Below are 71,141 nucleotides of genomic sequence, written 5' to 3'. Positions count from 1 at the left end.
CTTACAGGGCAGGTCCACTCTTACAGGACAGGTCAGGTCTACTCTTACAGGACAGGTCAGGTCCACTCTTACAGGTCAGGTCTACTCTTACAGGTCAGGTCCACTCTTACAGGACAGGTCTACTCTTACAGGTCAGGTCCACTCTTACAGGACAGGTCAGGTCCACTCTTACAGGGCAGGTCAGGTCTACTCTTACAGGACAGGTCAGGTCCACTCTTACAGGGCAGGTCAGGTCTACTCTTACAGGGCAGGTCAGGTCTACTCTTACAGGGCAGGTCCACTCTTACAGGACAGGTCAGGTCTACTCTTACAGGACAGGTCAGGTCCACTCTTACAGGACAGGTCAGGTCCACTCTTACAGGGCAGGTCAGGTCTACCCTTACAGGGCAGGTCCACTCTTACAGGACAGGTCAGGTCTACTCTTACAGGACAGGTCAGGTCCACTCTTACAGGTCAGGTCTACTCTTACAGGACAGGTCAGGTCTACTCTTACAGGACAGGTCAGGTCCACTCTTACAGGGCAGGTCAGGTCTACTCTTACAGGACAGGTCAGGTCCACTCTTACAGGGCAGGTCAGGTCTACTCTTACAGGGCAGGTCAGGTCTACTCTTACAGGGCAGGTCCACTCTTACAGGACAGGTCAGGTCTACTCTTACAGGACAGGTCAGGTCCACTCTTACAGGACAGGTCAGGTCCACTCTTACAGGGCAGGTCAGGTCTACTCTTACAGGGCAGGTCCACTCTTACAGGACAGGTCAGGTCTACTCTTACAGGACAGGTCAGGTCCACTCTTACAGGTCAGGTCTACTCTTACAGGTCAGGTCCACTCTTACAGGACAGGTCTACTCTTACAGGTCAGGTCCACTCTTACAGGACAGGTCTACTCTTACAGGACAGGTCTACTCTTACAGGGCAGATCCACTTATACAGGGCAGGTCCACTCTTACAGGAACAGGTCCACTCTTACAGGAACAGGTCCACTCTTACAGGAACAGGTCCACTCTTACAGGGCAGGTCCACTCTTACAGGGCAGGTCCACTCTTACAGGGCAGGTCCACTCTTACAGGAACAGGTCCACTCTTACAGGGCAGGTCCACTCTTACAGGGCAGGTCCACTCTTACAGGGCAGGTCCACTCTTACAGGGCAGGTCCACTCTTACAGGGCAGGTCAGGTCCACTCTTACAGGACAGGTCAGGTCCACTCTTACAGGGCAGGTCCACTCTTACAGGGCAGGTCCACTCTTACAGGAACAGGCCCACTCTTACAGGAACAGGCCCGCTCTTACAGGAACAGGCCCGCTCTTACAGGAACAGGCCCGCTCTTACAGGAACAGGCCCGCTCTTACAGGACAGGTCTACTCTTACAGGAACAGGCCCGCTCTTACAGAAACAGGCCCGCTCTTACAGGACAGGTCCGCTCTTACAGGACAGGTCCGCTCTTACAGAAACAGGCCCGCTCTTACAGGACAGGTCCGCTCTTACAGGAACAGGCCCGCTCTTACAGGGCAGATCCACTTATACAGGGCAGGTCCACCCTTAGAGGACAGGTCCACTCTTACAGGAACAGGCCTGCTCTTACAGGGCAGGCCCGCTCTTACAGGAACAGGCCCGCTCTTACAGGAACAGGCCCGCTCTTACAGGAACAGGCCCGCTCTTACAGGAACAGGCCCGCTCTTACAGGAACAGGCCCACTCTTACAGGACAGGTCCACTCTTACAGGACAGGTCAGGTCCACTCTTACAGGACAGGTCAGGTCTACTCTTACAGGACAGGTCAGGTCCACTCTTACAGGACAGGTCAGGTCCACTCTTACAGGACAGGTCAGGTCCACTCTTACAGGACAGGTCAGGTCTACTCTTACAGGACAGGTCAGGTCTACTCTTACAGGACAGGTCAGGTCTACTCTTACAGGGCAGGTCAGGTCTACTCTTACAGGACAGGTCAGGTCTACTCTTACAGGACAGGTCAGGTCTACTCTTACAGGACAGGTCAGGTCCACTCTTACAGGGCAGGTCAGGTCCACTCTTACAGGACAGGTCAGGTCCACTCTTACAGGGCAGGTCAGGTCTACTCTTACAGGGCAGGTCAGGTCTACTCTTACAGGGCAGGTCCACTCTTACAGGACAGGTCAGGTCTACTCTTACAGGACAGGTCAGGTCCACTCTTACAGGACAGGTCAGGTCCACTCTTACAGGGCAGGTCAGGTCTACTCTTACAGGGCAGGTCCACTCTTACAGGACAGGTCAGGTCTACTCTTACAGGACAGGTCAGGTCCACTCTTACAGGTCAGGTCTACTCTTACAGGTCAGGTCCACTCTTACAGGACAGGTCTACTCTTACAGGGCAGGTCTACTCTTACAGGTCAGGTCCACTCTTACAGGTCAGGTCCACTCTTACAGGTCAGGTCCACTCTTACAGGACAGGTCCACTCTTACAGGACAGGTCCACTCTTACAGGTCAGGTCCACTCTTACAGGTCAGGTCCACTCTTACAGGTCAGGTCCACTCTTACAGGGCAGGTCCACCCTTAGAGGGCTGGTCCACCCTTAGAGGGCAGGTCCACTCTTACAGGACAGGTCAGGTCCACTCTTACAGGACAGGTCAGGTCTACTCTTACAGGGCAGGTCCACTCTTACAGGACAGGTCCACTCTTACAGGTCAGGTCCACTCTTACAGGGCAGGTCCACCCTTAGAGGGCTGGTCCACCCTTAGAGGGCAGGTCCACTCTTACAGGACAGGTCAGGTCCACTCTTACAGGACAGGTCAGGTCTACTCTTACAGGGCAGGTCCACTCTTACAGGACAGGTCCACTCTTACAGGTCAGGTCCACCCTTACAGGGCAGGTCCACTCTTACAGGGCAGGTCAGGTCTACTCTTACAGGGCAGGTCCACTCTTACAGGACAGGTCCACTCTTACAGGTCAGGTCCACCCTTACAGGGCAGGTCCACTCTTACAGGGCAGGTCCACTCTTACAGGGCAGACCCACTATTAAGGCTAGGTTCACACTGCTGCAAATTAAAAATCGCGGTAAAAATCGCGATTTTACCGCAATTTTGCCGCGATTTCGGCTGCGATTTAAATCGTGGCCCAAAATCGCAAAAAGTAGTACAGGAACTACTTTTTGAAATCGGTGCAGCGCCGCACATGCGGCGTCGCACCAATAAGGACAGTGCCATTGCCGACAATTGCCGCCGATTTGAGATGCGATTTGACATGTGAAATCGCATCTCAAATCGTACCCAGTGTGAACCTGGGCTTATAAGGACAGATCCACTCTTACAGGACAGGTCCAAGTTAAAAGGACAGGTCCACTCTTCAAAGACAGGACCACATTTAAGGACAGGTCTAAGTTAAAGCGGGGGTTCACCCTTAGAGGGCACTTTTCCCCCTTAGATGGATGCTCGTTTTGTCTAGGGGAATCGGCTATTTGTTTTAAAATATGAGCATTACTTACCCGTTTACGAGATGCATCCTCTCCGCCGCTTCCGGGTATGGGCTGCGGGAATGGGCGTTCCTTCTTGATTGACAGTCTTCCGAGAGGCTTCCGACGGTCGCATCCATCGCGTCACGATTTTCCGAAAGAAGCCGAACGTCGGTGCGCAGGCGCAGTATACAGCCGCACCGACGTTCGGCTTCTTTCGGCTACGAGTGACGCGATGGATGCGACCGTCGGAAGACTGTCAATCAAGAAGGAACGCCCGCTCCCGAAGACCCATACCCGGAAGCGACGGAAGAAGATGCATCTCGAAAACGGGTAAGTACGGATCATATTTTAATACAAATAGCCGATTCCCCTAGACCGAACGAGCAGGAAGCTAAGGGGAGAAAAAAAAATAATTTAGAAATGGGTGAACTCCCGCTTTAAGGGAGAGGTCCACTCTTACAGGACAGGTCCACGTTAACTTTAAGAGTGGACCTGCCCCTTAACATGGACCCGTCCTTTAATGTGGACCTGTCCTTTAAAGAGGTTGTGAAGCTCCCTGTAGGAGGTGTAAATATTTCCTAAACGTGCGCCATTCAGGAGATATTCACTCTATACGGTCCTGATGACGTCACCTGCGCATGCGCTGTGAAGGAACGTCCTTTTCTTCAGACGAATGTGCCGTGATTGTCAATCACACATGTGGAGTCCGTGGCCCCCGGGAAGGAAGACGGGTGAAGATGGATGCGGGGACATGGCGGGCTTCGAACCGCAGGTAAGTGCCACTGCTTTCGTCACATACGGCGACACATCAGATTGGGCTACCCGCTGGAGTGCGCATGCGCGCCGCCGCCATATGCGTCCCAACACTTTGGCGGAAGCTAAATTCTCATCGAAAAGCAATTACTAAAACGTTCACAGATTCCTTTCAGCTAAATTCTCTGTCACTTTTGTAAAAGTGTTGGAACGCCTATGGCGGCGTCGCGCATGCGCACTCCAGGGGAGTAGCCAAATGTTATGGGTCGCCATATGTGACGGAGCACCATACAATGGGCTAGTATGCCATGCACACAAGCCCATTATGTCTTTACTTTGCAGGGAAGGAAAAACCCACTTCCTATGGACCTGTCCTTTAAAAATGTTAATAATTCCCCCCTCCCCCCTCACAGGATCCACAGACATGACCCCTCCCCCCACGCTCAGCGCCCCGCCCATTCCCAACACTCGGAATGAGAGGGGGTGTGGCCCAGCATAGCGCTGGGGTGGAGACTGTGCGATCACGTGACGGTGGCCGCCGAAAAAAATAAGCACTCACCGGAGTGTTTCTTGTCCAGCATATTAGCGAGTCCCGCGATCTGCCCCGTACAGCCGACGACACTGCGCACGCTCCGGGAAGGGGGTGGGCCAATGAATGAGGGTAGAAAACGCGTGCGCAGAAAAGAAAATGGGCGACGCCTGTTGAACGACGCATGCGCGGGGCCGCGAATCCGACACTGCGCCTGTGCCAGGCCACTGGTTGGCGGAAGTTGGCGCGCCCCGGCCGCCATCTTGCTACACCCCTCACTCGTCCACACAGAAAGGACATCTTGTTACACCCACTGGAGTCAGGAATTTCACACACCGATTTGTATACACAGTAAACTGAGCGGCAAACTTTTATTGTATAACACGGCGGTGGCCATCTTGCTTTTGTCTCACAGCAGCTCTAACTGGGAAGGGGAAACGGCTTTCCCAGCCAACACGTCAAATTCCTATACTCCCCCCCCCGCTATAAGTGGACTCTGCTGCCCCCGAGCGGCCGAAAAGCAGATGGTTGGCTGCAGCGTTAAACAATGAGAGGCCGAGGAGTTTGCCAACCAGCGCGCGGTTTCGGGCGGTCACTTCCGCCAACCAGCGGCTTGACGCATGCGCAGTGTAAATTTTCACACTTTTTAAAGGTAAAGCACTAAAGTTTGTGGCCCAGATTCACAACCGAGATACGACGGCGTATCTCTGCGTTGCGCCGTCATATCTATGCGCCTGATTACGCATAGATATCTGTTAGATCCAACAGGCGTGAGTCTCTTACGCCGTCGGATCGTAACTGCATTTTTACGCTGGCCGCTAGGGGCGTGTACGCTGATTTACGCGTCAAAATATGTAAATTAGCTAGATACGTAAATTCCCGAACGCAGTACAGATACGCCGTTTACGTTAGGCTTTTCCCGGCGTATAGTTGCCCCTGCTATATGGTGGCGTACCAATGTTAAGTATGGCCATCGTTCCATCGTCGAAATTTGAAAAAGTTACGTCGTTTGCGTAAGTCGTCCGTGAATGGAGCTGGATGTCATTTACGTTCACGTCGAAACCAATGACATCCTTGCGGCGTACTTTGGAGCAATGCACACTGGGAAATTCCACGGACGGCGCATGTGCCGTTCGTGAAAAACGTCAATCACGTCGGGTCACAGAAGATTTACATAAAATACGCCCCCCGGATCCAAATTTGAATTAGGCGGGCTTACGCCGGCCGATTTACGCTACGCCGCCGCAACTTACGGAGCAAGTGCTTTGAGAATACAACACTTGCCCGTCTAAGTTGCGGAGGCGTAACGTAAATCAGATACGTTACGCCCGCACAAAGTTACGCGAACGTACGAGAATCTGGCCCTCTCTTTTTTAACCACTTCTTCCCTACCAGGCCTATTCTGCCACTTCTTGTAAAAATCATCATTTTTTTTTACTAGAAAACTACTCAGAACCTCCAAACATTATATATATGTTTTTTTTAGCAGACACCCTAGGGGATAAAACGGCGGTCATTGCAACTTTTTATCTCACACGTTATTTGCGCAATCATTTTTCAAACGCCTTTTTGTTTTGGAAAAAAAAAAAAAACTGTTTTGTGAATTAAAAAATAACAAAACAGTAAAGTTAGCCCAATTTTTTTTTTGTATACTGTGAAAGATGATGTTACGCCGAGTAAATATATACCTAACGTGTCACGCTTTAAAAATTGCGCACGCTCGTGGATTGGTGCCAAACTCCGGTGCTTAAATATCTCTATAGGCGATGCTTTAATTTTTTTTTTTAGAGTTACAGAGGAGGTCTAGGGCTAGAATTGTTGCTGGCGCTCTAACGCACGTGGCGATACCTCACATGTGTGGTTTGAACGGCGTTTACATATGTGGGCGGGACTTACGTGCGCGTTCCCTTCTGAGCGCGAGCTACCGGGGACAGGGGCGTTTTAATTTTTTTTTTATATATATTTTTTATTTTACTTTACTTTATTTTTACACTTTTTTTTTTTTTTTTTGATCACTTTTATTCCTATTACAAGGAATGTAAACATCCCTTGTAATCGTAATCAGTGTGACAGGTCCTCTTTATGGAGAGAGGCGGGGTCAATAAGACTCCACATCTCTCCTCCAGGCTGGAAAGCATGAAATCAGTGAAAAAACAATCACTCGCCCAGATTCAAGTAGAATTGCGCGATATTTGCGGGGGAGCAGGGCAACGATTTTGCCCTGCGCCCCCGCAAATATTTTGCGCTGCCCTCGATCCACGGAGCAGTAGCTCCGTGAATTGCAAAGGGAGCGCTGGCAAATTTACGCCGGGGGCGGGAATCATTTAAATTAGGTGCGCTCCCGCGCCGAGCGTACAGCGCATGCTCCGTCGGGAAACTTTCCCGACGTGCATTGCGGCAAATGACGTCGCAAACGCTGTGAAATTCAAATTTCACGGCGCGGGAAGGCCGGCTATCCTTTAGCATTGGCTGCCCCTACTATTAGAAGGGGCAGCCTTGCGCTAAAGTTGCCGCACGGAAACTCCGTACCTGGCTTGCGCGGGGCCCGCGCAAGCTTGTGAATCAGTGGTAGTATGCAATTTGCATACTATACACTGATACACAATGGGAGCGCCCCCTAGCGGCACACGCAAGAATGCAGCCTAAAATCTGCGAGGCATAAGAGCCTTATACCGCGCAGATTTTAGGCTGCAGCCGGTGTAACGAGGTTCCTGAATCAGGAGCACTCGTTACACCGGAGCAAGTAAGCACTTGCGCTGCGTAACCTATGGTTGCGCGGGCGCAAGTGCTTCTTGAATCTGGGCCACTGATCTCATGCGGACAGCCACGATTGCGGGTTTCTTTACTTCCGGGTACCTGGGCGTGACGTCATAACGTCGCGCCCGGGCCTCCGGCGGTCATAGAGATGACTGGTGACCATCTGGTCCCCGGAAATCTCTATGCTCTTCATTTGGCGGCGGCCAATTAGTTCTCCGGTCCTCCGATGGCACGGGAGAGCCCGGAGAAGCACCGGATGGCGGCGGGAGGGGGGGGGATTGGCCCCTCCCGCTGCCTATAAGAACGATCAACCGGCACTATGATCGGTCTTATGGTGCGCAGAATCGCCGCCTGAAAACAAGGATATCTGTACGATGCCTGTAGCCACACCCATCATTCAGATATCACCGCACAAAGTACAGGACGTCATATGACATCCTACGGTACGGAAGAGGTTAATGATATCAATATTTATTCTGATAAAAGAATGACGGAAGCCATTTTCTTTTTCCCTTCACACGCTCTGAGACACGTTTAGCGCGTCGCAGACCTCATTCGCACCTAGCGTATTCGAAAACGCAATTTTTTTTAGGGCATTCTTTCTTCTGCGCGACACGCGTAGGGAGGGCGGGCCGCTGATTTCAATGGGCGACAAAGTAGCTCACGGAGATTTTTGACACGTTCTGGTTTCCACCGGGTTTTTTTTTTTTTTTTTTACCGCATTTGCTCGCTGCGTCTGGGGCGCCGTCAACAATTAAATGGCGTTGCATGTTTTTTTTTTTTTTGCACATTTTTCGTGATTTAAAAAAAAAAAAAACATGAATGTTTTAAAATCTTTTAAATTTCAGTAAAATGACCCCTCCCCCCGGTGATCCTGCCATAATAGTCCTGTGTAGTATATATAGAGGTGGGGGTGATGGGAGTAGTAGTCCTGTGTAGTATATATAGAGGTGGGGGATGATGGGAGTAGTAGTCCTGTGTAGTATATATAGAGGTGGGGTGATGGGAGTAGTAGTCCTGTGTATTATATATAGAGGTGGGAATGATGGGAGTAGTAGTCCTGTGTAGTATATAGAGGTGGGGTGATGGGAGTAGTAGTCCTGTGTAGTATATATAGAGGTGGGAATGATGGGAGTAGTAGTCCTGTGTAGTATATATAGAGGTGGGAATGATGGGAGTAGTAGTCCTGTGTAGTATATATAGAGGTGGGGGTGATGGGAGTAGTAGTCCTGTGTAGTATATATAGAGGTGGGAATGATGGGAGTAGTAGTCCTGTGTAGTATATATAGAGGTGGGGTGATGGGAGTAGTAGTCCTGTGTAGTATATATAGAGGTGGGGGTGATGGGAGTAGTAGTCCTGTGTAGTATATATAGAGGTGGGGTGATGGGAGTAGTAGTCCTGTGTAGTATATATAGAGGTGGGGGTGATGGGGGTAGTAGTCCTGTGTAGTATATATAGAGGTGGGGTGATGGGAGTAGTAGTCCTGTGTAGTATATATAGAGGTGGGGGTGATGGGAGTAGTAGTCCTGTGTAGTATATATAGAGGTGGGGTGATGGGAGTAGTAGTCCTGTGTAGTATATATGGAGGTGGGGGTGATGGGAGTAGTAGTCCTGTGTAGTATATATAGAGGTGGGGTGATGGGAGTAGTAGTCCTGTGTAGTATATATAGAGGTGGGGTGATGGGAGTAGTAGTCCTGTGTAGTATATATAGAGGTGGGGTGATGGGAGTAGTAGTCCTGTGTAGTATATATGGAGGTGGGATGATGGGAGTAGTAGTCCTGTGTAGTATATATAGAGGTGGGGTGATGGGGGTAGTAGTCCTGTGTAGTATATATAAAGGTGGGGGGTGATGGGAGTAGTAGTCCTGTGTAGTATATATAGAGGTGGGGGTGATGGGAGTAGTAGTCCTGTGTAGTATATATAGAGGTGGGGTGATGGGAGTAGTAGTCCTGTGTAGTATATATAGAGGTGGGGGTGATGGGAGTAGTAGTCCTGTGTAGTATATATAGAGGTGGGGATGATGGGGGTAGTAGTCCTGTGTGGTATATATAGAGGTTGGGGTGATGGGGGTAGTAGTCCTGTGTAGTATATATAGAGGTGGGGGGGTGATGGGAGTAGTAGTCCTGTTAAGTATATATAGAGGTGGGGTGATGGGATTAGTAGTCCTGTGTAGTATATATAGAGGTGGGGTGATGGGAGTAGTAGTCCTGTGTAGTATATATAGAGGTGGGGGTGATGGGAGTAGTAGTCCTGTGTAGTATATATAGAGATGGGAGTGATAGGAGTAGTAGTCCTGTGTACTATATATAGAGGTGGGGGTGATAGGAGTAGTAGTCCTGTGTAGTATATATAGAGATGGGAGTGATGGGAGTAGTAGTCCTGTGTAGTATATATAGAGGTGGGGGTGATGGGAGTAGTAGTCCTGTGTAGTATATATAGAGGTGGGGTGATGGGATTAGTAGTCCTGTGTAGTATATATAGAGGTGGGGTGATGGGAGTAGTAGTCCTGTGTAGTATATATAGAGGTGGGGTGATGGGAGTAGTAGTCCTGTGTAGTATATATAGAGATGGGAGTAGTAGTCCTGTGTAGTATATATAGAGGTGGGATGATGGGAGTAGTAGTCCTGTGTAGTATATAGAGGTGGGGTGATGGGGGTAGTAGTCCTGTGTAGTATATATAGAGGTGGGGTGATGGGAGTAGTAGTCCTGTGTAGTATATATAGAGGTGGGGTGATGGGAGTAGTAGTCCTGTGTAGTATATATAGAGGTGGGGGATGATGGGAGTAGTAGTCCTGTGTAGTATATATAGAGGTGGGGTGATGGGATTAGTAGTCCTGTGTAGTATATATAGAGGTGGGGGTGATGGGAGTAGTAGTCCTGTGTAGTATATATAGAGGTGGGGGTGATGGGAGTAGTAGTCCTGTGTAGTATATATAGAGGTGGGGTGATGGGAGTAGTAGTCCTGTGTAGTATATATAGAGGTGGGGGATGATGGGAGTAGTAGTCCTGTGTACTATATATAGAGGTGGGAATGATGGGAGTAGTAGTCCTGTGTAGTGTATATAGAGGTGGGAATGATGGGAGTAGTAGTCCTGTGTAGTATATATAGAGGTGGGGGTGATGGGAGTAGTAGTCCTGTGTAGTATATATAGAGGTGGGGGTGATGGGAGTAGTAGTCCTGTGTAGTATATATAGAGGTGGGGTGATGGGAGTAGTAGTCCTGTGTAGTATATATAGAGGTGGGGGATGATGGGAGTAGTAGTCCTGTGTACTATATATAGAGGTGGGAATGATGGGAGTAGTAGTCCTGTGTAGTATATATAGAGGTGGGGTGATGGGAGTAGTAGTCCTGTGTAGTATATATAGAGGTGGGGGTGATGGGAGTAGTAGTCCTGTGTAGTATATATGGAGGTGGGGGTGATGGGAGTAGTAGTCCTGTGTATTATATATAGAGGTGGGGTGATGGGAGTAGTAGTCCTGTGTAGTATATATAGAGGTGGGGGTGATGGGGGTAGTAGTCCTGTGTAGTATATATAGAGGTGGGGTGATGGGAGTAGTAGTCCTGTGTAGTATATATAGAGGTGGGGGTGATGGGAGTAGTAGTCCTGTGTAGTATATATGGAGGTGGGGGTGATGGGAGTAGTAGTCCTGTGTATTATATATAGAGGTGGGGTGATGGGAGTAGTAGTCCTGTGTAGTATATATAGAGGTGGGGTGATGGGAGTAGTAGTCCTGTGTATTATATATAGAGGTGGGGTGATGGGAGTAGTAGTCCTGTGTAGTATATATAGAGGTGGGGTGATGGGAGTAGTAGTCCTGTGTAGTATATATAGAGGTGGGATGATGGGAGTAGTAGTCCTGTGTATTATATATGGAGGTGGGGGGTGATGGGAGTAGTAGTCCTGTGTAGTATATATAGAGGTGGGGGTGATGGGAGTAGTAGTCCTGTGTAGTATATATGGAGGTGGGATGATGGGAGTAGTAGTCCTGTGTAGTATATATAGAGGTGGGGGGTGATGGGAGTAGTAGTCCTGTGTAGTATATATAGAGGTGGGAATGATGGGAGTAGTAGTCCTGTGTAGTATATATAGAGGTGGGGGGTGATGGGAGTAGCAGTCCTGTGTAGTATATATAGAGGTGGGGGTGATGGGAGTAGTAGTCCTGTGTAGTATATATAGAGGTGGGGGTGATGGGAGTAGTAGTCCTGTGTAGTATATATAGAGGTGTGGTGATGGGAGTAGTAGTCCTGTGTAGTATATATAGAGGTGGGAATGATGGGAGTAGTAGTCCTGTGTAGTATATATAGAGGTGGGAATGATGGGAGTAGTAGTCCTGTGTAGTATATATAGAGGTGGGGGTGATGGGGGTAGTAGTCCTGTGTAGTATATATATAGAGGTGGGAATGATGGGAGTAGTAGTCCTGTGTAGTATATATAGAGGTGGGGGTGATGGGAGTAGTAGTCCTGTGTAGTATATATAGAGGTGGGGTGATGGGAGTAGTAGTCCTGTGTAGTATATATAGAGGTGGGAATGATGGGAGTAGTAGTCCTGTGTAGTATATATAGAGGTGTGGTGATGGGAGTAGTAGTCCTGTGTAGTATATATAGAGGTGGGAATGATGGGAGTAGTAGTCCTGTGTAGTATATATAGAGGTGGGGGTGATGGGAGTAGTAGTCCTGTGTAGTATATATAGAGGTGGGAATGATGGGAGTAGTAGTCCTGTGTAGTATATATAGAGGTGGGGGTGATGGGAGTAGTAGTCCTGTGTAGTATATATAGAGGTGGGGGTGATGGGAGTAGTAGTCCTGTGTAGTATATATAGAGGTGGGAATGATGGGAGTAGTAGTCCTGTGTAGTATATATAGAGGTGGGGGTGATGGGAGTAGTAGTCCTGTGTAGTATATATAGAGGTGGGAATGATGGGAGTAGTAGTCCTGTGTAGTATATAGAGGTGGGGTGATGGGAGTAGTAGTCCTGTGTAGTATATATAGAGGTGGGAATGATGGGAGTAGTAGTCCTGTGTAGTATATATAGAGGTGGGAATGATGGGAGTAGTAGTCCTGTGTAGTATATATAGAGGTGGGGGGTGATGGGAGTAGTAGTCCTGTGTAGTATATATAGAGGTGGGAATGATGGGAGTAGTAGTCCTGTGTAGTATATAGAGGTGGGGTGATGGGAGTAGTAGTCCTGTGTAGTATATATAGAGGTGGGAATGATGGGAGTAGTAGTCCTGTGTAGTATATATAGAGGTGTGGTGATGGGAGTAGTAGTCCTGTGTAGTGTATATAGAGGTGGGAATGATGGGAGTAGTAGTCCTGTGTAGTATATATATATAGAGGTGGGAATGATGGGAGTAGTAGTCCTGTGTAGTATATAGAGGTGGGGTGATGGGAGTAGTAGTCCTGTGTAGTATATATATAGGTGGGGTGATGGGAGTAGTAGTCCTGTGTAGTATATATAGAGGTGGGGGTGATGGGAGTAGTAGTCCTGTGTAGTATATATAGAGGTGGGATGATGGGAGTAGTAGTCCTGTGTAGTATATATAGAGGTGGGGTGATAGGAGTAGTAGTCCTGTGTAGTATATATAGAGGTGGGAATGATGGGAGTAGTAGTCCTGTGTAGTATATATAGAGGTGGGGTGATGGGAGTAGTAGTCCTGTGTAGTATATATAGAGGTGGGGGATGATGGGAGTACTAGTCCTGTGTAGTATATATAGAGGTTGGGGTGATGGGGGTAGTAGTCCTGTGTAGTATATATAGAGGTGGGGGGGTGATGGGAGTAGTAGTCCTGTGTATTATATATGGAGGTGGGGTGATGGGAGTAGTAGTCCTGTGTAGTATATATAGAGGTGGGGATGATAGGAGTAGTAGTCCTGTGTAGTATATATAGAGGTGGGGATGATAGGAGTAGTAGTCCTGTGTAGTATATATAGAGGTGGGGATGATAGGAGTAGTAGTCTTGTGTAGTATACATATACAAGTTGTACATAGACCCCAGTGACGTGGCAGACCGCAGCACCCCTCTCTCTCCCTCTGTACTCGCACTCTTCTCCTTCTTTCCTTTGATTGGCCTTCGGCCAGCTTTTCCTTACACCCCCATTGGCCGCCAGCGACAAGCGCCGCTCTGCGATTGGTCTGTGTCCCAGCCTGGCTCCCATTGGTCAGCGGTCCCTTGCTCTCCGCCTATGTGGTGGGTGGGGGGCGGAGCGGGCTCTCCTCCGGGGGCGGGGCCTGGAGCCCCGGTCTATCCTGGAGCTGTAGTCCGGTGTAGAGTTGCGGAGAGTCGGGCACAGGAGGATGGAGGGAGCCGGTGTGCGGGGAGCGATCTGTCTGATCATTCTGGCCGTGTGTGCGACGTGCAGCCGGGCCCGGGAACCCGTCCAACCAGGTGAGGAGAATGGGGGGGGGGGGCTGTGTGTACCCCAATGTCACCTACAAGGGGCTGTGTACCCCGATATGGCCCCTGGAGTTCCTCTGAGGAGAGGGTGGCTGTGTGCACCCCAATATGACCCACAGGGGTGCTGTGTACCCCTCTATGACCCCTGGGGGGTCCTCTGAGGAGAGGGGGGCTGTGTGTACCCCAATGTCACCTACAGGGGGGGTTGTGTACAACAGTATGACCCCAGGGGTTCCTCTGAGAAGTGGGGGGCTGTCATGGTGTGGGGGAGGGGGGCTGTGTGTTTCCCAATGTCACCTACAGGCGGACTGTGTACCCCAATATGACACCTGGGTGGTCCTCTGAGAAGAAGGGGGTTGTCATTGTGTGGGGTAGGGGGCTGTGTACCCCAATGTGTCCCCTGGGCGGCCTGTGTACCCCAATTTGACCCATGGAAAGTCTTCTGGGGAGAGGGGGCTGTCATTGTGTGGGGGAGGGGGCTGTGTACCCCAATATGACCCCTGGAGGGTCATTTGAGAAGAGGGGGGCTGTCATAGCGTGGGGGAGGGGGCTGTGTACACCAATGTCACTTACAGGGGGCTTGTGTACCCCAATATGACCCCTGGGGGTCCTCTGAGGACAGGGGGCTGTCATTGTGGGGGGGAGGGGGCTGTGTACCCCAATTTGACCCCTGGGGGTCCTCTGAGAGGGGGGGCTGTCATAGTGTGGGGGAGGGGGCTGTGTACCCCACTATGGCCACTGGGGGGTCCTCATAGTGTGGGGGAGGGGGCTGTGCACCCCAATATGACCCCTGGGGGTCCTCTGAAAAGGGACCCTGTATAATATGGGGGAGGGGGTCAGCCCAGTCTGTGACCCCCCAGTATACAGTACTATCACGCATCTTCTCCCCAATGTTACATGACTTCCCATCCCCCATCATAGGGTGACCCCTGTGTACAGACGTGGGGGGGGGGGTCACTCCAGTCCTCCCCACATAATCAGTGCACCCCTCTAGCAGTGTATGAGCTCTTGTTCCCATCTCACACCTCCAATAATTAAACACAGGACATTGGAAAGGTCAGTTCTTTGGTGCGAGCCGTATTGTTCTCCTCCCCCCCCCCCCCCCCCCGTCTGTGCTGAGCCCTAACCCCCCCCCATAGGTGCTGACACGGGTACAGACCCCCTCCCCCTACCTTGCACCCGGGAACATGTGAGCGCACGTGTGGGCTAGGGGCGTTGTTCATGGAGGCAGTGACAGGTCCTCTTTAGTAGGGGGAGTTCTGGTTGGGGGTCTGGAGTAATGGAAGGGACAGGCAAGGTCTCTCACGGAAGGTGTCTTGGGTTCGGAGATTAGGGTGACACCACACTTCTCTAATTAAAGGAAGACTCCGGGCAAAAGGAAATAATGGACATTGGAGGGCGGAGCTCTAGGTCAGATATTCATGGTGATGCTGGAACATCCTCCATGCCGCTACAAAGCGGGCAGCCGGCATAGTGGGGTCATGATCTACTTATCTGCTCTGAGGTCTGAAAGGCGGTGGACAGGTTCAGGAGCGGGCAACCACCATAGTAGGGTCGTGGTCTACCTATCACATTGCTGGTCTGAAAGGGTCAGGAGCGGGCAACCAGCATAGTAGAGTCATGGTCTACCTATCACATTGCTGGTCTGAAAGGGTCAGGAGCGGGCAACCAGCATGGTAGGGTCATGGTCTACGTATCGCATTGCTGGTCTGAAAGGGTCAGGAGCGGGCAACCAGCATAGTAGGGTCATGGTCTACGTATCGCATTGCTGGTCTGAAAGGGTCAGGAGTGGGCAACCAGCATAGTAGGGTCATGGTCTACGTATCGCATTGCTGGTCTGAAAGGGTCAGGAGCGGGCAACCAGCATAGTAGGGTCATGGTCTACCTATCACATTGCTGGTCTGAAAGGGTCAGGAGCGGGCAATCAGCATAGTAGGGTCATGGTCTACATATCACATTGCTGGTCTGAAAGGGTCAGGAGCGGGCAACCAGCATAGTAGGGTCATGGTCTACCTATCACATTGCTGGTCTGAAAGGGTCAGGAGCGGGCAACCAGCATAGTAGGGTCATGGTCTAGCTATAATATTGCTGGTCTGAAAGGGTCAGGAGCGGGCAACCAGCATAGTAGGGTCATGGTCTACGTATCACATTGCTGGTCTGAAAGGGTCAGGAGCAGGCAACCAGCATAGTAGGGTCATGGTCTAGCTATCATATTGCTGGTCTGAAAGGGTCAGGAGCGGGCAACCAGCATAGTAGGGTCATGGTCTACCTATCACATTGCTGATCTGAAGGGGTCAGGAGCGGGCAACCAGCATAGTAGGGTCATGGTCTACGTATCACATTGCTGGTCTGAAAGGGTCAGGAGCAGGCAACCAGCATAGTAGGGTCATGGTCTACGTATCACATTGCTGGCCTGAAAGGGTCAGGAGCGGGCAACCAGCATAGTAGGGTCATGGTCTAGCTATCACATTGCTGGCCTGAAAGAGTCAGGAGCGGGCAACCAGCATAGTAGGGTCATGGTCTTCATATCACATTGCTGGTCTGAAGGTGTCAGGAGCGGGCAACCAGCATAGTAGGGTCATGGTCTACCTATCACATTGCTGGTCTGAAAGGTCAGGAGCGGGCAACCAGCATAGTAGGGTCGTGGTCTACCTATCACATTGCTGGCCTGAAAGGGTCAGGAGCGGGCAACCAGCATAGTAGGGTCATGGTCTACGTATCACATTGCTGGTCTGAAAGGGTCAGGAGCGGGCAACCAGCATAGTAGGGTCATGGTCTACCTATCACATTGCTGATCTGAAAGTTGGTGGACAGGGTCAGGAGCGGGCAACCAGCATAGTAGGGTCATGGTCTACCTATCACATTGCTGGCCTGAAAGGGTCAGGAGCAGGCAACCAGCATAGTAGGGTCATAGTCTACATATCACATTGCTGGCCTAAAAGGTGGTGGACTGGGTCAGTTGTGGGCAACTGGCACATCATGATCATGGTCTACCCATCATGTTTCTGACCTCAGAGCAGAGCTGCAGTGTTTGAGGTGAATCATGATCCTTTCTGGTTGCCCACCCTTGACCCCCATCCACCACTTTCCAGAGCTCAGAGCAGCAAGGCGGTGGATTGGGCCAGGAACGGACAACTGGCATGGTGAGGTCATGGTCTACCCATGAAATTTCTGCTCTTCTCTGAGGTCAAGAAGGTGACATACGGGGTCAGGAGCGGGCAGACGGCATAGTGGGGGTCATGGTTTATTCATCACTTTGCTACTCTGAGGTCTGAAGGTTGGTGGACAGGGTCAGGAGCGGGCAACTGGCATGGCGTGGTCATGGTCAACGCGCTGCACTGTTGCTATGTGCCGAGGTCCAAAAGGTGGCAGGAGGTGCTGAGTTGGGTAATGGTCTACCCATGACAGAGTGTGGGGTAATGGTCTACCCATGACAGAGTGTGGGGTAATGGTCTACCCATGACAGAGTGTGGGGTAATGGTCTACCCATGACAGAGTGTGGGGTAATGGTCTACCCATGACAGAGTGTGGGGTAATGGTCTACCCATGACAGAGTGTGGGGTAATGGTCTACCCGTGACAGAGTGTGGGGTAATGGTCTACCCGTGACAGAGTGTGGGGTAATGGTCTACCCGTGACAGAGTGTGGGGTAATGGTCTACCCGTGACAGAGTGTGGGGTAATGGTCTACCCGTGACAGAGTGTGGGGTAATGGTCTACCCGTGACAGAGTGTGGGGTAATGGTCTACCCGTGACAGAGTGTGGGGTAATGGTCTACCCGTGACAGAGTGTGGGGTAATGGTCTACCCGTGACAGAGTGTGGGGTAATGGTCTACCCGTGACAGAGTGTGGGGTAATGGTCTACCCGTGACAGAGTGTGGGGTAATGGTCTACCCGTGACAGAGTGTGGGGTAATGGTCTACCCGTGACAGAGTGTGGGGTAATGGTCTACCCGTGACAGAGTGTGGGGTAATGGTCTACCCGTGACAGAGTGTGGGGTAATGGTCTACCCGTGACAGAGTGTGGGGTAATGGTCTACCCGTGACAGAGTGTGGGGTAATGGTCTACCCGTGACAGAGTGTGGGGTAATGGTCTACCCGTGACAGAGTGTGGGGTAATGGCCTACCCGTGACAGAGTGTGGGGTAATGGCCTACCCGTGACAGAGTGTGGGATAATGGCCTACCCGTGACAGAGTGGGGGTAATGGTCTACCCGTGACAGAGTGGGGGTTATGGTCTACCCATCACATTTCTGCTCTGAGGGCGGACGGGTTCATGAGAGGACACATGTATCTCAGCAGGGTTCCTTCTTGGAGCAGAACCCACCTGAGCTCATGCCCAGTCATTAGACCAGAGGTCCGATATGCAGTCAGATTATATAGGCAGCCAATCCGAACGCTCATCCAGAGATCACATGAACAAATGCCCAGCACTGGAGGGAGCCATGAGCAGCGGTTTCTCTTTATCTGCCCCTGCAAGCTTTAAAGTCAACATGTCAGCCGTTCGGCTTTTAAAAGTGGGGGGGGGGGGGAGTCTGTAGTTTCTCTGTCAGTGCCTCCGCTGTATCTGTAGCACGGGCTCCTCTTGTAGTGGTGTTTTTACCTCGGATTGCAAGCTCTTGGAACTAGGAATTCTCCATCATTTTCCAGAAGCGTCTGAGGTTGTGGAGCTCAGACAGACGTGTCCGGGCGTATAGTGTCTACATACCAGGGAGGCCGCGATCTGTCATTAATAAATTCTCCATGTGACTAATCTTTCCATGCTGCCTCTGTCTCCCCCCCCCCCCCCCCTCCGTCTGTCAGACCTCCTCGCCTCTGTCCCCCCCCCCCTTCATCTGTCAGACCTCCTCGGAGTCCTCGCCTCTGTCCCCCCCCCCTTCATCTGTCAGACCTCCTCGGAGTCCTCGCCTCTGTCCCCCCCCCCCTTCATCTGTCAGACCTCCTCGGAGTCCTCGCCTCTGTCCCCCCCCCCCATGAGACCTCCTCTGGGTCTTCACCTCTGTCCCCGTCCCCCCATGAGACTTCCTCTGGGTCTTCACCTCTGTCCCCCCCCATGAGACTTCCTCTGGGTCTTCACCTCTGTCCCCCCCCCATGAGACTTCCTCTGGGTCTTCACCTCTGTCCCCCCCCATGAGACTTCCTCTGGGTCTTCACCTCTGTCCCCCCCCCATGAGACTTCCTCTGGGTCTTCACCTCTGTCCCCCCCCCATGAGACTTCCTCTGGGTCTTCACCTCTGTCCCCGTCCCCCCCATGAGACTTCCTCTGGGTCTTCACCTCTGTCCCCCCCATGAGACTTCCTCTGGGTCTTCACCTCTGTCCCCCCCCCATGAGACTTCCTCTGGGTCTTCACCTCTGTGCCCCCCCCCCATGAGACTTCCTCTGGGTCTTCACCTCTGTCCCCCCCCCCCCCATGAGACTTCCTCTGGGTCTTCACCTCTGTCCCCCCCCCCCATGAGACTTCCTCTGGGTCTTCACCTCTGTTCCCCCCTCTGAGTCCTTCTCCGGATCTTTGCCTCTGTTGCCCCCCCCATGAGTCCTTCTCTGAGTCTTCACCTCTGTCCCCTCCCCCAATGAGTCCTTTTCTTGTTTGGTCTTCGCCCCTGCCCCCCCCCCCCATGAGTCCTATTTGGGGTCTTCACCTCTGTCTGTCCCCCCCATGAGACCTCCTCTGGGTCTTCACCTCTGTTCTCCCCCCCCCCCCCATGAGTCCTCTGGGACTTCGCCTCTGCCCCCCCCCCCCCATAAATCCTTCTCTGGGTCTTTACCTCTGTCCCTCCCCCATGAGTCCTCCTTGGGGTCTTCACCTCTGTGTCCCCCCCCCCATGAGTCCTCCTTTCGGTCTTTGCCCCCCCCGAATTTGGGTCTTCACCTCTGTCCCCCCCCCCCCCAATGAGTCCTCCTCTGGGGGTTTTTCACCTCTGTCCCCCCCCCCCCCCATAAGTCCTTCTCTGGGTCTTCACCTCTGCCCCCCCATGAGTCCTCCTTTCGGTCTTTGCCCCCCCCCTGAATTTGGGTCTTCACCTCTGTCTCCCCCCCCCCCCCATGAGTCCTCCTCTGGGTCTTCACCTCTGTCCTCCCCATGAGTCCTCCTCTGGGTCTTCGCCTTTGTTCACCCCCCCATGAGTCCTACTCTGGGTCTTCGCCTCTGCCCCCCCCCCCCATAAATCCTTCTCTGGGTCTTTACCTCTGTCCCTCCCCCATGAGTCCTCCTTGGGGTCTTCACCTCTGTGCCCCCCCCCCCCCCACGAGTCCTCCTTTCGGTCTTTGCCCCCCCCCTGAATTTGGGTCTTCACCTCTGTCCTCCCCCCCCCCCCCATGAGTCCTCCTCTGGGGGTTTTTCACCTCTGTCCCCCCCCCCCCCCCATAAGTCCTTCTCTGGGTCTTCACCTCTGCCCCCCCCCATGAGTCCTCCTTTCGGTCTTTGCCCCCCCCCCCCCTGAATTTGGGTCTTCACCTCTGTCCTCCCCCCCCCATGAGTCCTCCTCTGGGTCTTCACCTCTGTCCTCCCCATGAGTCCTCCTCTGGGTCTTCACCTCTGTCCTCCCCATGAGTCCTCCTCTGGGTCTTCGCCTTTGTTCACCCCCCCATGAGTCCTACTCTGGGTCTTCGCCTCTGCCCCCCCTCCCCTCATGAGTCCTTCTCTGCGTCTTCACCTCTGTTCCCCCCCTATGAGACCTCCTTGGTGTCCTCACCTCTGACCCCCTCCCCTCATGAGACCTCCTCTAGGTCTTCACCTCTGTCCCCCCCTATGAGACCTCCTTGGTGTCCTCACCTCTGCCCCCCCTCCCCTCATGAGACCTCCTCTAGGTCTTCACCTCTGTCCCCCCCTATGAGACCTCCTTGGTGTCCTCACCTCTGCCCCCCCCTCCCCTCATGAGTCCTTCTCTGCGTCTTCACCTCTGTCCCCCCCTATGAGACCTCCTTGGTGTCCTCACTGTTGAAGCTTCTGGAACCGGTTTACACGTTTTGTAAGAATCTCTGGAATTAGTTGCGTAATTTCACAGGGAAGATGTATATTTTATGTGCATCGTGTGTGCGATTCAGAGCTCGGCTCTTGTGTCATGGAGGGTGTGGACGGTTCCCGGGCCCCCAGGTGATGAATGTTTGCAGCACATTCCAACAGCATCTGCTTGTCCATTAGAGCCGCCCTGGGGCCACACCATGGTTGCCACACCCTGTAGACTCTTCTGTGTCAGTGGGCACCGTTCACAGGAGAATGCTTTCCTGCTACAGAACGGTTTATTAGGCAATCATTTTTTATTTTTTTTTGCGTTCATAGCGCAGCCCCATTTGCTGTGTATCGGTTGCCCTGGACGACGCTCCTGGCCCCTCCTTCCGTAGCTGAGGTTTTCTCAGCTCAGCACATCCTCCTGCCTGCATGCCTGAGCTAAGGGCAGATGGATTCCAGGACGTAAAGGCAACATGAATCACTTTGCCTTTACTTAAGATGGCCACAGACAGAGATGCTAGGGGCGGTGTTTTTCAAAGTGATTTCTCAACAAAATAAAGCATGGAGACATGGATAGATGGGTTTGGTTTGGATATTAAGTGATTTAAACACTTCCTTACCGCGCTATTGCCGAATGATGGCTACAGCGCGGTTAGCCAGTTCTTTATGACCCTGATCGCACCTGCTGCAGCGCGTGGGTGGCACGCTCTGATTGCTGTGCCGACCACAGTGGCCCTTTACCATGTGATCAGCTGTGTCCAATCACAGCTGATCACGATGCAAACACAAGCTGGTTCTCGACATTCCTTTCCTCGCACTGCCAGCAAGAGGAAAACCAGTAACCGGCTTGTGTGAAAGGGGGCATCTACAGCGATAATCGGTGCACTCATTATTGGTGTCCTTATTAGTGCAGCCCCAACAAGGCCCATCACGTCTGGCTATCAGTGGCTTGTCGTGGTCGCCCATGAGTGGGTCGTCGTGGTCGCCCATGAGTGGCTCCTCGGTGGGTGCCCATGAGTGGCTCCTCGGTGGGTGCCCATGAGTGGCTCCTCGGTGGGTGCCCATGAGTGGCTCCTCGGTGGGTGCCCATGAGTGGCTCCTCGGTGGGTGCCCATGAGTGGCTCCTCGGTGGGTGCCCATGAGTGGCGCCTCGGTGGTTGCCCATGAGTGGCTCCTCGGTGGGCGCCCATGAGTGGCTCCTCGGTGGGCGCCCATGAGTGGCTCCTCGGTGGGCGCCCATGAGTGGCTCCTCGGTGGGCGCCCATGAGTGGCTCCTCGGTGGGCGCCCATGAGTGGCTCGTGGTGGTCGCCCATGAGTGGCTCGTGGTGGTCGCCCATGAGTGGCTCGTGGTGGTCGCCCATGAGTGGCTCGTGGTGGTCGCCCATGAGTGGCTCGTGGTGGTCGCCCATGAGTGGCTCGTGGTGGTCGCCCATGAGTGGCTCGTGGTGGTCGCCCATGAGTGGCTCCTCTGTGGGCTCCCATGAGTGGCTCCTCTGTGGGCTCCCATGAGTGGCTCCTCTGTGGGCTCCCATGAGTGGCTCCTCTGTGGGCTCCCATGAGTGGCTCCTCTGTGGGCTCCCATGAGTGGCTCCTCTGTGGGCTCCCATGAGTGGCTCCTCTGTGGTCGCCCATGAGTGGCTCCTCTGTGGTCGCCCATGAGTGGCTCCTCTGTGGTCGCCCATGAGTGGCTCCTCTGTGGTCGCCCATGAGTGGCTCCTCTGTGGTCGCCCATGAGTGGCTCCTCTGTGGTCGCCCATGAGTGGCTCCTCTGTGGTCGCCCATGAGTGGCTCCTCTGTGGGCTCCCATGAGTGGCTCCTCTGTGGGCGAGAAAAATAACCTGTTTGCACAATTTTATAACGCAAACTAAAACTTTTTTTTTTTCTTCAAAGTTTTGGGTATTTTTTTTTCAATTGTTTAGCAAAAAAATAACCCCCCAGTGGTGATTTATATACCACCAAAAGAAAGCTTTATTTGTAAAAAAAAAAAAAAAAAAATATGATACAATTTATTGTGTCGCCGTCCAGGAACAGAGTCGGCTCCTTTTACTTCCCCTTTCCTCAGGCGTTCCTGTAAGTTGAGGGTGTGATGGGTGGTTCCTTGTAGGGGAGGGTGGTAGCAGATCATGTAGTGGTCATTGCAGGTGACAGATGGGTATGTAGACAGCCGTGTGGGTGGTCTTGGTGGGGACAGAGGAGGATATGGGGGACACTGGGGTGGGGGGTAATAAACCGTTGGAATTGTAGGGCCGTTCTTGGCGTAATTACGTCTCTTAGCCTGGGGAAGCCACAAACCAACAAACAGAAGAAGTGACTTCCTCCTACAACAGCTGTGTGTGGCCGAGACGGTTCCAGAAGATTGTGTAAACCTTCCATGTGTAAACAGCCGATTCACATCTACACGCCAACTTCTCAGTCAGCAGAGTCTTTTTTTTTTTTATTCTGTTCAGCCAGCCTTGTGATTCGCAGACTTCCCATTGCCTTGTGTTGCCCCATCCACCCGTAGACCTTCTCACATGGGAGGACGTCCTCCACACGAATGAGTGCTTTCTGTCTCGGTTTCTGGACCCGGGTCTAAACCTGCGACCTCTGTCTGGTGGAGTCTCTTCTTGCTGACCTCCAGGACAGATCCCTACCTGGTTCCTTAGAACAGGGGTTCTCAACCTCGGCCCTCAAGTACCCCCCCCCCCCCAACGGGCCATGTATTGGGAACTTCCCTTAGAACAGGGGTTCTCAACCTCGGTCCTCCAGTATCCCCCAACGACCCATGTATTGGAAACTTCCCTTAGAACAGTGGTTCACAACCTCGGTCCTCCAGTACCCCCCCCCCCCCCAACGGGCCATGTATTGGGAACTTCCCTTAGAACAGTGGTTCTCAACCTCGGTCCTCCAGTAACCCCCCCCTCCCCCCAACAGCCATGTATTGGGAACTTCCCTTAGAACAGTGGTTCTCAACCTCGGTCCTCCAATACCCCCCCCAACGGTCCATGTATTGGGAACTTCCCTTAGAACAGTGGTTCTCAACCTCGGTCCTCCAGTACCCCCCAACGGGCCATGTATTGGAAACTTCCCTTAGAACAGGGGTTCTCAACCTCGGCCCTCAAGTACCCCCCCCCCCCCCCCCAACGGGCCATGTATTGGGAACTTCCCTTAGAACAGGGGTTCTCAACCTCGGTCCTCCAGTATCCCCCAACGACCCATGTATTGGAAACTTCCCTTAGAACAGTGGTTCTCAACCTCGATCCTCCAGTAACCCCCCTCCCCCCAACAGCCATGTATTGGGAACTTCCCTTAGAACAGTGGTTCTCAACCTCGGTCCTCCAATACCCCCCCCCCCCAACGGTCCATGTATTGGGAACTTCCCTTAGAACAGTGGTTCTCAACCTCGGTCCTCCAGTACCCCCCCAACGGGCTATGTATTGGGAACTTCCCTTTAGAACAGTGGTTCTCAACCTCGGTCCTCCAGTAGCCCCCCAACGGGCCATGTATTGGGAACTTCCGAACAGTGGTTCTCAACCTCTGTCCTCCAGTACCCCGCCCCCCCCCCCCCCCCCCAACGGCCATGTATTGGGAACTTCCCTTAGAACAGTGGTTCTCAACCTCGGTCCTCCAGTCCCCCCCCCCCCCCCCCCAACGGCCATGTATTGGGAACTTCCCTTAGAACAGTGGTTCTCAACCTTGGTCCTCCCGTACCCCCCCCCCCCCAACGGGCCATGTATTGGGAACTTCCCTTAGAACAGTGGTTCTCAACCTCGGTCCTCCAGTCCCCCCCCCCCCCCCAACGGCCATGTATTGGGAACTTCCCTTAGAACAGTGGTTCTCAACCTTGGTCCTCCAGTACCCCCCCTCAACGGGCCATGTTTTGGGAACTTCCCTTAGAACAGTGGTTCTCAACCTCGGTCCTCCAGTATCCCCCCCCCCCCCCAAACGGGCCATGCATTGAGAACTTCCCTTAGAACAGTGGTTCTCAACCTCGGTCCTCCAGTACCCCCCCCCCCCCCCCAACGGGCCATGTATTGGGAACTTCCCTTAGAACAGTGGTTCTCAACCTCGGTCCTCAAGTACCCCCAACGGGCTATGTATTTGATGTGCACGGGAGCCACTACTAACTGCATGATCACCATTAGTAGCGTCACGCTCAGTGTGCCTGCGCGCTGTTGTGCCTGTCTATTGCAAGTATCTCCTAAACCGTGTTTGCGTTTTTTTTTTTTTTTTTTTTACCAATAATATATCGAAGAATATGTATCGACCTAAACTGAGGGAATTTTTTTTGGGATATTCACTATAGCAAAAAGTAAAAGATATTGGCCCAGATTCACAGAGAGCAAGGCGCACATTACGTCGCCGTAGAGCAAACACTGTACGCTGCGCCAACGCAGTGCGGAGAGGCAAGCATTGCATTCAGCAAGCCAGTGCTCCCAACGCTGCGCCAGCGTGGCGTGGGTTTCGAAGACGCACGCCGGCGTAGGTGGAAGTAGGCGTAAACCCATGCAAATGATGGGCCAAGCGCCAGACAGGTACGTATCACGAACTGCGCATGCGCCGTGACGTGGACGCATGCACAGCACCCCCCTGCGCCTGCTCACAACCACGCCGGCACAACTGCCTAAGCTACGCCGGATCACCGCGTACGCTGTGAACCTAACGTACGCCCAGCCAGACACACGTCCAACACACAATACGCTGGCTTGTGTTCCCTGGTGCAGACCTGAGCATGTCTGTTGCTGGGTTGCACCTCATTTATGGGGAATAACTTTACGCCGGACGTACAACTTGCGCGCATCTCGCGTAGCATGCGTTGGGCACACGCACGTTCATGAATCGGCATATTTCCCTCTTTGAATGGTAATCAATGGGAGCAGCACCATGCGCCCAGCCCATATGTGCGCCCACCCTACGCCGGCGTGTGCAAGCTACGTCGGCAGGGTGTAGCCTGTTTTTAGGGGCATGTTGGTTTGTGGGTCTGGCGCGCACATACGCTGGCGCACATTTGCACTTACGCCGACATTTGCACTTAACGTGTTATACGCCGGCGTAAGTGCTTTGTGAATCTGGGCCATTGTGTGTTTTTTTTTTTTCCAGAAAATTTTCGCTCTCTTTTTTGTTTTATAGCGCAAAAAATAAAAACTGCAGAGGTGATCAAATACCAGCAAAATAAAGCTCTATTTGTGGGGGGAAAGGTATGTCAATTTTGTTTGGGTACAGCATCGCACGACCGCGCAATTGTCAGTTAAAGCGACGCAGTTCCGTATCACAAAAAAACGGCCCGGTCTTTGGGCAGCCAAATCCTCCCAGAGCTGAGCAGGTTAAAATAATTTTGGAAAGGGCAAATGTCTCGTCTTTTTCGTCGAAAATTTCTGGATTCTCGAAATGAAGAAAAGCTCGCTCTGCCTGCAGTCGTCATTCCTGAGCGGTGGGGGATCGGAATGTGCGGCGTCCTGGGGAAAAGTCATGTCATTCTGTGTATATGCATTGGAGAAGGATGGAGCGGTCGACAAAAAATCTTCTCAGGAGTCTGCGGTCTGATCCTCCACTCCTCTCATGGAAACTTTTCCCCAGAAGGTTCCCTGGAGGAATTCCAGAATGTTGTCACTCCCGGCATCCTGTCCAGCTGTTCCATTCATCAGCCTCCTTCCTTGTAAACGTCCCCCCACCACCGCCACCTTCTTCTCCTCCTTCCCTCTGATGTCCTCCGTATGTTGTCTCTCTGGGTCCTCGCTGTCTCCCATCAACGTCATTCCGCAGCCAAACAAAAGGCCGCATTCTGCACGTCCCGCTTCTGTCTGTGTTGCTTTTTCGGGAATAAAATTGCTAATTTCTGAGAGTTTCCATTTCACTTGTCTGATGGTTTACAGAAGCAGAAAATCCAGATTATAAAAGGCCGTTCCACTCTGGATGTCTCTGATCGTTTGATACTCCAGGATTAGAGGACTGTTTATACGAAGCGTAGAAAAGAAAACAAGACCTTAACTTAGATGTAAACCCCAGCAGAATGACGTCTAGTTTGCCAAACGGTTAAGAAGATGGAAATTGGTTTGGAGAGTTCATTAAAAAAAAAAAAATACAGTCAGAGTTTTGGGGGGGCCTCTTCTTTAGGATTAACAGTTGTTGGAGATTCGGGGGGAAAGGTCCTGCCCCCTCTTCAGCAATAACAGTTGTTGTTGTTTTTTTGGGAAGAATCCCCTCTTTAGGGCTAACAATTGTTGGGGTTTGGGGCAGGGGCCTCCACCTTCTTTGGTGTTGACAATTGTTGGGTTTTGGGTGATGGGCCTTCTTCTTCAGAGCTAGCCATTGTTGAAGTTTTGGGTGATGGGTCTCCTCCTTCATCAGAGCTAGCCATTGTTGAAGTTTTGGGTGATGGGCCTTCACCTTCTTTGGTGTTGACAATTGTTGGGGTTTTGGGTAATGGGCCTTCTTCTTCGTCAGAGCTAGCCATTGTTGAAGTTTTGGGTGATGGACCTTCTTCTTCAGAGCTAGCCATTGTTGAAGTTTTGGGTGATGGACCTTCTTCTTCAGAGCTAGGCATTGTTGGAGTTTTGGGTGATGGTCCTTCTTCTTCAGAGCTAGCCATTGTTGGAGTTTTGGGTGATGGGTCTTCTTCTTCAGAGCTAGCCATTGTTGGAGTTTTGGGTGATGGGCCTCCACCTTCTTTGGTGTTAACAATTGTTGGGGTTTTGGGTGATGGGCCTTCTTCTTCGTCAGAGCTAGCCATTGTTGAAGTTTTGGGTGATGGACCTTTTTCTTCAGAGCTAGCCATTATTGGAGTTTTGGATGATAGGCCTCCTGTTGCAGTTTCATGGGGGGAAAAGCCTCCCCCATCTTTAGGGCTAACAGTTGTTGAAGTTTCCTGGGGAAGGGCCGCCTTTTTACTTCAGGACTAACCATCCTTGTAATTTGAGGCCTCCCACTTCATCAGTCTGACAATTTTTATTTGAGTTTTGGAGGGAATGGCCACCTCCTTATTCAAGCTAACAATTGTTGGTCTTTTAGAGGAGGGACCCCTTCTTCAGGGCTGAGAGTTGTTGTGGTTTGGGGGTGGACCTTCCTCCTTCTTTAGAACTATCGTTCGCTTGTTGCGGGGGGGGGGCTTAAGAGCCCCCCTCTTTAGAGGTAACAATTGAGATTTCAAGGATAAGCGCCCCCTCTTCAGACTTGCAGTTGTTAGAGATTTGGGCAGAAAGGGCCTACCCTTCTTCAGAGAAGCAGCACGTTTGGGAGCAATGTACAGCGCTCCAAAACACCCCTGCCCATTGCAGTGAGGGTTAAAAGTAACCTGCTAGTGTCTGAAAAGCGCCACTTAAACAGCGCTAAGGCACCACTAAAACAAGCGGCTCTTTAGCGCTAACGTATGGGCAGCCCCAGTGTGAAAGGGGTCTAAGAATTGTTGGTGTTTTGGAGGAGAAGGCCTTTTTCTATTTTAGGCTAACAATTGTTGAAGTTTTGTGAGGGAAGGATCTCCTCCTCCTTTACAGTTTTTGGATTGGAGGGGCGCTTCCTTCAGGCTAATAATTGTTGGAATTTCGGGGGAATGGTCCCTCTTCTTTCTCTTATCAGAGTTTTGTGGGAGAAGGGTTTTCCCCTTCTTTGGGCTAACTATTGTTGGTGGAAAGAGCCTATCCCCCCTTCAGTACCAAGCTGTTGTCTTTTTTAGGGAAGGAAGCCTCTTCAGGGTGTTGTTGGGGTTTTAGGGGAGGGGGCTCCCTCCTTTTAGGGCTAATAATCGTTTTTTGGGGGCAGGGGACTCCATTTTTTATTTATAGCTAACAATTGTTGACATTTTGGGGGCAGGGCCTCCTCCTTCTTTAGGTAAACACATTGTTGGAGTTTTTGGTGGACGGGCTTCCTTCTTCAGGTCTAACCATTGTTGGTGTTTTGGAGGGAAGGGCCTCTTTCTTCAGTGTTAAACAATTGTTGGCTTTTTAGGGAAAGGGCCTCCCCTTTCTTCAGGGTTTGAAGTTGGAGTTTTGGGGGGAAGGGCCCTTGCCCATTTTTCAGGCTAACAACACGCTTCATGGGGGAATTCCCTTCTCCTTTAAGGCTAACCGTTGTTGGAGTTTTGGGGGAAAGATCTTCTTCAAGCTAACAATTGTTGTAATTTTGGGGGAAAGGGTCCCTCTTCTTCTTAAGGCTAACAATTTTTTGAAGTTTCAGGGGGACGGGAACCCCATTCTTGCAGCTAACAAGATGTTCACATAGATGTAAACCCCAGCAGAACCTTTAGTCTGCCAAACCGTTAAGAAGCTGTAATTTCTTTTGGAATGTTTATTGAATAATATACAGCCAACAAGTTTTGGGTGAAGGCTCCCCTTCTTCAAGGCTAAGAATTTTGGGTATTTGAATAAAAGGTCTTCCCACTTTTTCAGCAATAACAGATGTTGGCATTTTTGGGGAAAGAACCCCCCCCCCCCCTCCTTCAGGGCTCGCAATTGTTGACATTTTATGAGGAAGGGCTCCCCTCCCCTTCTTAACACTAACAAGTTAATACGTTACTAACAAGTTGCTAACTAATTTGCAGGGTATGGCCTTTTTCAGGCTAACAGTTGTTGGAGTTTCATGGGGTAAGAGCATCCTCCCTCTTTAGGGTTAACAAATGTTGGAGTTTCCCCCACTTCTTCAGGGCCAACAATTTGAGTTTTAAGTGGAAGGCCTCCCCTTTTTTCTGGCAAGGCCTAACTAATGTTGAAGCTCTGTGGGAGAAGGGCCTCCACCCCCCCCCCCAACGTTGGAGTTTTATGGGGCGAGGCCTTTCTTCTTTAGGGCTAAAAATTGTTGGCTTAATAGGGGAAGGGCCTCCCTCTTTGGGGCATTCAATTGTTTGAGATTTGGGCTATCGTCTGTTGGAGCTTCATGGGGGGAACTGCCTCTTCCTTCTTTTGGACCAATCATTATTGGAGTTTTGAGGGAAGGGCCCCCTCCTTCAGGCTCTTCTTGGAGTCTCAGGGGGAAGAACCCCCCCTTCTTCAAGCTATTCTTGGAGTCTTAGGGGGACCTTCTTCAGGCTGTTTAATTCTTGGAGTGTCAGGGGGAAGGGACCCACTTCTTCAGGCTGTTTAATTCTTGGAGTGTCAGGGGGAAGGGACCCACTTCTTCAGGCTGACCATGGTTGGAGCTTTGTGAGGGAAGGGCTCTCATCCTTCAGGCTAACAGTTGTCAGAGCTTCATGGGGAAACTGCCTCCTCCTTCTTTAGGCATAACCGTTGAATTTTTTGGGGGTAAAAGCCCTCCTTCAGGCTAACAATTATTGGAGTTTCAAACTGAAGGACCCCCCATTAATTTGTTGGCATTTTTGGGGATGGCCTCAGCCTTTTTCAGGGAGTATAAATTTTCAGAGAATCGGCAAGGGCTGCTGAAACTGTAAACGAGCCCTTGGTTGCGAACAGCGTCCTCATTTCAAGAAGTCCCCCCCAATCTCACTGCTCTATCCAGATCTTAAAAAAGTTTTGCTTTTTTACTTTAATAAAAATACTATACCTCCCATCTGCCGCCACGGTAGATGGACTCAGTCCAGCCAGAAGGCCCTCCCAGAGCCGTAACGGCAGAAGGCCCTCATCTACATATAGGTCTGTGCTGGGGGCAAACCATGCAAGGTAGATGGACTCGGTCCAGCCAGAAGGCCCTCCCAGAGCCCGTACCGGCGGAAGGCCCTCCCAGAGCCCGTACCGGCGGAAGGCCCTCCCAGAGCCCGTACCGGCGGAAGGCCCTCATCTACATATAGATCTGTGCTGGGGGCAAACCATGCAGGGTAGATGGACTCAGTCCAGCCGGAAGGCCCTCCCGAAGCCCGTGACGGCGGAAGGCCCTCAACTACATATAGATCTGTGCTGGGGGAAAACCATGCAGGGACCACAACACATCGATCATGGTTGCAATTCTCCGCAGACCTCAATGCTAAAATTTAATAAATGCCTTTTTTTTATTACCAAATTTTTGGTGCATTTCTACATTATTTTTTTTTAAAGGTGGACTTCAAGCTCCGTGGCATTTTATTCAATTTTGCAGGACGTCCTAAGTTTCCCTCTCTTGGGTCTCGCAAAACACAGTTCTTCATTCTGAGTCATAGTATTTTTAGGTTGTAAATGTCCCCTCTGTGTAGTACTAACTCGTTTTTTTTTCCCCTTTTTCTTGGTCCTCCTCATTCCTCCCGTTTCAACTTGAACGCCCCCCGACCTCCTTCTCCCCCCCCCCCCCCCCCCCCCCCAAGCAGTTATTGGATCTATGAAATTGGAGAGAGGAGAATAAGACGTTCTTTGTTTCCGCTAAGTACAGCCTTGTGTATCTTGTAATACCCTAGTGGCCGGGAGCAAAGGATTCTGGGACGGCAGGACTTTAGTATAGAGGATTCCTGTGATTCCACAGCGAAGAGCGAGTAATGAGTTCCGTTTTATTAATGGAGAGTCTTATTTCTGCGGCTGCAGAAGCATTTTAAAGCTGCGCTTGGTTCCTTTTTTCGAGGGCTCGTGCTACAGTTTTTCCAGGATCAGTCCTAAGTTTCTGATCTTTACTGCCACACGTGCCCCCCTTTCCATAGTCTACCAATATTAACCCTTTTGCTGCCATTTTTTTTTTTTTTTTTGTAAACGCATGTTAAACTGCACATTTTAGGCCTGAAGATTAAAGTTAACCACTTCAGCCCCGGAAGAATCCCCCCCCCCCCACTTCCCCCCCCAAGCCACAATCCGGCCCGTCTGAAGGACAATAAACTGGCCCTTTGTTTGTTTGAAAAGTTTGGACACCCCTGCTTTAGTACAGGGCTCGACAATATCCGGGCGCCCGGTCGCAATTGCGACAAGAAATTGTGACCTGGCGCTCGTGCCCGCCGCTAATTGAGGCCGCGACTTTGCGGCCTACAACGCAAAGCCGCGGACTCAATTGCCGGCCACGGCGGGCCCGCCGCGATCGCGTGGCAGGGGAGTGGGGGGTGCACGGAGGCACAGGAGCTTACTTCTGTGACCTCGCGCCATCTAGTGGTGGCCGTTGGCATTACAAGTAAAACAGCAGTTCTAATGTGTTTTCTTCACTGTTTTCACTGCCATCTCCTTCCCTCTAATTAGAACCCCCAAACATTATATATATTTTTTTATTCTAACACCCTAGAGCAGGGCTTGACAAATCCCGGGGCGCCAGGTCGCCATGGCGACTAGAAATGGCATCCTGGCGACTTGGCTTGGAAGGCGATGTTTAAAAAATTCTACAGGTTGCATGTTGTGAGTTACAGAGGAGGTCTAGGGCTAGAATTATTGCTCTCGCTCTAACGATCGCGGCGATACCTCACGTGTGTGGTTCGAATACCGTTTACATATGCGGGCGCTTCTCACGTATGTGTTCGCTTCTGCGCGTGAGCTCGGCGGGCCGGGCGCGGTTTCTGGCTCCTAACTTTTTTTAGCTGGCTCCTAGATTCCAAGCAAACCCTGCTTTAGTATATTGATGAGGGGGAGGGAGGGAGGAACCAGGGAAGACAAAATGATGAAACCTTTTAAGGTTTAGTTAAAAAATTTAAAATTTGGATTGATGTGACCATCCTTGGCCAGACATTACCTAAACCAATGTGGTGACGGGGCACAAAACCGCCGCCACTTCCCGTTTTCTGCGTCCTCCGTATTATTAGAGGTTTTCTTTTCACTCGGAATGTTTTTTTTTTTTGTACAAATGTTTGTAGAGTTACAGAACCAGCCCCAGGAGGCGATGCTTCTCCGGCCAACAGAAACGCTGATACGGGAAAAGTGGATCCTCTTACAGCAGATGTTACTGGATCTCCCCGGAGTCCGACTCACATGGACCTGATGGACCAAGTCCAGACCTTTCCACACAACCCCTCTTCCTTTCCTTTTTCCTTTTTAATTTGGAAGGAGAGAAGTGATCACATGTGCGGGAAAATGTTCAGTTTTCCACAGAGTTGGACCCTTTCCACCCCAAATGTTTTTATATATAAAAGTAAAGGCAGGTGTCCCAATACTTTTGACATTAAAGTGTGTGCATATAATAACATTTTTATATAATATAATATTTTTATTATATGCACACACTTTGGCCCAGATTCTCAAAAGGCTTACGACGGCGCAACGCCATGTACGCCGTCGTAAGTCCTAATCTGGGCCGTCGTATCTATGCGACTGATTCTTAGAATCAGTTGCGCATAGATATCCATTAGATCCGACAGGCGTAAGGCTCTCTCACGCCGTCGGATCTTAAATGCAATTTTTATTTTTTGTCCGCTAGGTGTCGCCTCCGTCGTGCAAATTAGCTAGATACGCGAATTCCCGAACGTACGCGCGGTCGACGCAGTGAAGTTACGACGTTTACGTTGGGTTTGCCCCGTTTAAAGTTGCCCCTGCTATATGAGGCGCAACCAATGTCAAGTATGGCCGTCGTTCCCGCGTCGAAATTTTAAAATTTACGTTGTTTGCGTAAGTCGTCCGTAAATGGGGCTGGACGCCATTTACATTCACGTCGAAACCAATGACATTCTTGCGACGTCATTTGGAGCAATGCACCCTGGGATATTTTACGGACGGCGCATGCGAGGGAACGCGCTTAATTTAAATACTACACGCCCCCTACCCGCCTAATTTGAATTAGGCGGGCTTGCGCCGGGGTGATTTACGCTACGCCGCCGCAACTTTACACGCAAGTGCTTTGTGAATAAAGCACTTGCCTGAAAAACTTGCGGCGGCGTAACGTAAATGAGATGCGTTACGCCCGCACAGTTTTGCGCAATTCTACGAGAATCTGGGCCTTTATTATCAAAAGTATTGGGACACCTGCCTTTACATGAACTTTAACGCAGGGTTTGACAAATTTGCTTGGAATCTAGGAGCCAGAAAACGCGCCCCGTCCCGCCGAGCTCGCGCACAGAGTAGCGCCCGCATATGTAAACGGTATTCAAACCACACATGTGAGGTATCGCCGCGATCGTTAGAGTGAGAGCAATAATTCTAGCCCTAGACCTCCTCTGTAACACAAAACATGCAACCTGTAGAATTCTTTAAACGTCGCCTATGGAGATTTTAAAGGGTAAACGTTTGTTGTCACTCCACGAGCGGACGCAATTTTGAAGTGTGACATGTTGGGTATCAATTTACTCGGCGTAACATTATCTTTCATTATATAAAAAAAAATTTGGATAACTTTACTGTTGTCTTATTTTTTTATAAAAAAAAAAGTGTGTTTTCCCCCCCCCAAAAAATGCGCTTGTAAGATCGCTGCGCAAATACGGTGTGACAGAAAGTATTGCAATGACCGCCATTTTATTCTCTAGGGAGTAAGAATAAAAAATATATATAGAATGTTTGGGGGTTCTAATTAGAGGGAAGGGGATGGCAGTGAAAAAAAACATTAGAACTGTTTTACTTGTAATGCCAAACGGCCACCACAAGATGGCGCCAGATCACAGAAGGCCGCAAAGCCGCGGCCCCAATTACCGGCGGGCGTGAGCGCCAGGTCACAATTTCTTGTTGCAATTGCGACCGGGCGGCCGGTGTCGGGTACATTTGATCTGGTGAGTTTGGAGCAGAGGTGTCGGGTACATTTGATCTGGTGAGTTTAGAGCTCAGGTGTCGGGTACATTTGATCTGGTGAGTTTGGAACACCGGTGTCGGGTACATTTGATCTGGTGAGTTTGGAGCACAGGTGACGGATACATTTGATCTGGTGAGTTTGGAGCAGAGGTGTCGGGTACATTTGGTCTGGTGAGTTTGGAGCAGAGGTGTCGGGTACATTTGATCTGGTGAGTTTGGAGCACAGGTGACGGATACATTTGATCTGGTGAGTTTAGAGCTCAGGTGTCGGGTACATTTGATCTGGTGAGTTTGGAGCACAGGTGACGGATACATTTGATCTGGTGAGTTTGGAGCTCAGGTGTCGGGTACATTTGATCTGGTGAGTTTGGAGCTCAGGTGTCGGGTACATTTGATCTGGTGAGTTTGGAGCTCAGGTGTCGGGTACATTTGATCTGGTGAGTTTGGAGCAGAGGTGATGCAATGCACCTATTTTCCAGGCTCTTGCTAGCTGGAGAAGATCGGTAAAAGGTTGTTCACTGTTCTCCCCTCCGCTCTACTCATCGACACCTGCCATGCCAGTTTGGTGCCTGCAGGTGTCCAGAAGAGCCCAGGTAATACGGTGGGAGTGATTGAGATCTACAGAGGAGGCCATCCATATCCTGAAGGTGGTTCACCACTGATTTGGAACCTAAAACAAAGGTTTTCTGGTAGCAAAGCGCTCTGTGAAGTGTGTGTAAAGCTGCTGCAGACGTCGGTTAAAACAAATGTATCCCCCCCGCCTCTAGTATTTAAAGGCTTTCTCTCAATGTATTTCTATCATGTGTTTGCTTTCAGACAAGCTGCTGGTGTTGACGGTGGCCACAGATGAAACGGAAGGATATCACCGATTCCTGAGGACGGCCCGGCATTTCAACTACACTGTGCGGGTGAGAGAAAGACACCGTCTCCTTGAATTATGATGGGACTTGTAGTTCCGCAACAGCTGGAGGGCCACCAGTTTGACACCCCTGCCCTAAGGCCTTGTTTACACTTGTGGTTTAGGGGGCACTAAAAACATGTGGTTCTGCTGTGTTTAACCCCTGATGTCTCCTCTGCCCTCTGTTAGACCCCCGGTGTCTCCTTTACCCTCTGCTATTAGACCCCCGGTGTCTCCTTTACCCTCTGCTATTAGACCCCCGGTGTCTCCTTTACCCTCTGCTATTAGACCCCTGATGTCTCCTTTACCCTCTATTAAACCCCTGATGTCTCCTTTACCCTCTACTATAAGACCCCTGATGTCTCCTTTACCCTCTGCTATAAAACCCATGATGTCTCCTTTACCCTCTGCTATAAGACCCCTGATGTCTCCTTTACCCTCTATTAAACCCCTGATGTCGCCTTTACCCTCTGCTATAAGACCCCCGATGTCTCCTTTACCCTCTGCTATAAGACCCCTGATGTCTCCTTTACCCTCTGCTATAAGACCCCTGATGTCTCCTTTACCCTCTGCTATTAGACCCCCGGTGTCTCCTTTACCCTCTGCTATTAGACCCCCGGTGTCTCCTTTACCCTCTGCTATTAGACCCCCGGTGTCTCCTTTACCCTCTGCTATAAGACCCCTGATGTCTCCTTTACCCTCTATTAAACCCCTGATGTCTCCTTTACCCTCTGCTATAAGACCCCTGATGTCTCCTTTACCCTCTGCTATAAGACCCCCGATGTCTCCTTTACCCTCTGCTATAAGACCCCCGGTGTCTCCTTTACCCTCTGCTATAAGACCCCTGATGTCTCCTTTACCCTCTGCTATAAGACCCCTGATGTCTCCTTTACCCTCTGCTATAAGACCCCTGATGTCTCCTTTACCCTCTGCTATAAGACCCCCGATGTCTCCTTTACCCTCTGCTATAAGACCCCCGATGTCTCCTTTACCCTCTGCTACAAGACCCCTGATGTCTCCTTTACCCTCTGCTATAAGACCCCCGATGTCTCTTTCACCCTCTGCTATAAGACCCCCGATGTCTCCTTTACCCTCTGCTATAAGACCCCCGATGTCTCCTTTACCCTCTGCTATAAGACCCCCGGTGTCTCCTTTACCCTCTGCTATTAGACCCCCGGTGTCTGCTTTACCCTCTGCTATAAGACCCCCGGTGTCTCCTTTACCCTCTGCTATTAGACCCCCGATGTCTGCTTTACCCTCTGCTATAAGACCCCCGGTGTCTCCTTTACCCTCTGCTATTAAACCCCCAGTGTCTCCTTTACCCTCTGCTATTGGACCCCCGGTGTCTTTTACCCTCTGCTATTGGACCCCCGGTGTCTCTTTTACCCTCTGCTATTGGACCCCTGATGTCTCCTTTACCCTCTATTAAACCCCTGATGTCTCCTTTACCCTCTATTAGACCCCTGATGTCTCCTTTACCGTCTGCTATAATACCCCTGCTTTCTCCTTTACCCTCATTAAACCCCTGATGTCTCCTTTACCGTCTGCTATAATACCCCTGCTTTCTCCTTTACCCTCATTAAACCCCTGATGTCTCCTTTACCCTCTGCTATAAGACCCCTGATGTCTCCTTTACCCTCTGCTATAATACCCCTGATTTCTCCTTTACCCTCTGCTATAAGACCCCTGATGTCGCATGTACCCTCTATTAAACCCCTGATGTCTCCTTTACCCTCTGCTATTAAACCCCTGATGTCTTTTTTACCCTCTGCTATAATACCCCTGATGTCTCCTTTACCCTCTGCTATAAGACCCCCAGTGTCTCTTTCACCCTCTGCTATAAGACCCCTGACGTCCTCTTTTACCCTCTGCTATAAGACCACTGACGTCAAACCTGCCCTCTACTATAAGACCCCTGAAGTCTCCCCTGCCTCCACCCCTCAACCTCTCGCCCATTAGCTGTAGAGGCAACAGCCAGAGGTGTGCACTAAGAAATTTTCCCTCTGACGCGTTTTATGGGCACGTTTGCCAGTTGAGCGTGAACCATTGAAGTGAATAGGGCTGGTCTGTAATCGTGTCTAATGGATGTGGTTGTAGCGCTGCGGTGCAGCAGTCAAAAAAGGCCAATGAGGAAAAGTGATAAAAGCATGGAGTACTTTTTAGAGGCGTGGCCATCCTTGCTGCTATTTTAAACGATCACTAAGGCAGGGCTCGACAAATCCCGGTCGCCATGGCGACTAGAAATAGTGTCCTGGCGTCTTGGCTTTTTTTGTGAGCTGGCGCCATCTGGTGGTGAGCCGTTAATATTACAAGTTATTACCACCAGATGTGTGAGCTGGCGCCATCTGGTGGTGGCCGTTGGTATTACAAGTTAAGCATTACAAGTTAAACAGCAATTCTAATGTTATTTTTCACTATTTTTCACTATTTTCACTGCCATCTTCTTCCCTCTAATTAGAACCCCCAAACATTATATATATTTTTTATCCTAACATCCTAGAGAATAAAATGGCGATTGTTGCAATACTTTCTGTCACGCCGTATTTGCGCAGCGGTCTTACAAGCGCACTTTTTTGGGAAAAAATTACACTTTTTTTAATTAAAAAATAAGACCACAGTAAAGTTATCCCCATTTTTTTTTTTTTTAATATTATGAAAGATAATGTTACGCCGAGTAAATTCATACCCAACATGTCACGCTTCAAAATTGCGTCAGCTCGTGGAATGCCGACAAACTTTTACCCTTTAAAATCTTCATAGGCGATGTTTAAAAAAAATCTACAGGTTGCATGTTTTGAGTTACAGAGGAGGTCTAGGGCTAGAATTATTGCTCTCACTCTACCGATCGCGGCGATACCTCACGTGTGGTTTGAACACCGTTTACATATGCGGGCGCTGCTCACGTATGTGTTCGCTTCTGCGCGCAAGCTCGTCGGGACGGGGCGCGTTTTCTGGCTCCTAACTTTTTTAGCTGGCTCCTAGATTCCAAGCAAATTTGTCAACCCCTGCTTTAGGTTCATGCTTTTATGTTGTCACCACTGTAGACGCTGGGTCTGGGTCAGCAATGGAAAGGAGGCGATGTGGCCCGTACCGTGGGAGGAGGACAGAAGGTCCGATGGCTGAAGGAGGAGCTGGAAAAAGTACACGAGCAAGAGGATCTGATCGTCATGTTTGTGGACAGGTAGGATGATGGACTTCAGTCATAATTTCCTATTAAACAATTCCCAATTATGGAACATTTGTCACATCTCCCCCCCCCCCCCCCCCCTTTTTGTTCTCCTGCTCCTCAGCTATGATGTCGTCCTGGCCGGGAGCCCCACCGAGCTGCTCTGGAAGTTTCAACAGTTTGACCAAAAGGTGGTCTTCTCCGCTGAGGGCTTCTGCTGGCCTGACTGGTCCCTGGCAGAGAAATATCCGGCTGTCAGCAACGGGAAACGCTTCCTGAACTCTGGAGGTAAGTTTTCTGCTGTCCGTCCTCCCGATTTCCTCCAGATCCATCTCATCTTCCCCATTCCACATGCATATTTAGTAGAGGTTGACCGATATATCGGCCGGGACCATCCATCCCCCTCCACAACGTATCCCCACCCAGCATTGTCTATCCCTCTCCGCAACGTATCCCCACCCAACCCAGCATCATCCATCCCTCTCCACAACGTATCCCCACCCACACCCAGCATCGTCCATCCCTCTCCACAACGCATCCACACCCAGCACCGTCCATCCCTCTCCACGCCCAGCACCGTCCATCCCTCTCCACGCCCAGCACCGTCCATCCCTCTCCACGCCCAGCACCGTCCATCCCTCTCCACGCCCAGCACCGTCCATCCCTCTCCACGCCCAGCACCGACCATCCCTCTCCACGCCCAGCACCGTCCATCCCTCTCCACGCCCAGCACCGACCATCCCTCTCCACGCCCAGCACCGACCATCCCTCTCCACGCCCAGCACCGACCATCCCTCTCCACGCCCAGCACCGTCCATCCCTCTCCACGCCCAGCACCGTCCATCCCTCTCCACGCCGCACCCACACCCAGAACCGTCCATCCCTCGCCACGCCCAGCACCGTCCATCCCTCTCCACAACGCACCCACGCCCAGCACCGTCCATCCCTCTCCACGCCCAGCACCGTCCATCCCTCTCCACGCCCAGCACCGTCCATCCCTCTCCACGCCGCACCCACACCCAGCACCGTCCATCCCTCTCCACGCCCAGCACCGTCCATCCCTCTCCACGACGTATCCACACCCAGCACCGTCCATCCCTCTCCACGACACACCCACACCCAGCACCGTCCATCCCTCTCCACGACGCACCCACACCCAGCACCGTCCATCCCTCTCCACGACGCACCCACACCCAGCACCGTCCATCCCTCTCCACGACGCATCCACACCCAGCACCGTCCATCCCTCTCCACGACGCACCCACACTCAGCACCGTCCATCCCTCTCTACGACGCACCCACACTCAGCACCGTCCATCCCTCTCCACAACGCATCCCCACCCAGCACCGTCCATCCCTCTCCACAATGCACCCACACCCAGCACCGTCCATCCCTCTCCACGACGCATCCCCACCCACACCCAGCACCGTCCATCCCTCTCCACGACGCATCCCCACCCACACCCAGCACCGTCCATCCCTCTCCACGACGCATCCACACCCAGCACCGTCCATCCCTCTCCACAACGCACCCACACCCAGCACCGTCCATCCCTCTCCACGACGCATCCCCACCCACACCCAGCACCGTCCATCCTTCTCCACGACGCATCCCCACCGACACCGAGCACCGTTCATCCCTCTCCACGACGCATCCCCACCCACACCCAGCACCGTCCATCCCTCTCCACAACGCACCCACACCCAGCACCGTCCATCCCTCTCCACGACGCATCCACACCCAGCACCGTCCATCCCTCTCTACAATGCATCGCCATCCAAAAATCGGCCCAAAAAAAAGGCAGCAAAAAATCTGCATCATATACCGGCCGTCCTGATTTTCTAAATATCAGCATTGGCCAAAGAAAAACCCATATCGGTCAACCTCTAATATTTAGTCTTTATATAACCTCTGTGTGTTTTCAGATTCCACCAGATCCCCCTCCTCTCCCCCATTACTCGTACATCTTTAGTCTCCCTCCTAATTCCACAGATCCCCCTCCTCTCCCCCAATACTCCTATATCTTTAGTCTTTACACACCCTGTGTCTGTTCTTCCTCCCGATTTTCCACCAGATCCTCCTCATCTCCCCCATTACTCCTATATATTTAGTCTTTACACACCCTATTTGTCTAACCTCCCTCCTAATTCCACCAGATCCCTGTTCTCTACCCCATTACTCCTATATCTTTAGTCTTTACACACCCTGTGTCTGTTCTTCCTCCTGATTCCACCAGATCCTCCTCCTCCTCTCCCCCATTACTCCTGTATATTTACACACCCTGTGTCTGTTCTTCCTTCCAATTCCACCAGATCCCCCTCCTCTCCCCCATTACTCCTATATCTTTAGTCTTTACACACCCTGGGCCGGATTCAGATAGATCAGCGGATCTTTAGATCCGCGTAATCTATCTTATTTACGATCCGCCAGCGCAAGTTTTTGAGGCAAGTGCTTTATTCAGAAAGCACTTGCCTCAAAAGTTGCGCCGGCGGATCGTAAATCCCCTGGCGGAATTCAAATTCCGCGGCTAGGGGGAGTGTATTATTTAAATCAGGCGCGTCCCCGCGCCAATCGTACTGCGCATGCGCCGGCTGCGATTTTTCCCAGTGCGCATGCTCCAAATGACGACGCTAGAACGTCATTGGTTTCGGCGTGAATGTAAATTACGTCCATCCGTATTCGCGAACGACTTACGCAAACGACGTAAAAATTCAAAACTCTGCGCGGGAACGACGGCCATACTTAATGTAGGATACGCCGCATATAGCAGGGGTAACTATCCGCCAGAAAAAGCCGAACGCAAACGACATAAAAAAAAAAGTGGCGGCCGTTAGTTTCTGAATCGGCGGATCTCCTCATTTGCATATTCGTCGCGTATACAAATGGAAGCGCCACCTAGCGGCCGGCGGGAGATTGCAGCCGAAGGCCCCATACACACGAGAGGATTTATCCGCGAATACGGACCGTTTCCGCGGATAAATCCTCTCGAGGATTTCAGCGGATTTCCATGCGATGGAGTGTACTCACCATCGCATTGAAATCCGCGCCGAAATCCTCTGGCGATGACCTGTCGCCGCGATTATGACGCGGCGACGTGCGCGACGCTGTCATATAAGGAATTCCACGCATGCGTCGAATCATTACGACGCATGCGGGGGATCCCTTCGGACGGATGGATCCGGTGAGTCTATACAGACCAGCGGATCCATCCGTTGGGATGGATTCCAGCAGATGGATTTGATAGCATGTCATCAAATATTTATCTGCTGGAATCCATCCCAGGGGAGAAATATCCTCGGAAAAAGATCCGCTGGAGTGTACACACCATAGGATCTATCCGCTGAAACCCATTCGCTTGGATTTTTCAGCGGATGGATTCTATCGTGTGTACGGGGCCTTAGCCTCGACGGTGTAAGTCACTTACACCTGTCGGATCTAAGGGAGATCTATGCGTAACTGATTCTTATGAATCAGTCGCATAGATCTGACCGTCGGATCTCAGAGATACGACAGCGTATCAGGAGATACGCCGTCATATCTCTTTCTGAATCTGCCCCAGTGTGTCTGTCCTTCCTCCCGATTTCCACCAAATCCCCCTCCTCTCCCCCATTACTCCTATATATTTAGTCTTTACACACCCTGTGTCTGCCCTTCCTCCTAATTCCACCAGATCCTCCTCATCTCCCACATTACTCATACATCTTTAGTCTTTACATCCCATTGTGTTTGCCTGTCCTCCTGGATTCTTCCTTATCCTTTTCATCTCACCCATTCCTCATACAACTTCAGTCTCTACACCCCTCCCCCCCCATATGTCTACCCTCCTTTCACCCGATCCCTTTTCGTCTTTCCCAATACACATACAGGGGTTGGACAAAATTATGGAAACGCCAGGTAAAAGAACAAAATCGATACCTAATATGGTGTAGGGCTGACACGAACAATCCATGAAAATCGTTGCTAACGATTTTCATTATCGATTAGTTGCTCGGTCAGTTTTCTGCCTCCGTCCATGTGTTCTTTCCGCTACAATCCCCCTGTGTACAAGCCGGCGCCGCTGTATACCTCTCATAGCGGCGCTCATGTGACCGGGCACGTCTGCCTCTCTCTGCTGATGTCAGCCCGCCCTGCTTTGCTGCCTCAAGGGGAAAGAGAGCGCCACGTCGCTCAGGAGCTTGTGCGCATGCCCGACGACCGCTATGTCCGCCGGGCACCCACGATTGCCTATCGCACAGCGGAAGCAAAAAAATGTTACATCACCTTCATCACAGAACATGTCATCACTTTACACCTGCAAATCATGTCGTGTTTCCATATTTTTGTCTTATCCCCTGTACATCTTTAGTCTCTCACCTCCCTTCTAATTCCAACAGATACCCCCCCCCCCATTCCTTATACCTCTGCCCCCCCCCCCTCTAGTTTCCTCTCATCTCCCACGTTCCTTCTATGTCTTTAGTGTCTACACCCCCTGTATGTCTAGAATCCCCCTTTTATGTCTATCTTCTTCTGACACAGGGTTTATCGGCTACGCTCCTCAGCTGTATGACATAGTCCAACTGTGGAAGTTTAAGGATGATGATGATGACCAGTTATTCTACACCAAGGTCTATCTGGATGAGGAGCTGCGGGTGAGTTCTGTGACTGACAGCGTCATCTCTTGCTTCACACCTCTCGTTCTCGTTCTCTCTCGCTCTCTTTCTCTCTCTCTCTCTCGCTCTCTCTCTCGTTCTCTCTTGTTCTCGTTCTCCTCCTCTCTCGTTCTCTCTCTCTCTCGTTCTCTCTCTCTCGTTCTCTCTCTTGTTCTCCTTCTCCCTCCCCTCTCGCTCATGCTCTCCCTCCCCTCTCCCTCCTCTCTCGCTCTCCCTCCTCTGCTCTCTCGCTCTCCCTCCTCTCTCGCTCTCCCTCCTCTCTCGCTCTCCCTCCTCTCTCGCTCTCCCTCCTCTGCTCTCCCTCCTCTCTCGCTCTCCCTTCTCTGCTCTCCCTCCTCTCTCGCTCTCCCTCCTCTGCTCTCCCTCCTCTGCTCTCCCTCCTCTCTCGCTCTCCCTCCTCTCTCGCTCTCCCTCCTCTGCTCTCTCGCTCTCCCTCCTCTGCTCTCTCGCTCTCCCTCCTCTGCTCTCTCGCTCTCCCTCCTCTCTCGCTCTCCCTCCTCTGCTCTCCCTCCTCTCTCGCTCTCCCTTCTCTGCTCTCCCTCCTCTCTCGCTCTCCCTCCTCTGCTCTCCCTCCTCTCTCGCTCTCCCTCCTCTGCTCTCCCTCCTCTGCTCTCCCTCCTCTCTCGCTCTCCCTCCTCTGCTCTCCCTCCTCTCTCGCTCTCCCTCCTCTGCTCTCCCTCCTCTGCTCTCCCTCCTCTCTCGCTCTCCCTCCTCTCTCGCTCTCCCTCCTCTCTCGCTCTCCCTCCTCTCTCGCTCTCCCTCCTCTGCTCTCTCGCTCTCCCTCCTCTGCTCTCTCGCTCTCCCTCCTCTGCTCTCTCGCTCTCCCTCCTCTGCTCTCCCTCCTCTCTCGCTCTCCCTCCTCTGCTCTCCCTCCTCTCTCGCTCTCCCTTCTCTGCTCTCCCTCCTCTCTCGCTCTCCCTCCTCTCTCGCTCTCCCTCCTCTGCTCTCCCTCCTCTCTCGCTCTCCCTCCTCTGCTCTCCCTCCTCTCTCGCTCTCCCTCCTCTGCTCTCCCTCCTCTGCTCTCCCTCCTCTCTCGCTCTCCCTTCTCTGCTCTCCCTCCTCTCTCGCTCTCCCTCCTCTGCTCTCCCTCCTCTGCTCTCCCTCCTCTCTCGCTCTCCCTCCTCTCTCGCTCTCCCTCCTCTCTCGCTCTCCCTCCTCTCTCGCTCTCCCTCCTCTGCTCTCTCGCTCTCCCTCCTCTGCTCTCTCGCTCTCCCTCCTCTGCTCTCTCGCTCTCCCTCCTCTGCTCTCCCTCCTCTCTCGCTCTCCCTCCTCTGCTCTCCCTCCTCTCTCGCTCTCCCTTCTCTGCTCTCCCTCCTCTCTCGCTCTCCCTCCTCTCTCGCTCTCCCTCCTCTGCTCTCCCTCCTCTCTCGCTCTCCCTCCTCTGCTCTCCCTCCTCTCTCGCTCTCCCTCCTCTGCTCTCCCTCCTCTCTCGCTCTCCCTTCTCTGCTCTCCCTCCTCTCTCGCTCTCCCTCCTCTCTCGCTCTCCCTCCTCTCTCGCTCTCCCTCCTCTCTCGCTCTCCCTCCTCTCTCGCTCTCCCTTCTCTGCTCTCCCTCCTCTCTCGCTCTCCCTCCTCTCTCGCTCTCCCTCCTCTGCTCTCCCTCCTCTCTCGCTCTCCCTCCTCTCTCGCTCTCCCTTCTCTGCTCTCCCTCCTCTCTCGCTCTCCCTCCTCTCTCGCTCTCCCTCCTCTCTCGCTCTCCCTCCTCTGCTCTCCCTCCTCTGCTCTCCCTTCTCTGCTCTCCCTCCTCTCTCGCTCTCCCTTCTCTGCTCTCCCTCCTCTCTCGCTCTCCCTTCTCTGCTCTCCCTCCTCTGCTCTCCCTCCTCTGCTCTCTCTCCTCTGCTCTCCCCCCTCCTCTCTCGCTCTCCCTCCTCGTTCTCTCTTGTTCTCCTTCTCCCTCCCCCTCTCGCTCATGCTCTCCCTCCCCCTCTCGCTCATGCTCTCCCTCCCCCTCTCGCTCATGCTCTCCCTCCCCCTCTCGCTCATGCTCTCCCTCCCCCTCTCGCTCATGCTCTCCCTCCCCCTCTCGCTCATGCTCTCCCTCCCCCTCTCGCTCATGCTCTCCCTCCTCGCTTTCCCTCCTCTGCTCTCCCTCCTCTGCTCTCCCTCCTCTCTCGCTCTCCCTCCTCTGCTCTCCCTCCTCGCTTTCCCTCCTCTGCTCTCCCTCCTCGCGCTCTCTCTCTCTGCGCTCGCTCTTCTTCTTCTTCTCCTCCTCTCTCGCTCTTCTTCTTCTCCTCCTCCTTTCTCCCTCTCTCTCGCTCTCCTCTTTCCTTCTCTCTTGTCTTCACTTACACATTTATTTTTTCCCTCCCCCTCAGGAAAAGTTCAGCATCACTCTGGACCACAAATCTAAGATTTTCCAGAACCTGAACGGAGCCATTGGTATGTCTATTTTCCTGGATGGGTTATGACCCCCTTCTACCAATATAGCTGTTTTATCTAACAAGCTGACAGTCGGCCGCACCATCTGTAGCAGCTGCAGAGGCGCCTTGAGCTCCGTTGGGCTCATAAAGCCAGCTCCATCACCGATTACTGATCATAGGCAAAAAATACTTCAGTGTCTTTTTTACAGATGTATATTCTATGTATAATTCTCTACTTGTGTCCTGCAGATGAAGTCATTATGAAGTTTGATAAGAACAAGGTGCGAGCCCGAAATATGGCATTCGATACCATTCCCGTCGTCGTCCATGGAAACGGGCCCACCAAGGTACCACCATCTTGCCTCTCCATCATCAACCTCATTGTTTTAGTGTATAGGGCTAGGCTATACATACAGTAAGACTTGAATACATCCATTTGTGTAAATGTTTGCTTGAGCTGTTGAACTCTGTAACCAACAAAAGATCCGAAGAATCAGGAAAGCATGAAATGGAATCTGAAGCCCCACCCTTTGGATAAAAATAAATGAGAATACATAATATAATTTTTCATATTTAGCTGACAAAATGTTTTATTTTTTTTTCAGGCCCAACATACCATATTTATTGGGGTATTGCGCGCACCCGCGTATAGCACGCACCCCTAATGTGGACTTGAAATTCCTGAAAACATTTTTTTTATTACTTACCGTTTTGGTGTCTTGCCCGGTGTCCATCGGCGGCCTTGTCCAGTCCGGCGTCCGTCTGCGGCCTTCGTGGTGTCCTCCTCGCTTCTCCCGCGCTGGTCTCTGAGCCGATCTCCGCTTCCCGCGCTGTGTTTGAACGCCGCCGCCGACCTATACCGAGCGCAGTACACTCGGGCACGCTCGTCTTCTCTCGCATAACCGCGAGGGGAGCCGAGCATGGTCTAGTGTACCTGAGTGTACTGCGCTCGGTATATGTCGGGGGCCGCGTATCAAACACAGCGCGGGAAGCAAGTATCGGCGTATATCGCGCACCCACGATTTTGCCCTGATTTTAAGGGCAAAAAAGTACGTGGTATACGCCGATAAATACGGTATTAAAAATAAAAACCACCTGATTTGCATCAATATAACCATTGTGCTTTTTTTTTTCCCCTTCCAGTTACAGCTGAATTATTTATCCAACTACGTGCCGAACGCCTGGACACACGAAGGTGGCTGCGAGATCTGTGATGAAGACCTGCTGGACATCTCTGACGTGGAGGTGAGAGCAGAGCGTACTTGTAGTCCGAATGATGTGGGCGGAGCCCAGCACGGCCATGCTGTTTTCAAAATTGTGACAGCAGGTGCGGGGAGAGGATCCCCTCCCTGCTTGCCTCCACAAGGAGGGGAGGATCGAGGGGAGAAGGTGCAGATGCTGGGACATGTTTTTCTGGGAGGAATATGTAACATGTTTCAAAGGAGAACTTATCCTTTTAGAAGAGACAGAAGCTGCTTGGGGGGGGGGGGTGTGATCCAATGGACCAGTGCCAGCCTGTCCATACGGGGAGCTGCCCCCCTAATCCATGCATCCGGCCCCTAATCTACATGCAACATACATTATTTTAGAAGCCTTGATTAGAGCCAGATGCTCTTAACCACTTAAGGACCGCCTCCTGCACATATATGTCGGCAGAATGGCACGGCTAGGCACATGTACGTACAGGTACGTCCTCTTTTAGTGCCCAGCCGTGGGTCACGGGCGCACGCCCGAAGCTGTGGGACCCGCGGACCCGATCGCCGCTGGAGTCCCGCGATCGGTCCCTGGAGCTGAAGAACGGGGAGAGCTGTGTGTAAACCAGGAGTTTTTTTTTGACTGCGAGCTTATGGGGGACACTTCGGACACTTTTGACACTATTTTGGGACCATTGTAATTTTTACAGCGAACAGTGCTATAAAAATGCACTGATAACTGTGAAAATGGCAGTGAAAGGGTTAACCAGGAGGGGGGCGCTGTAGGGGTTAAGTGTGTTCTTACTGTGGGGGGGCGTGGCTGTGCGTGTGACTTCACTGATCGTCGTTCCCTAACACAGGTACCAGACGATCAAAGACAGCCACACTAGGAAGAACGGGGAGAGGTTTATTTACATTCGCCTTCCCCTGTTCTTCCTCTCTGTGACCCGATCGCAGGACACCGGCGTCGATCAGGTCTGCGGGTCCCGCAAGCGCAGTCACGGAGGACAGGCCTGGGTCGCGAACGTGCCACCGCCGGCGCATTCGCGACCCACGGCTGGGCATCTTAACCACTTCAGACCCGGACCTTTAGGCAGGTAAAGGAACCGGACAGTTTTTGCGATCGTGCGACGTGGCTCCCAAACAAAATTGGCGTCCGTTTTTCCCCACAAATAGAGATTTCTTTTGGTGGTATTTGATCACCTCTGCGGTTTTTATTTTTTGCGCTATAAACAAAAATAGAGCGACAATTTTGAAAAAAATTCTATACTTTTTGCTATAATAAATATCCCCCAAAAATATATAAATTCTTTTTTTTTTCCTCAGTTTAGGCCGATACGTATTCTTCTACCTATTTTTGGTAAAAAAAATCGCAATAAGCGTTTATCAACTGGTTCGCGCAAAATGTATAGCGTTTACAAAATAGAGGATAGTTTTATTGCATTTTTATTTTTTTTACTACTAATGGCGGCGATCAGCGTTTTTTTTTTTTTTTTTTGTGACCGCGACATAATGGCGGACACATCGGACACTTTTGACACATTTTTGGGACCATTGTCATTTTCACAGCAAAAAATGCTATAAAAATGCACTGATTACTGTGAAAATGACAATTGCAGTTTAGGAGTTAACCACTATGGGGCGCTGAAGGGGTTAAGTGTGACCTCCATTTGTGTTTCTAACTGTAGGGGGGCAGGGCTGGACGTGTGACGTCATTGATCTTGTTTCCCTATATCAGGGAACAGACGATCGATGACGGCGCCACAGAGAAGCCGTGTTTACACACAGCTCTCCTCGTTCTTCAGCTCCGGGGACGGATCGCGGGACTCCAGCGGCGATCAGGTCCCGCGGCCACGTTCACGGAGCTTCGGACCGGGGCGCGCACCCGCGACCCACGGCTGGGCACTTAGAGGACGTACAGGTACGTGCTTGTGCCATTCTGCCAACGTATATCTGCAGGAGGTGGTCCTTAAGAGGTTAAAGGTGACACGTACCTGTACGTCCATGTACCCAGCCGTGCCATTCTGCCGACGTAAATAGTCGCGCGGCGGTCCTTAAGCGGTTGAGCACTTGTTTTTTTTAGCCAAAGTGGTGACAGTTGATAAGTATTTGTTATTCACAGATCTCTATTTCTCTGAAATGTAATTGGCCCTGAAGTGTTGGGGATTTGGGAGCAGATCTGTTGACTTTCCGGCTCTGACTGACCCCTGTAATCTTGTGTCTCTATAGGACGATGATTTGCCCCAGGTGCTTTTGGGAATTTTCATTGAGCAGCCAACCCCGTTCCTGCCGGAGTTCCTGGAGAGGGTTGCCAGCCTGAGCTACCCACGGAACCGCCTGTCTCTCTACATACATAACAGTGTAAGTGCCGTCTCCTGCCTGGACTACAAGGTCTGTGTCTGTGTCCTGTTGTGACCGCATCCCTCTTTACTATCGGGTTCTCCACGTAAGGGAAGAAGATATGGATGACCACATTCCGGTGCCGGCTACCTTTATTATTGTACATACTAATAACACAAGGGGGCGCAGTGGAACGCAGACAGCCGACGCGTTTCACGCTTACTATCCTAGCTATGATTAACCAATCGCTTCCCAAGACAATTCTACCACTTGTTACATAAATGTAAAGTGCTTTTTTTTTTGGGGGGGGGGGGGCTAGGAAATGAACCACTTGCTTACTGGGCACTTAAACCCTCAAGCCGATCAGCTGACGACGACGCCTGCGCACAATAGCCGACCTTGTGCCGCACGCTCCCGATGCTCATGCAAGTCTGCAAGGGGCTGATTTCTGTGTGAGGGGTGGATTCCTACAGAGGGGGGCGTGTTTTGTAAGGATGGGCAGTGCTGTTAAGATAGTTTAGCTAACGCAAGCAATAGCACTGCCCATCATTACAAAACACGCCCCCTTCTGTAGGCTTTCGCCCCCCCCCCCCCCCCCCCCCCACAGAAATCTGCCCCTTGCAGACTTTCACGAGCATCGGGAGCGTGTGGCACAATGTCGGCTATTGTGCGCAGGCGCCATCTACAGCTGATCATAAATTCAGAGGTCCGGTTCCTTTCGGCGGCTCCATACTGTGCAAGCACTGCGCACGTGTAGTACCGGGTGGGCATTATTCGACAGAGGGCATTTCTCATCGGAACACCGGCATTTATGAAGTCAGCTACTAATGTTGGATGGGAAGACCTGACTCGCCTTTTAGCATTCCAATTTTATCCCAATGGTGTTCAGTTGAGGTCAGGGCTCTGTGCAGGACACTCAAGTTCCTCCACACCAAACTGCTCAAACCATGTGTTTATGGAACTGTCTTTGTACACAGGGGACAGTCATGTTGTAACAGAAAAGTCTTCACCAAAGTGTTGCCACAAGGTTGAAAGAGCCCTTTGTTTACAATGGCCCAGATTCACGTACCGCGGCGTAGCGCATCTCATATGCGCTACGCCGACGTAACATAGAGAGGCAAGACCAGTATTCACAAAGCACTTGCTCCCTAAGTTGCAGCGTAACGTAAATGGGCCGGCGTAAGCCCGCTTAATTCAAAGTAGGCAGGTAGTGGGCGTGATGTTTTGAAATGAAGCGTGACCCCATGTAAATGAAGGGCCGAACGAACGGCGCATGCGCGCGCATGCTCGGAATCACGTCGAATTTACGCCCTAAGATACGACGGTTCAATAGCAACGACGTGAACGTAACCTACGCCCAGCCCCATTCACGTACGACTTACGTAAACTACGTAAATTACAACGCTGTTCCTGCGCCCATACTTTAACATGACTTACCCCTGGGGTAAACTTACGCCGGACGCACGCCTTACGTAAACGTAGATTACTGCGACGGGCGTAAGTACGTTCGTGAATCGGCGTATCTTGCTCATTTACATATTCGACGCGTAAAATCAATGGAAGCGCCCCTTGTGGCCAGCGTAAATATGCGCCCAAGATACGACGGCGTAGGAAACTTACGTCGGTCGGATGGAGCCAGAATTCAGGCGTATCTGGTTTCAAGAATACGGCGCATAGATACGACGGCGCATTCGTGCACTTACGCGGCGTATCAATAGATATGTCGGCGTAAGTTGCACGTGAATCCGGGCTATAGTCTTTGTATGATGGAGTATTACCAGGACCCTTCACTGGGTACATCTGAATTTTTTTTTTATTGGTGGGAAATGAAAAGCTATTTGCTATAGGAGCCTGTTTTCAATATTTAGGTCACATGATGCACCAGTTGCATGTTCTGGCGACCAAGATATGTTTGCATTGTTTTCTTTACTTTTTTTTTCTTATTTCCCAAAAATAGGAAGTTTACCACGAGAAGCACATCCAGGCGTTCTGGGAGAAGCACAAGGACGAGTTCCCCAGTGTGAAGATCGTGGGTCCGGAGGAGGCTCTGAGCCCGGGCGAGGCTCGAGATATGGGCTTGTACGTGTTTAGTGAGAATGGGGGGGTGACCTTGGATAGGTGGGGGGGGATCTGACCTCCCTGTTATTTTGCTTTGCATCTTTTTAAGGTTCCCTGCAGTATAAACAAGGGGGCAGATTCAGGTACCTGCGCGCCTAGTTACGGCGGCGCAGCTTATTGTATTTACGCTACGCCGACGCAACTTACAGGAGCAAGTGCAGTATTCACAAAGCACTTGCTCTGTAAGTTGCGGCGGCGTAGCGTAAATGGGGCCGGCGTAAGCGCGCGTAATTCAAATGTGGCAGGGGGGGCGTGTTTTATGCTAATGTGTGATGACCTGACGTGATTGACGTGTTTTACGAACGGCGCATGCGCCGTCCGTATACATATCCCAGTGTGCATTGCTCTCAAGTACGCCGCAACGACATATTGGTTTCGACGTGAACGTAAATTACATCCAGCCCTATTCGCGAACGACTTGCGCAAACGACGTAAAAAATTAAAATTTCGAAGTGGGAACGACGTCCATACTTAACATTGGCTGCGCCTCCTAATAGCAGGAGCAACGTTACGCCGAAAAAGCCTTACGCAAACGACGTAAAAAACTACCGCCGGGCGCACGTACGTTTGTGAATCGACGTAACTAGGTAATTTGCATATTCTACGCCGAAAACAACGGAAGCGCCCCTAGCGGTCAACGTAATATTGCACACAATTATACGCCGCCGCATTCAAGTTACGTCGGCGGAGGAAGCCTATTTTTTAAGCGTATCTGCCTTTGAGAATCGGCGTAACGATACGCCGGCGCAGATTTCAAATTACGGCGGCGTATCTGGAGATACGCCGCCGTAAAAGCTACCTGAATCTGCCCCCAAGGAAACATAAAACCTCTGTAGTGTATCAATGTTCTTTTACCCCAAAAAAATGTTGTACATACAAAATATTAAAATTCTAGGAATACCATATGAGACTGACGGATACATACAACAAGCTTGGACAAAACGCTACCTTATCCTTCCTAGCAAATAAGCATGAATAATCTGTGTACAATATACCAAGTTACTTGGCTCTGTAGGCAACCAGGACCTTGGGCTCTGCTGTACTAGCGATTGTGGGAAAATCGGGCTAAAGTATCATGGTTTCTTCTGGCACAAATCTTAGTTGTGTCATTGTAGAGCCCTCCCGTCAGCTTAAGCCGCTTGAATTGAAAGTTTAGGTAGACAATGACCACACAAGAGTATCCTTTCTCACTACTTCCTTTACCATTGTCTTCTATGGGTGAGACATTTCCCAATTCAATCTCTAGATGTCACTATTGTATCCTATGTGCCATAGGTGATACATGTCATTGTTTCTTTTGGTACAGACCTTTGTTGTTATGTCATTGTAGAGCCCTCCCGTCAGCTTAAAGCGGTGGTTCCCCCTTAAAAACAACTTTTTTTTATTCCACTGCCCCCCCACATTACAATCGAATTAAGGCTCTTATTTTTTTTTTGCTGCTGTACATACCTTGATACAGCATATTCACCCGTGCATCCGGGTTGCGAGTCCCGCGGGAGTGGGCGTTCCTCACATGCTGTTGATTGACGTTTTGCCTAAAAACGAGCTCTCCCCTGTCGCGTAAGCCGTGTCACGGTTGGCGAAAGGAGCCGAACGGCGAGTCGGCGCTATACTGCGCATGCGCATCGCCGTTCGGCTCCTTTCGCCAATCGTGACGCGGCTTACGCGACGGGGGGAGAGCTCGTTTTTGGGCAAAACAATCAACAGCATGTGAGGAACGCCCACTCCCGCGGGACTCGCAACCCGGATGCACGGGTGAATATGCTGTACCCAGGTATGTACAGCAGGAAAAAAATAATAAGAGCCTTAATTCGATTGTAATGTGGGGGGGCAGTGGAATAAAAAAAAGTTGTTTTTAAGGGGGAACCACCGCTTTAAGCCGCTTGAATTGAAAGTTTAGGTAGACAATGACCACACAAGAGTATCCTTTCTCACTACTTCCTTTACCATTGTCTTCTATGGGTGAGACATTTCCCAATTCAATCTCTAGATGTCACTATTGTATCCTATGTGCCATAGGTGATACATGTCATTGTTTCTTCTGGTACAGACTTTGTCATTGTAGAGTCCTCCCGTCAGCTTAAGCTGCTTAAGTTATTTGGAAAGTTTAGGTAGACAATCCCACACGAGTATACTTTCTCGCTACTTCCTTTACCATTGTCCTCTATGGGTGAAACGCTTCCTAATTCAACTCTAGGTGGCACTATTGTATCATACATGCCATAGCCAACAAGGGTCAAGCTATGTTACCTGAATGACAATAGAAGAATCGAACTCCCAACTTTACAGCCAGGAAGTGCACCGGCAGCCTGGAAGTGCACAGGCCAGTTCAGGGAGGATCCACAACTTTATCCTCCCTAAGCCAGTTTGTTAGTCGATGGTGACCCTGGAGATGCAGAGCAAAGCTGATGCAGCGAAGGAATGGTCAGAGGGAGTACTGTGATACTGCACATGACATTATCCATGTATGTGATGCTAGGTCCAGTACTGCACATGACATTATCCATGTATGTGATGCTAGGTCCAGTACTGCACATGACATTATCCATGTATGTGATGCTAGGTCCAGTACTGCACATGACATTATCCATGTATGTGATGCTAGGTCCAGGTGGATTCTTGTATGGCGCTCTAAGCAATTATCGCTGAATTCCAATAGGTTGGCTAAAACGGTTGAATTCTTCCTTTGCAGGGACCTGTGCCGGCAGGATGAGACCTGCGATTACTACTTCAGCCTGGACGCCGATGTGGTTCTGACCAATCCCGACACTTTGTACATCCTCATCCAGGAGAACCGGTTAGTATTGTGGATCACAGCAGAGCGTCATATTGTGATATATTGTTGCTTAATGGATTCTGTACTCATCCCCTGTACACCTCTCCTTCTCCTCCTATCCTCCCGTACTCATCCCCTATACACCTTTCCTCCTCCACCTCCTCCTATAATCCTGTACTCATCCCCTATACACCTCTCCTTCTCCTTCTATCCTCCCGTACTTATCCCCTATACACCTTTCCTCCTCCACCTCCTCCTATCCTCCCGTACTCATTCCCTGTACACCTCTCCTCCTCCACCTGCTCCTACAATCCTGTACTCATCCCCTATACACCTCTCCTCCTATCCTCCTGTACTCATCCCCTATACACCTCTCCTCCTATCCTCCTGTACTCATTCCCTGTACACCTCTCCTCCTCCACCTGCTCCTACAATCCTGTACTCATCCCCTATACACCTCTCCTCCTATCCTCCTGTACTCATCCCCTATACACCTCTCCTCCTATCCTCCTGTACTCATTCCCTGTACACCTCTCCTCCTCCACCTGCTCCTACAATCCTGTACTCATCCCCTATACACCTCTCCTCCTATCCTCCTGTACTCATCCCCTATACACCTCTCCTCCTGTACTCATTCCCTGTACACCTCTCCTCCTCCTATCCTCCTGTACTCATTCCCTGTACACCTCTCCTTCTCCTCCTATCCTCCTGTACTCATTCCCTGTACACCTCTCCTCCTCCTATCCTCCTGTACTCATTCCCTGTACACCTCTCCTCCTCCTTGTCCCATACTCATTCCCTGTACACCTCTCCTCCTACAATCCCGTACTCATCCCTGTACACCTCTCCTCCTACAATCCCGTACTCCTCCTCTATACACCTCTCCTCCTATAATCCTGTACTCATCCCTGTACACCTCTCCTCCTATAATCCTGTACTCATCCCTGTACACCTCTCCTCCTATAATCCTGTACTCATCCTCTATACACCTCTCCTCCTATAATCATGTACGCATCCCTGTACACCTCTCCTCCTACAATCCTGTACTCATCCCTGTACACCGCTCCTCCTATAATCCTGTACTCATCCTCTATACACCTCTCCTCCTATAATCATGTACGCATCCCTGTACACCTCTCCTCCTATAATCCCGTACTCATCCCTGTACACCTCTCCTATAATCCCGTACTCATCCCTGCACACCTCCTCCTCCAATAATCCTGTACTCATACCCTGTACTCATCCCCTATATACCTCTCCTCCTACAATCCTGTACTCATTCCCTGTACACCTCTCCTCCTCCTTGTCCCATACTCATTCCCTGTACACCTCTCCTCCTCCTACAATCCCGTACTCATCCCTGTACACCTCTCCTCCTACAATCCCGTACTCCTCCTCTATACACCTCTCCTCCTATAATCCTGTACGCATCCCTGTACACCTCTCCTCCTATAATCCCGTACTCATCCCTGCACACCTCCTCCTCCAATAATCCTGTACTCATACCCTGTACTCATCCCCTATATACCTCTCCTCCTACAATCCTGTACTCATCCCCTGCACACCTCTCCTTCTCCTATCCTCCCGTACTCATTCCCTGTACACCTCTCCTCCTCCACCTATAATCCTGTACTCCTACCCTATACTCATCCCCTATACACCTCTCCGCCTACAATCCCGTACTCATCCCTGTACACCTCTCCCATAATCCTGTACTCATCCCTGTACACCTCTCCTCCTACGATCACGTACTCATCCCTGCACACCTCTCCTCTTACAATCCCGTACTCATCCCTGCACACCTCTCCCATAATCCTGTACTCATCCCTGCACACCTCTCCCATAATCCTGTACTCATCCCTGTACACCTCTCCCATAATCCTGTACTCATCCCTGTACACCTCTCCCATAATCCTGTACTCATCCCTGCACACCTCTCCCATAATCCTGTACTCATCCCTGCACACCTCTCCCATAATCCTGTACTCATCCCTGTACACCTCTCCCATAATCCTGTACTCATCCCTGTACACCTCTCCCATAATCCTGTACTCATCCCTGCACACCTCTCCCATAATCCTGTACTCATCCCTGCACACCTCTCCCATAATCCTGTACTCATCCCTGTACACCTCTCCCATAATCCTGTACTCATCCCTGTACACCTCTCCCATAATCCTGTACTCATCCCTGCACACCTCTCCCATAATCCTGTACTCATCCCTGTACACCTCTCCCATAATCCTGTACTCATCCCTGCACACCTCTCCCATAATCCTGTACTCATCCCTGTACACCTCTCCTCCTACAATCACGTACTCATGCCTGCACACCTCTCCTCCTATGATCCTGTACTCATCCCTGTACACCTCTCCCATAATCATGTACTCACCCCCTACACACCTCTCCTCCTACAATCATGTACTCCTCCCTGTACACCTGTCCTCCTATAATCCTGTACTCCTCCCTGTACACACCTCTCCTCCTACAATCCCATACTCATCCCTGCACACCCTTCCACCTATAATCCCGTACTCATCCCTTTAACATCTCTCCACCTACAGCAAGGTCATTGCACCAATGGTGTCTCGGAGTGGAAAACTTTGGTCCAACTTCTGGGGAGCTCTGAGCCCCGAGGGGTACTACGCCCGATCTGAGGACTACGTAGACCTCGTTCAGGGTAAAAGAATGTGAGTAATTATAACTAGAGAGAGAGAGAGAGAGTCGCTGCGTCCCCTGCAGGAGGATGGAGGCACTTCATCTGTTTTTTTTCCCCTGTGTCTTCCAGAGGTGTGTGGAACGTGCCCTATATTGCCCACACCTATCTTATTAAGGGTGAGATTCTACGTAAAGAGCTGCTTCATAGAAGTGTCTTCACCTTGGCGGGACTGGACTCCGACATGTCTTTCTGTAAGAGCATGAGGGATAAGGTAAGGGACACACATAAGATTTATATTTTAGCTGATTGTAAAAACCTAAAGTATTAGCAGAACTTGAAAATGCTGTTGATACACCCCCCCCCCCCCACCATGTAGGTCCTGTTCTGGTCCATGCTGGAAGGATTAGAACCTCTATCGGTTCCTCTAGGACAGTGTTTCCCAATTTCATTCCACAAACGGGCCATGTTATGATAAAATTGCTATAATAAATACCATGCATTGATTTAAAACGCCTGAGCAAGGCGAAGGATCTTGAATACACAAGCTGTTGGGTGGGGGGTGCTACTTGAGGACTGAGGTTGAGAACCATTGCGCTAGACCAGTGGTCTCCCAACTGCAGCCCGTGGCCCTTTGCTTGCTTTTATCAGGCCTTTGGGGCCAAAACCCCCCCCCCCCCCCCACTGACACCCATGGAGGGGCACAGTTCCGCCCACTAATACCAATGATTGGGGTCCAATTTCTCCTAATGACACCAATGATGGGCACAATTTCTCCCAATGACAGAAACCATGGGGCCCAATGACACCCATGAAACAAACGATGGGGCATTAATGATGGGCACAATTTCTCCCAATGATGGGGCACAATTCCTCCCAATGATACCAACAATGGGGCCAAATGACACCCATCAAACGATGGGGAATCAATGATATGAGGCACAATTTCTCCCAATTACATCAATGATGTGGCCCAATGGCACCAATGATGGGTCACTATTCCTCCCAGTGGCACCAATGATGGGTCACTATTCCTCCCAGTGGCACCAATGACGGGTCACTATTCTTCCGAATGGCACCAATGACGGGTCACTATTCTTCCGAATGGCACCAATGACGGGTCACTATTCTTCCGAATGGCACCAATGACGGGTCACTCTTCTTCCCAGTGGCACCCACGACGGGGTCACTCTTCTTCCCAGTGGCACCCACGACGGGGTCACTCTTCTTCCCAGTGGCACCCACGACGGGGTCACTCTTCTTCCCAGTGGCACCCACGACGGGGTCACTCTTCTTCCCAGTGGCACCCACGACGGGGTCACTCTTCTTCCCAGTGGCACCCACGACGGGGTCACTCTTCTTCCCAGTGGCACCCACGACGGGGTCACTCTTCTTCCCAGTGGCACCCACGACGGGGTCACTCTTCTTCCCAGTGGCACCCACGACGGGGTCACTCTTCTTCCCAGTGGCACCCACGACGGGGTCACTCTTCTTCCCAGTGGCACCCACGACGGGGTCACTCTTCTTCCCAGTGGCACCAACCGGCCCCAATGATAAGGCACAGTTTCTCCCAATGCCACCAACAATTTCCACCCACAGACACCAATGATGGGGCATGATTTCTCCCAGTGACACCAATGATGGGGCGCGTTTTCTCCCAGTGACACCAATGATGGGGCCCAATGTCACCCAGGGAATGGGGCACTATTCCTCCCAATGAGACCAACAATGGGGCCCAATGATGCATATGAATGGGGCACAGTTTCTCCCAATGAGACCAACAATGTGGCCCAATGACACCAATGATGGGGCACAATCCCCCCCCCCATAGACACCAATCATAAGGCACAATTACTCCCACTTTAAACAATGGGAAATTATTTTTTTCCCCACTGATGTCGGGACATTTTCTACTCCCAATGCCCACATTCTGGCCTCTCTAAAGGCGAAAAGTAAAATGCCCCTTTTTGTTTAGAAAGTTTGGAGACCCCTGTTCTAGAGACAGAGATAGACAATGTTCCCATTGGGGACAGCAATAAAATAAATCTTTCCTTACTCTATATAAAGCGTATGTACTATTAAACTAGCCGGGGGGGTCTGCACTACTTTTCTTTTACTATCCTGTTTGTGACCGGCCTGCCTCGCCCTCCCCTTTCTCTGCAGAGCGTCTTCCTTCATATCAGCAATAGAGATGAATTTGGGCGTCTGGTGTCCACCTCCAAGTATAACACGTCCCGTCTGCACAATGACTTGTGGCAGATCTTCGAGAACCCTGTGGTAAGTCCGTCCCGCCTCCCTTCCTTCTTCATGTAGGTGTGTCAGTTGGGGCCGCTGGTAACCCTCCAGATTCCCTTTTTAATACTGCTTGTCCTTTTTTCCAGGACTGGCGGGAGAAATACATCCATGAAAATTACTCCAAGATATTCGAGGAGGATAACTTTGAACAGGTAAGATTTGTGGTGTAAGTGGCTGTGCTCGTACCGCTCTGATTGCCATGAAGGTGAAACGTCCCGGGCGTGTTGATGGGTATTTATCCATCTGTTGGCCGCCATACCTCCAGATCTGCTGCTTGACTTTATAAGTGTGTTGCCATAACCTGTTCTCTGTGTTGGCAGCCCTGCCCTGATGTATATTGGTTCCCCATCTTTAAAGAAGTGATGTGTGATGAGTTTGTGGAGCAGATGGAACACTTTAACCAATGGTCGGGTGGGAAGAATGAGGTAAGTCTTTCGTAGTGTATCTGACTCCCCCTCTATTCTCAGATCACCATTGTTTTTGCTCATTGAATTGACCCTTATCCCCCCCCCCCCTTTTTTTTTTTTCCTTCTGCGTCCAGGATCAGCGGCTGGCTGGGGGTTACGAGAGTGTGCCAACAGTAGACATCCATATGACTCAGGTGGGGTACCAGGACGAGTGGCTGAAGTTCCTGCAGGACTACATTGCCCCCGTCACAGAGAAACTCTTCCCAGGATATTACACCAAGGTGAGCGGAACGAAGCACACCAGTGATGGAATGCTTTACAGCAGGGCTGCAAAAAACAGACAGTTTAGGAGCCGATCCGTTCAGTCTGTCAGCCAGCTTGGTTACTGAATGTATTTGCATTTCAGATAGACTACTTACCTGCAGTCTGTTCTATACAGGGTTGCCACACGCCACCATTGCTTTGACAGAGGAGTGGTGAGAGTTCTGGGGGGGGGGGGGGGGGGGGTTGGTGTGAGTGCTACGGTGCCGGATTGTTGAGATTGCCAGAGCGGGGGTGGGGGAGTGGTGAGATTAATGGGGGTGGGGAAGTGGTGAGATTAGTGGGGGGGGGGGGGGTAGAAGGTTGCCAGAGCGGCAGTGGAGGGGTGGTGAACTTGCCAGAGCAGTGGGGGGGGGGGGAGGGAAGTAGTGAGGTTGCCAGAGCAGTGGGGGGGAGGTTGCCAGAGCAGCTGGGGGGGAGGGGTGAGTGGCAAGGTTGCCAGAGGGGGGAGTAGCTAGGTTGCCAGAGCGGCAGGGGGTGGGGGGGAGTGGCAAGGTTTCCAGAGCAGTGTGGCAAGGTTGCCAGAGCGGGCCGGGGGAGTACAAGGTTGCCAGAGCGGCCCGGGGGACTGAAGAGGGTGCCAGAGCGCCACTTTCATCACTTCCGATGCCTGTGTGGCGTCATGCCCACGTGACTTCATCAGAGGAACAGCAGTGGTGAGATTTCCAGAGCATATATTTGCCTCAGAGCGGGGGTGGTGAGATTGCCAGAGCATAAATTCAAAGGTTCCTCTGCTCTTCAGAGTGGGGGTGGTGAGATTGCCAGAGCATATATTCAAAGGTTCCTCTGCTACTCAGAGCGGTGGTGGTGAGGGTGGGAAGATCACAAGAGTATCTCTCTTTTCGTGAAAGAATCTTCATCACGGTAAAAGGGTCAGCTGGTCCCTATAAAGGTCGGAATGCTCTCATGGTGGCATATATTGCCAAGTTCCTTTGCCTGTGGCGTCACTTGCGGTACTTGTCTGTCCCAACGCATAGCGTCACGCCAACGTGACTTCATCAGGGGAACAGCAGTGGTTAGATTGCCAGAGCGTATGTTCAAAGGTTCCTCTGCGCCTAAGAGCGGAGGTCGTGAGATTGCCAGAGCATTTATTTGCAAGTTCCTCTGCTCCTCAGAGCGGTGGTGGTGAGAGTGGGAAGATCACAAGATCTGTCTCTTTGTGAAAGAATCTTCATCAAGGTAAAAGGGTTAGCTGGTCCCTATACAGGGAATGCCCTCATGATAGCATATAAGTAACTTCATCAGGGGAACAGCAGTGATGAGATTTCCAGAGCGTATTTTTGCAGATTCCTCTGCTCCTCAGAGCGGGGGTGGTAAGATTGCCAGAGCATATATTCACAGGTTCCTCTGCTCCTCAGAGCGGTGAGGGTGGGAAGATCACAAGAGTATCTCTCTCTTCGTGAAAGAATCTTCATCACGGTTAAAAGGTCAGCTGGTCCCTATACAGGTCGGAATGCTCTCATGATAGCATATATTGGCAGGTTCCTCAGCCTGTGGCGTCACTTCCTGTACTTGTCTGTCCCAACGCGTAGCATCACACCAACATGACTTCATCAGGTGAACATCAGTGGTGAGATTGCCAGAGCATATATTCGAAGGTTCCTCTGCTCCTCAGAGCGGGCGGGGGTGGGGAGATTGCCAGAGCATATATTTGAAGTTTCCTCTGCTCCTCAGAGCGGGTGGGGGTGGGGAGATTGCCAGAGCATATACTTGAAGGTTCCTCTGCTCCTCATAGCGCTGGTGGTGAGGGTGGGAAGATCAAAAGAGTATCTTTCTCTTCGTGAAAGAATCTTCATCATGGTAAAAGGGTCAGCTGGTCCCTATACAGGTGGGAATGCTCTCATGATGGCATATATTGGCAGGTTCCTCTGCCTGTGGAAAGCTCCACATAATATGTTGGCTATTGGGAGGTTCCTCTGTTGTTTGGAGACCCTTGCTGTGACGACGGGTTGGCTGTCGCAGATAAAAACCAGCCACCCTTTTCAGAGGACCTTCATGCAGCAAAATTGACAGCAGTAAGAAAAGTTAGGCTAAGAGTGAACCTGAAACTTTGCTTATGGGGTGGCTTCTCTTTATTGACCCACTACCCTGCAGCACTTACTCCCCCGTTGCTCTCTGTTAAGCCTCCTGGAGTAGGGAAAGAGAGCCCTGTGTAAGACATGGACTGCTCTGGTCAGTGCTTATACATGGCTGAGGACCTGACCCATCCCTCATGTGACAGCTCTGGGCCAATCACCTACACTGTTACATGCTCCCTTATGGTAGGGAAGTACGGGGTCAATTCTTTGCCCCCAGCTCTGCTGTATAGAGTAGTGGGGACATGAAAGGTAGGTGTTGAGGAGGAGCAGGCAAAAACTAGAACCTGTTGTATTTCCCCGACTAGGCGAAGCACAATTTTTTTTCTTTAAAGCTATATTAATATTATGCTTGGCTTTGCTAAAGATAATCCCACACACGTAATTATTACTAAATGTGTCTTTTTTTTTTTTTTTTTATTGCACCAGGCAAAAGCTCTTTTGAATTTCATCGTCCGCTACCGACCGGACGAGCAGCCCTCACTCCGCCCCCATCACGACTCCTCCACATTTACCATCAACGTCGCTCTGAACCAGAAAGGCATCGACTACGAGGTGAGGGGACCCTGGACTGTTCCAAAGTTCTCCATATGTGTGTTTTGCAGAGTTTCTAGTTTTATTTTTCAAACCCAACTACACAATCGTTTTCCTCCTCGCCTATTTAGGCACCATGACTACTTGGGCTGTGCTTGTACTCCTTGTACAATTTTTTTTGGGGGGGGGGGGGGGTTTGGTGTGGGTATTGGGCAGATTGTCCTCTTTCGTCTGTTTAAAAATCAAGTTGGTTGTGCCCATTCTTGCGTAGACCCTAAAATACTGACCTGTTCCTACTATTGTTTTCACCCCACAGGGCGGCGGCTGCCGTTTTATCCGCTACAAGTGCCTTGTGGAGTCTCCCAGGAAAGGATGGTCGTTTATACACCCTGGCCGGCTAACCCATTACCACGAGGGTCTTCCCACCACCAAAGGGACCCGCTACATTATGGTGTCTTTTGTAGATCCTTGACCCCGAAGAATTTCCATCCCCAAAAAACAAACAAAAAAAACCAGCAAGACCAGAATAATCCCCTGACATGGCAGTTGGAGTGAGCTGCCGTAGTCCGCTGTACCCTTACTCTCTGACTGCCAACCATGACTATGGATGGACCGCCAACCAACCATGACTATGGATGGACCGCCAACCATGACTATGAAAGAACAGTATGGTGGGGAAGAGTCACCGTACCACCAAATCCGATCTTCATCATCCCTACACTGCTTCGTAAAACGCAACTCTCCACAAGTCAACAACGGCAAGTTCTTCTGGGGGGGGGGGGAAAAATGTATGGCTCAAAGATGAGCAAGTCACGACGTGCCTTACTGTCCACCATGTCCAGTTGATGTTCTCCTTCAATACTTGGCTTCTTCATGACCATCTCACTCTTACCTCAAGCTGCCTTAGCTCCATGATATTGGCTGTTCGCATTAATGACACATCATGGTGGTGGACTTTAACGTTGTCCAGTCACAATAGAAGTGTACAGCCCCATTGAGTGCCGGGAGCCCGCTCAATCACGCTTTAACCAAAAGCTTCCGGTCACTTGGTAACAATCGGCAGCCGGTAAGGCTGAATCCCGCCAGCGGAAATGTGTTTATCTTACCAAAGTCATGGGGTGTTTTTTTTTTCTTGCACAGAGATTTAGATGTTTGAACATTTTCTGGGGAAAGGAACGCGTATTTTTGTAGAAAGTGTTAGCTGGGAAGAAGTTCATTCGTATTAGTATCACAGGGGAGCAAAACTGGGAGCCATGGAGTCATTTCTTGGGGTGAGGGAAGGATTTCCCCCTTCTCACATTTTAATTGTTTTTTTTGCGATTTTGTTGGCTTTGTACAAAATGCTTTAAATTATTTGCTGCCTAAACATTTTTTTAAGTAATATTAAAGAGAATCAGTGATTTACGTTTAATTTGTTTAATAAAACCAAAAACTTCTACAGGAAAATTACTGGTTTGTGTTGTGTCAATGTGTTTCTAGATATTTCGGCACGACGGATGTGATCAGTGCACCCCCTTTCATGGTCATTGAGGGGGGCCTCCTCACATTGTGGTGATTGGGGGGGTCCCCTGCCCTCACATGGCGGTCAGTGGGCCCCCTGCCCTCACATGGCGGTCAGTGGGCCCCCTGCCCTCACATGGCGGTCAGTGGGCCCCCTGCCCTCACATGGCGGTCAGTGGGCCCCCTGCCCTCACATGGCGGTCATTATGACCCCCCCTTACATAATGGTAAGTGGAGGGGAGTTTAAGAGGTGAGAGGTGCAGAGTGGCGTGGGAACGAATGTGTGGGGAGGTTTAGAGTTGGTTGGAGTGAAGGATGTCAAATGGTGATGGGGTGGTGTGAATTGTAATGGAAGGAATGGAGGATGTGTGGGATGTTAATAGAGTGGTAGAGAGGAGGGTGCTGGGAGGGTCAGCGCGGGATGGAAGATTTAGAATGGGGTTGAAAGGGACACTGGGAGGTTCAGAGTAAAATTAAATGGAGGGTGCCAGGATATTCAGGGTGGAGTGAGGGGTTCAAAGTGGGGTGGAATAGATGGTGATGTAAGTTTAAAAGTAGAGAGGAGACTGAGGAGGGTTCAGTGTTGGGTGCAGGAACGTTCAAAGTGGAGTGTAAAGTGCTGAGAAGTTCAGATTGGACTGGAGTAGATGGTACTGGGGTGTATAGAGGGTACTGGAAGGTTAAGAGTTGGGTGGAATGGAGAGTGCTGGAAGGTTCCAGGTGGAGTGGAGGGTGCAGAGAGATTAAAAGTGGGATGGGGAGGATGATGCAGGGGAGTCCAGCGTGGGGAGGAATGGACATTGCGCTATATACTGTAAATGTATAATAATAGTGTGTGACTGGGGGGACATTGACAACATGAACTTACCACTACACCCACATCAACTGCTAGGAGTAAGCTGATCCTCTGCTGCTCAGTCCCTTATCTCTCTGGTCCCTGCTCACCTTCTGCTGTAGCATTTCCATGTTGCAAGCTGCTACTTGCTCCACTCCAGTCCGGTTCCCGCTCGCTGTCCTGCAGCTCCATGCTGCACACCAGATGTGCCATCTGCACCAGACACTCCCAGAATATATATGGCACCCCAGATGTTTTGGAACTACATTTCCCATGATGCTCAACTACAATGCAGAGTGCATGAGCATCATTGGAAATGTAGTTCCAAAACTTCTGGGGTGCCAAGGTTTGCCATCACTGGCCTAGGCTATAAGAAGATTGCCAAGACCCTGAAACTGAGCTGCAGCACAGTGGCCAAGACCATACAGTGGTATAACAGGACAGGTTCCAGTCAGAACAGGCCTCCTATAGTTGACCAAAGAAGTTGAGGTCATATCCAGAGATTGTCTTTGGGAAATAGACATATGAGTGCTGCCAGCATTGCTGCAGAGGTTGAAGGGGTGGTGGGGGGTGAGCCTGTCAGTGCTCAGACCATACGCCGCACACTGCATTAAATTGGTCTGCATGGCTGTCGTCCCAGAAGGAAGCCTCTTCTAAAGATGATGCACAAGAAAGCCGCAAACAGTTTGCTGAAGACAAGAAGACTAAGGACATGGATTACTGGAACCATGTCTTGTGGTCTGATGAGACCAAGATAAACGTATTTATTTCACATGGTGTCAAGCGTGTGTGGCGGCAACCAGGTGAGGAGGACAAAGACAAGTGTGTCTTGTCAAGCATGGTGGTGGGGGTGTCATGGTCTGGGGCTGCATGAGTGCTGCCGGCACTGGGGAGCTACAGATCATTGAGTGAATCATGAATGCCAACATGTACTGTGACATACTGAAAGCAGAGCATGATCCCCTCCCTTCAGAGACTGGGCCGCAGGGAAGTATTCCAACATAATGACCCAAAACACACCTCCAAGATGACCACTGCTTTGCTAAAGAAGCTGAGGGTAAAGGAGACGTACTGGCCAAGCATGTCTCCAGACCTAAACCCTATTGAGCATCTGTGGGGCATCCTCAAACAGAAGGTGGAGGAGAGCAAGGTCTCTAACATCCACCAGCGCCGTGATGTCATCATGGAGGAGGGGAAAAGGACTCCAATGACAACCTGTGACACTCTGGTGAGTGAACTTCATGCCCAAGAGGGTTAAGGCAGTGCTGGAAAATAATGGTGGCCACACCAAATTTTGACACTTTGGGCCCAATTTGGAAATTTTCTCTTAGGGGTGTACCCACTTTCGTTGCAAGCGGGTTTAGACATTAATGGCTGTGTGAGTTATTTGGAGGGGACAGAAAATGTGCACTGTTATACAAGCTGTACACTCACTACACAACATTGTAGCAAAGTGTCATTTGTGTTATCACATGAAAAGATAAAATAAAATATTTACATAAATGGGAGGGGTGTACTTACTTTTGTGAGATACTGTACACATGAACTTGAAGTGACTGCTGAAGTTTTTCCGGTTCACTTGTTGGTTTCCCAGTGCATCCTGGGATATCTCATTCCTGCAATACCTCCAAAGCAAAGCAAACACTGACTAAAAGCCCCTCAAAGGCTTCAGGTGCTGTTAGCGAGCGCTGTCATAGATTTCTATGGAGGCTTCGGGGACACAAAGCACCAAGAAAGCAACACTGGGTATCCTTTTTGAAGCAAAAGCAACGTGTGACCAGGACTGTAAGGTAACCAATTGATTTTGTGACCGGAGCTTTGATTGGCATTCAGAGGGGCTTTTTAAAAAAAAGCGTGCCCAATGCCACATTTTGAAGTAAGTGTAAATGAGCCCCAACTCTGTAAATCTAATACTAGTAAAGGTGGAGTTGGGTTTCAACTCTCCAATTGTAAAACCTTTACTTCTAGAGGGTGTTCACACATACAGTCTTGTTCCGTATCAGATCATCCCGACACTGCAAGTGGTCAGTCTAATTCCGCCCATCAGACATCCCTCCTGTCCGCTATCTCTATTGCCAGACATCCCTCCTGTCCGCCGTCTCTACTGCCAGACATCCCTCCTGTCCGCCGTCTCTACTGCCAGGCATCCCTCCTGTCTGCCGTCTCTACTGCCAGGCATCCCTCCTGTCTGCCGTCTCTACTGCCAGGCAACCCTCCTGTCTGCCGTCTCTACTGCCAGACAACCCTCCTGTCTGCCGTCTCTACTGCCAGGCAACCCTCCTGTCTGCCGTCTCTACTGCCAGGCAACCCTCCTGTCTGCCGTCTCTACTGCCAGACAACCCTCCTGTCTGCCGTCTCTACTGCCAGACAACCCTCCTGTCTGCCGTCTCTACTGCCAGCCATCCCTCCTGTCTGCCGTCTCTACTGCCAGCCATCCCTCCTGTCTGCCGTCTCTACTGCCAGCCATCCCTCCTGTCTGCCGTCTCTACTGCCAGACATCCCTCCTGTCTGCCGTCTCTACTGCCAGCCATCCCTCCTGTCTGCCGTCTCTACTGCCAGCCATCCCTCCTGTCTGCCGTCTCTACTGCCAGCCATCCCTCCTGTCTGCCGTCTCTACTGCCAGCCATCCCTCCTGTCTGCCGTCTCTACTGCCAGCCATCCCTCCTGTCTGCCGTCTCTACTGCCAGCCATCCCTCCTGTCTGCCGTCTCTACTGCCAGACATCCCTCCTGTCTGCCGTCTCTACTGCCAGACATCCCTCCTGTCTGCCGTCTCTACTGCCAGCCATCCCTCCTGTCTGCCGTCTCTACTGCCAGCCATCCCTCCTGTCTGCCGTCTCTACTGCCAGCCATCCCTCCTGTCTGCCGTCTCTACTGCCAGCCATCCCTCCTGTCTGCCGTCTCTACTGCCAGACATCCCTCCTGTCTGCCGTCTCTACTGCCAGACATCCCTCCTGTCTGCCGTCTCTACTGCCAGACATCCCTCCTGTCTGCCGTCTCTACTGCCAGACATCCCTCCTGTCTGCCGTCTCTACTGCCAGACATCCCTCCTGTCTGCCGTCTCTACTGCCAGACATCCCTCCTGTCTGCCGTCTCTACTGCCAGACATCCCTCCTGTCTGCCGTCTCTACTGCCAGACATCCCTCCTGTCCGCCGTCTCTACTGCCAGACATCCCTCCTGTCCGCAGTCTCTACTGCCAGACATCCCTCCTGTCCGCAGTCTCTACTGCCAGACATCCCTCCTGTCCGCAGTCTCTACTGCCAGCCATCCCTCCTGTCCGCTATCTCTACTGCCAGCCATCCCTCCTGTCCGCTATCTCTACTGCCAGCCATCCCTCCTGTCCGCTATCTCTACTGCCAGCCACCCCTCCTGTCCGCTGTCTCTACTGCCAGACATCCCTCCTGTCCGCTGTCTCTACTCCCAGACATCCCTCCTGTCCGCTGTCTCTACTGCCAGACATCCCTCCAGTACGCTATCTCTACTGTCTTAGAAGCAGCCATGCCACGTGTATACACCCCCCCCCCCCCCCCCAGGGCTCTTTTTGTAACTTAGGTGGGGCCATAAAAGCAAAGCTCAACCCGCCGGGGGGCAGTAAATGTAGGAACCATGTTTTTATTGCCCTCTACACCACCCACCTGAAAATAGATGCAGCTACTTAGGCCTTAGACCAGGCATGTCCAAAGTCCGGCCCGGGGGCCAATTGCGGCCCCCGTTCCAGTTTAATGTGGCCCCCCTGGTAATTTGGATATATACTGTATTTATCGGTGCTGCCTCGGAGGGGACAGAAAGGGGCGGGGAATGAGTGCTGTCAAATTACATACAGGAGAATCTCCTGTTTACTTTGCGGCATTTGTAATAGGAAGTCTTGTCTCCTGGGCTGCCATTGGACAACTCCTCTGTCTATCATAGGAGGCAGGACATTGTATTAAAGAGGCTGCTATGTAAACCGGAGATTCTCCTGTATGTAATCTGTTGGCGCTCGTCCCGCTCCCCCCTCCCCTCCGAGGCTGCAGATGGGCATCGATCAGGCTGCAGATGGGCATCGATCAGGCTGCATTCATGGCAATGGCAAGGCTGGATTCATGGCAATGGCAAGGCTGCATTGATGGGCAATGACCCTTATTTTGCTTCACAGTTCTTTATTAACATTTTTTTCCTGAAACTTCTCTCCTAACGTTAAGGTGCGTGTTATACGCCAATAAATACGGTATATCCAAATAATACGCCTAAGCTCATCTCTTCACCACACACAGCCACAACGGCAAGAGAATTGTTGTTGGGCAGTGTATTAGTGCTCGGGCAAAAACACTTAGACCAAATTTTAATGGTTCAAAGAATGTCAGCAAAATGTTCGGCCCTTACGCATGTTCACTTCATTAAATCTGGCCCTCTTTGAAAAAAGTTTGGCCACCCCTGCCTTAGACCATGGTTTGCTGGCAAAAATTACACGACAAAGTCGCATTCAGCGGGCCATGCTACAACAGCGTGTAATGCATGGGGCTGCGATGCAACAGGTCAGCATTTTGTAGAGTTAAAAAAAAATAAAAAATGGCGTGGCCTCATTGCTACCTGTCAAATGCCCTCTAAGTAAGAAGAGGAGTGATACTCTGCAAACCCCTCCCCCAGCTGCAGACAGGGGAAGGGGCTTAGACACAAAGGCCCAGATTCTAAGAGCAATTGCGCCTGCGTAACCATAGTTACGCAGCGCAATTGCTTACTTGCGCAGGCGTAACGACTTCTCCTGATTCAGAGAGCTTGTTACGCCGACTGCAGCCCAAGATATGCGTGGCATAAGGCTCTTATGCCCTCATATCTTAGGCTGCATTCTTACGCAGGCCACTAGGTGGTGTTCCCGTTGTGATCAGCGTATAGTATGCAAATTGCATACTAACGCCGATTCACAACGTTACGCGAGCCCTGCGTACGCAGTTTACGTACGTCGGGTTTCGCGTAAGGCTGCACATGCTAAAAGCAGGGGCAGCCAATGCTAAGGATACCCGTCGTTCCTGCGTCGCGAGGTTTAAATTTTACGTTGTTTGCGTAAGTGAATCGTGAATGGCGCTGGACGCCGTTCACTTTGAAGCAAATGACGTCCTTGCGACGTCATTTGCCGCAATGCATGTCGGGAAAGTTTCCAGACGGAGCATGCGCCCTTCGCTCGGCGCGGGAATGTGCCAAATTTAAATGATTCCCGCCCCCCCTACGGGATCATTTAAATTGCGCGCGCTTACGCCGGGCATTTTGCCGGAGCGCCCACGCAATTTACGGAGCTACTGCTCCGTGAATCGAGGGTAGCGCAGAAAATTTGCGGGGGCGCAGGGCAAAAAACGGTGCCCTGCGCCTACGTAAAAACTGCGCGAATGTTACTGAATCTACCCCAAAGTTATTTCTTTTGCTCATTGTTACATTTTATCAGGCAGCGCAAGACAGCACAGTGCATATGGAACAATGCTGCCATCTTGTGGCCGTTTGTCGTAAGTACACCACACAACTTTGCTTTTATATCCTTTGCATTCTTCCACTGAGCCCCATAGTCAACCCCAAATGAAATAAATATGTGAAAAGTGTGGGGGGTACATTTGTATGGCGCCCCCCGGAGTCAATACTTTGTAGAACCGCCTTTCTCTGCAATTACAGCTGCAAGTCTTTTTGGGGATGTCTCTACCAGCTTTGCCCATCTAGAGAGGGACATTTCTGCCCATTCTTCTTCTTTGCAAAATATCTCAAGCTCTGTCAGATTGGATGGGTATGAGTGCTGCCAGCATTGCTGCAGAGGTTGAAGTGGTGGGGGGGGGGGGTCAGCCTGTCAGTGCTCAGAGGTGTGTGTGTATATGTGTGTGTGTGTGTGTGTGTGTGTGTGTGTGTGTGTGTGTGTGTGTGTGTGTGTGTGTGTGTGTGTGTGTGTGTGTATATATATATATATATATATATGTGTATATTGTATGTGACAGACAGCCCCTGTCAGTGATAAATGGTGTGCATCTACCACACAGAATCTTCAGGTTCTTAAAGTGGTTCTAAAGGCTTGCTTAAAAAAAAAAAAAAAAAAAACAAACAAAAAAAAACAAAACAAAAAACAAACAAAAAAAAAAAACTTGTTCTATTTACCTGCTCTGTTATAATGGATATGCACAGAGCAGCCCATATCCTCCCCTTCTCGGGTCCCTCTTCACTATTCCTGGCCCCTCTCTCCTGACGAGTGCCCCCATAGACCAGCTTGCTATGGGGGCACCCGAGCCGAGTCAGAACTCTGTGTATCCATTCAGACATGGAGCCCAACCCGGCCCCATCCCCTCTCTCCCTTGATTGGCTAACTGACAGGCGCGGGAGCCAATGGTGCCACAGCCAATCAGGAGGAGAGTCCTAGAGGGGCTCAGGGTAAGTATTAGGGGGTGCTGGGGGACCTGCCAGACACAAAAGTTTTTTTTTTATCCTAATGCACAGAATGCATTTAGATAAAAAAAACCTTATGTTAAAAAAAAACTTTTGCCTTTACAACTCCTTTAACCACTTCCATACCGCGTCATTGTAAAATGACGGCGGCAGGAACCCCTCGCTGATCCGGGTGGACGTCATATGGCGTCCTGTATTCTCGGCGATCTAGGGTGCGCCCGCGGCAGCGCTCGTTACCCGGCGCGGGCGGCCGCGATTGCCGCCGGGTGCCCGCGATTGTCGGTAAACACACAGATCCACCTCCTG

At 51.0% G+C, this 71,141-nt stretch overlaps 2 protein-coding genes across 3 annotated transcripts in view; one reads left to right on the top strand and one right to left on the bottom strand.

The window, feature by feature from the left end:
* ZNHIT1 (zinc finger HIT-type containing 1) overlaps positions 1–4,841 on the bottom strand; it is an 11,975-nt gene extending 7,134 nt beyond the window's left edge. For both annotated transcript variants that reach the window (XM_040346967.1, XM_040346968.1), the window contains exon 1: positions 4,737–4,841. In XM_040346967.1, coding sequence (XP_040202901.1) covers positions 4,737–4,758 — 22 coding nt within the window. In that variant the 5' untranslated portion in view covers positions 4,759–4,841. The remainder of the gene's footprint in view (positions 1–4,736) is intronic.
* Positions 4,842–13,697: 8,856 nt separating this feature from the next.
* PLOD3 (procollagen-lysine,2-oxoglutarate 5-dioxygenase 3) lies at positions 13,698–63,554 on the top strand. Its single transcript, XM_040346966.1, has 19 exons — positions 13,698–13,853; positions 35,137–35,228; positions 38,263–38,399; positions 38,509–38,672; positions 42,901–43,013; positions 45,349–45,412; positions 45,643–45,740; positions 46,537–46,638; positions 48,816–48,947; positions 50,884–51,005; positions 53,737–53,841; positions 56,385–56,510; positions 56,609–56,750; positions 58,640–58,753; positions 58,858–58,923; positions 59,092–59,196; positions 59,313–59,459; positions 62,004–62,129; positions 62,425–63,554. The coding sequence occupies exons 1-19, from the start codon at positions 13,763–13,765 to the stop codon at positions 62,578–62,580; spliced, it is 2,202 nt and encodes a 733-aa protein (XP_040202900.1). The 5' UTR covers positions 13,698–13,762; the 3' UTR covers positions 62,581–63,554.
* Positions 63,555–71,141: the final 7,587 nt, after the last annotated feature.

The sequence above is a fragment of the Rana temporaria genome, chromosome 3 (assembly GCF_905171775.1).
Source record: "Rana temporaria chromosome 3, aRanTem1.1, whole genome shotgun sequence".
In the NCBI taxonomy this organism is placed as follows: Eukaryota; Metazoa; Chordata; class Amphibia; order Anura; family Ranidae; genus Rana; species Rana temporaria.
This window is presented reverse-complemented; position numbering and strand designations above follow the sequence as displayed.

What these genes read in the sequence shown, in the direction of transcription:
- PLOD3 (XM_040346966.1), top strand. Translation starts at nt 13,763, where the DNA reads ATGGAGGGAGCCGGTGTGCGGGGAGCGATCTGTCTGATCATTCTGGCC. An exon ending in ACGCTTCCTGAACTCTGGAG is followed by an intron (nt 38,673 to 42,900) that starts GTAAGTTTTCTG and finishes CTTCTGACACAG; the next exon opens with GGTTTATCGGCTACGCTCCT. An exon ending in GGTCGGGTGGGAAGAATGAG is followed by an intron (nt 59,197 to 59,312) that starts GTAAGTCTTTCG and finishes TTCTGCGTCCAG; the next exon opens with GATCAGCGGCTGGCTGGGGG.